Below are 72,089 nucleotides of genomic sequence, written 5' to 3'. Positions count from 1 at the left end.
TGGGTCATTTCGTCTGGCGAAGGCCAGGTTAGATGATAAGCTCTTCTTCCCTTTTCTCTTCAATGGTAGGTGGTTCATCCACTTCCACAAAGCCTAAGGTACCTCGCTCTGTTTCGTCTGTTTTACTCACTTTAAAATGAGGAAATAGAGCTTTTTCAAGAATTCCTTGTACTTCAAATGGGATTTCACCATGGCTCTGTAAGAGAACCTTTATGTCTCCCCAGAAGTCAGGATCGATGACGCCTGCTAGAACGTCTGTACCGAACTTCCAGGCCATGGCAGATTTTGGGGCAAATCTCATATAACACCCAGAAGGGGGTATCAAAACTAAGTCTGTGGGAATCATTCCTATTTTCACAGGAGGGATAGTAGCCTCTTGGCTGCTACAGATATCAAAGACTATTGATTCTTTCATGCCAACAGAGGGGTTTGAGGCTCGATGACGGCACTTCTGCAATTGTAGGGATCCCCAATTTGTATCAATTGAGTCACATCCCACTCTGACACCATATGTAACGAAGACATGGCATCAATAGTAAGACAGACACAAGTGACCACAGTTGAAGGGTGTTTATTGAACATTAATAAGGGTGTGATAAATGCCTATCTAATGCTAAATCTACAGATGGGAGCAAGCTATGACCATCATATAATAATATTAATGCATTCCTAGTGGAGTCTCTTCAAAATAAAAGGGCCTATACTAAACTACTAAAAAGAACTACTGCCAATCCTTACCTCTAAATACAAACAGTGTGGGGCAGTGTTCATGAAAAAGAAAATGCTATGTCAGGATGTTCAGGCCGTTGGCCTACCTTCCTCAAGTTTTCAGCATGGGTCAATGTGGTTCACTCAAGCATAGCACACTCTCAGGCTTTTTCGGCATGAGGACACAGTTGAATGACCGGCACCAGGGCCTTCTGTGCCCAAGTTTCTTAAGTTATCAAAGTCTCTTGATTCAGAGGGCGTGATGTACCAAGACAAACAAAAAGTTCCTTTGCTCTTACAAGTATTCAATTTAGGTGATTCACTCTTCACCCTGGATCCCCCTCAGCCAGGCTCAGATCCCTTTTATACCACAATTGTGACTTCGGGTCCCCCTCTTCTGGGCTCAGATCCCCTTCTCCAATGTTTAGAGAATATACTTTTTCGGGTGACTCACGGTTCACCCTGGATCCTCCTCAGCCGGGCTCAGATCCTTCCTCTTACACAACCAGTCTCCCTCAGCTGGGCTCGGACCAATTGCAGTTCATATTAGCTATCGGCAGACTTTTGAATGTGCACAGGATTTAGCTTGACCCATTGCAGGACCACTTTGATTTCACAATTCACAGTTCACATTTGCCACCTCTCAGTTGGATACCTAACAGAGACCTTCGAATGAGCAACCAGGTGGTGCCGGGCCACTCTGTATCTGGTATACTTCTTGGCTTCAAAAGTTCAGTCACTCCCTGGATGTACAATTATATTCGCGTCACTCATCACATACGCTTCAAACACTGTTTCTTCAAATTGCTTCATACAAAGTTGCCCCTTGCTACCTTTGTTCTAACACAGACCGGTCTGCTATGAGTCTCCCAGACTCACCGGCTGTGCTGACTTTAATGGTGCTGCTTTGTTGTAGGAGCCAAGGACAGTACCATGTCGGCCATCACTCCTCCCTGCCTGGGTTATTGAAGCAGGAGAGTCCCGGGTACCTCCGATACACAATGCACCTTTCTTCAGCTTTAACTCCAGGTCTTATGTTTCTTATTCTTGAGGGCTTGTGAAAGTAGCATTTTATTGTCCAAAAAGGTCAAGGGCACTTCCCTCCTTGCAACCCTCTCTGGTCTTGCTGTCTTTCTCCTCATATTAAACTGCCATCTCAGAACTGCTGCTTCCTTGTGTGTTTTGCCTTGCTCAGAGTGTGCTTTCGTGCTCCGCCTTTTATCCATGTGGGGAAGTGTGATGGAAGTCGGGTGTGTGCAATTATCAGTAATTTGCATGACTCTGCCTGACCATTGTGTTCGGACATATCAGATATATGGCTCAGGTGTTAGTCTGTTTTTTCTCTGTGAGAAAGTGTTTGCGTTGGAAAAGGGAGGAGGGGGGTTGAGTTCCTAAGTATCCTACCTGGTAGGATGGTGAAATGGTGTTACAGGGAAGGGGATACTACGTTTCACCATCCGGTGTCCCACTCCCACTCCCTGAAGACCCCCCCATCCAGGTGATCCTCCTGCACTGGTCCACCCCCAGGAACTGGATCCAAAAGCTATGGCTGTGCCCTGGCCACCTGGATGAAAGATCCCCGGGGACTAGCAGGTGAGACAATTTCTGGTTTCTAACACAACACACTCATCAGCATTCCCACCCCCTTCTTCCAAAATATGACAGGGTTTGTCAATACTGCACTGCTCAATTTTGGGGAAAAGCAAGGCGTGGAACGCCCAACAGTTCCATCCCAGAAGTGCAGAGGAGTTGGACACGCAACAACCCGCCAGAGGTCCAGACGCACCTGCAGGGCATCAGGTAGGCATTACAGAACGCAAAGCAAGCCCATGGGATTAAACCCTGCCTGAACGTCATGGAGTCTTCTAAAGTAGATCAGCTAGCCGCAATACTTGGGGAACTCCAGGCAGAGGTACATGCAGCCTGTTCAGAGACCAATGCCCTGAGGAAAGAATTCATAGTCAACAGAAACGGCACTGAGGAGTTGGCCAGACAATTCACCCAGGCACAAGTGGGGCAGGTTCTGCTGCCTGGACCCCTCTGTTGCACCTGTACCACAGCTAGCCAATATCCAAGTGATGGCCTCCACTCCTGTCCCCTTAGCTCCACCAGAACGATTCATGGGAGACCCCCATAAATATGCAGTATTCATGAACCAATGTCAGCTTAATTTCCTCTGTAGACCAGGAGCCTTCCCTGATGACCGAACCAAGGTAGCCTTTGTGCTGTCCCACCTGGGTGGACATGCAGCCACTGGTCAATCCCGTTAGTGAAGAGAGTCGTCCCAATACTGCCAAACGTCCCAGCATTCCAACAGGAATTAGAAAAACTCTTTGCCCGTAGGACACAAGGCCGGGCCCTGGATAGGGAGAATTTGTCCCTCCAAAAGGGTTCACAGGACCTTTTGACTTATGTCACAACCTTTAACCACCTAGTGGCTGAAACGAACAGGCAGGAGGAGAAACAAGCCACACTCTTCTACCAGGTTCTTCGGTGGGAACTTAATGAGAAAAGAGGCAAACAAAGGCAACAACATTTGTGCTTATATTCTGGCAAGGCTGGGCACTTTTTGAGGGACTTCCCGGTTAAGCCACCCAAGAAAACCATGGGAGTGGTAGATACCGTCACCAAGATAACACCCTCAGAAAACTGTGCAGTCCGTCAAGAGTAGAGGCCGGCTTGTCGAGCAGGGAGAATATATCATCGGTCTCGCACCTAACTATACCTGTGGTGCTGGTGCCCCCAAGAACCAAAGTAGATGCATGCCCTCAAAGCATATGTGGACTGTGGAGCTGTGGATAACTTCATGGACTACCCGTTAGCCTGACCTGACGGATAGGGATGTCATTGCTGCAAAAGACTACAGTGGACGACATTGTAGCTGTTGACGGCACACAGTTATCCTCCGGGCCGGTGCCCCAATGCATGGAAGAGGTTGTGCTGCTCTGCCAGGATGGACAACTTGATCAATGCACCCCAGTTTCAACTTATTCTGGGCATGCCTTGGCTTGAGTCCCACAACCCAGGCATTGATTGGCGAACCCGAACATTAACCTTCTCCACAGACTGTGTGCATACCTTTTACTGCCAGCCATTAGCTGGTGCTCGGTTATCCCATCAAAAACTTGTATTAGGCATCACAGGATCTTTGCTGTCAGACCACAAAGACTATCAGGACATCTTCCAGAAGGACCAAGCCAACACCCTACCTCCACACTGGCCTTATGATTCGCAGATTGATATTATGCCGGGTGCCCAAGTCCCCTGCAGTCACATTTATGTTCTTACGGAGCAAGAAAACGAACATCTCTGCAAGTATATTGACCATTGCCTGGAGAACGGGTTCATACAACCCCCATCTTTTTCTTCCCTAAGAAGGAGGAGGACCTACGCACTAGTATTCACTACAGAACCCTAAATAGGATTACAGTGAAAACGTGATACCTGTTACAACAGAGCCCTTCCTTGACCAATTAGAGGAGCTCTGGCTTGAGATTTGAATTTGTCGTGTAGAAGACAAGTTCTTTTTGAAAATGTACCTATCAGAGGAAGCAAACGAACTCCCTGAACGGTTAATTGACCAAAAGATGAATGGACACCACCGGAACCAGCCAACCTGCAAGGAGACAACAAATTAGTAACAGTAGAAGTCAGAGGGTTAACTAATCTCTGATACTTAATGATAAAGTACCTGAAGGAAAGCTTGAACTGCAGAAAGGTGGCTATTCCAATGGACAGATAAATGGCATCTAAATTCCAACAGATAGTACTAGAATGAATGACCAGAACAAGGAAACAGAATACTAAAAAATGGAAATAACAGAACGGTTTTAGCACATGTGAGATGTTACAGAGTACTTGTATAATCGATGGTTCAGGAAGAAAAGATGTGGGAGCTTGAAGCGCTGATGTCCGTGAAGTAACAGAAGTGGCAAACAAGAAAAAATGATCCATGTACCCACCGCCGGCACGAGGATGCCTAAAAGAAACAATCCAACAAGGAAGTTCAAGTCCACCTAAACCGACGGCACATGGACGCCTAAATCACTGAGCATCTCTAGTTCCACAAGAAAAGCAACTGAAGAATCACCAATCCAAAATGCAGCGTGAAGAATTCCAGGTAAGAGTTCGTAGGGCAATGAAACAGAAGAAATTATATGCACGCAGGTCCTTATAATGAATCCGTGAGTCTTAACGATGCGGTCGAGGTCCAAAACAGAGGAAGCCGTGATCCAAATGCATTCCGTGAAAGGTTCCAGTTGTCATAGCAAAAAGTCAGCAACCAAGAGCAGAAAAGGGGAACCAGAAGCGAAAATCCAAGAAACAAGCCTGGTCGAAAAATTCCAAAAGTCATGCACAATACGTAGCCAAAGAAAACAAATTCAGAAGCAAAGTGAAACTGAAAGGCGGGGCCTAAATACGCATATGCACGTCACGTGACCGTATCAGTGATAACCATGCAAAGACACGTGATCCCAGAAATACGGAGCGTCCGCGTTTCCAAGGAAACCCCCAACGCTTCCTAAAGGAGCAGCGACGTTCTAAATGCCTGAACGTACGCCTACTCGCCCTTTGTTTTGACAAAACATTAGAAGATGGATAGCGCGGGGAAGACCGGGGAATAAAGGGAAGTGTTTGTGTAGCATGTTTAACAAACCGTTCCCTAAGATTCCTGACAGTATCCTCCCCCAATGAGACACTCCCTCCACGGAATGCAACAAAACGAGACATGATCAGGAGCGTGAATATTCAAAGCGGGCTCCCAGGTCCGATCTTCTGGACCATATCCCTTCCAATCGACCAAAAACAACTGTTGACCCCTGACTGTTTTCACATCCAAGATAGCCTGTACTTTGTATCCTTCAGCACCCTGGACCAGAAGTGGCGGGGGGAGAGGAAGTGAATGTGGTTTCTGTCGGCAAGGTTTAAGGAGGGAAACATAAAAAACTGGATGCACCTTCCAGGATGAAGGGAGCTCCAACTTAACAGCCACTGGATTAACCACTGATCGAATAGTGAATGGACCCACAAAATGTGGCAAGAGGCATTTGCGACCAGGAATACGAAGATTTTTTGTGGATAACCAGACACTGTTACCAGGCACATATTGAGGGGCTGCACCCCGATGACGGTCAGCATATTTCTTTGCGTGGTCTTTAGCCACGTTCTGCTGGAGGAGTACCACCTTATGTACGGTTGTGATATCCCGTAAACAACCTTTGTACTGCCGGACTGGCTGTGTCCATGACCATGTTCAATGGGAGTGATCTGGGGTGTTGACCATACAATGCATAGAAAGGGGTAGTGCCAGTGGATGTATGGATCGAGTTGTTGTATGCAAACTCAGCATGGACAAGGAATGAAGACCATGATTCTTGATACCGTATCGTAAAACAGCGCAAGTATTGCTCTAAGGTGGAATTGAGCCTCTCCATTTGACCGTCAGTCTGCGGATGATATGTGCTAGAAAAGCGATCATCGATGCCCATGGAGGTAGTAAGATGTCTCCAAAACATAGTGGTAAACTGAGCACCCCGGTCGGACATGATGATATCTGGGAGACCTGATGCAGAAACAGGTGCGGTAGGCAACCACTGACAGAGGACAAAACTGGCCAGTTTGGTGAAATAATCCACAATAACCCAAAAGGTATCAAAGCCCTGTACCGGGGGTAGTTCAACAATAAAGTCCATGGAGATCATTGACCAGGCGCGAACAGGGATGGGCATAGGTTGCAACAGCCCCACTGGTTTAGTCATAGAACCCTTACATTGGGCACAAACCGGACAAGAGGATACGTACGTAGACACATCCTTCTGCAAAGATGGCCACCAACACCAGCGGCGTAACAATTCCTGGGTCTTGCGTCTGCCTGGATGAGCGGCCAACATAGAGTCATGACACCATTGCAGGGCAGTGCACCGTGTGGCCAAATCCGGCAGGTACACTCTGCCTTGAACATATGGTAATGAGTTGACGATGTTCATGTTGAATTCCTGAATTTCATTTGTGTTTGAGGTTACCCACTCCCAGATGGACGAGACCAATGAAGCTTGTAAATGCAAGCACAAATCACTTGATGACCTCAGAGTACCGTACCTAAGAACGGGATGCATTACCATGCATCCTCGACAAGGCAACTGGTTTGGAATTCAAGGGGCCAGGACGATAAGTAAGTGTAAAATTATACATAGAAAAGAATTCATGCTACCTAGCATCACGGGCCGTAGTGCATTGCAATGACTGTAGAGCTAGTACATTTCTATGATCAGTGTATACTTGAACAGGGACCGCAGCACCCAGTAAATGGTGTCTCCAAACAATAAAGGCATCTCTAACAGCCAAGAGTTCAAGTTCCGAGACCGTGTAGTTTTGTTCATACAGAGTGAGCTTGCGCGAATGATAGGACACCAGATGAAGCATACTAGTGTCCTTCCACAACTGTGACAGTACTGCCCCAACCGCTACCTCAGATGCGTCAGCTTCCACATAGAAAGGATGACTAGGGTCCGGATGCTGAAGCACTGGTGCCGTAGTAAAGGCTAGTTTCAAGGTATCGAATGCCAGTTGAGCTTCCTTATTCCAAACATAAGAACGCTTATTGCTGGTTAGAGCGGTGAGTGGGGTGACAGTTTCAGAAAAGGAAACGGATGAAATGCCGATAAAAATTAGCAAAGCCGAGAACAGACTGCAATGCTTTAACAGTAGTTGGAGTTGGCCAGTCCAATACTGTTTGTACTTTGGCGTTGCTCATCTTTATATCAGCATTGGTAATGTCATAACCCAAAAACTCTACTTCAGTGACGTGAAACAAACATTTTTCTAGTTTAGCATATAAACGATTATCTCTCAAACGTTGTAGAACTGATGATACATGGGTGACGTGTTCTTCATAAGATGGCGAATACACCAAAATGTCATCTAAGTAGACAACGACATAACGGTCCAACATGTCACTAAGTACATCATTAATGAATCTCTGGAACGTGGGAGTGCATTTCAAAGACCAAGCGGCATGACAAGATATATGAATAGTTCGTATTTGGTTTTGAATGCCGTCTTCCACTCATCTCCTTTTCTCATGCGTACCAGGTTATAAGCTCCACGCAAATCAAGTTGAGTGAATAACTCTGATGAACCCAACTTGTCCAGGAGAACCGAGATAAGGGGAATGGGGTACTGGTTGAGTATAGTGATAGCATCCAATTCATGATAATCAATGCAAGGCCGTAATCCTTCCTCTTTTCTGGGCACAAAAAACAGTGGGGAAGTGGCCGGTGATTGTGAAGGGCGAATGAAGCCATTCTCCAAAGCTTTGTCCAAATACTCTTTCAGAATGACGTTTTCATATTGGGAAAGGGAATAAATATGTCCTGAAGGTATCCTAGCGCCCTCCACTAAATCTATAGGGCAGTCATAAGGGCGATGAGGTGGAAGGGTATCAGCCCCCACCTTGTCAAACACATCTCTGAATTCTTCATAAACCTTGGGTAGAGGTGAAGACATGCCGCCACCAACAGCAGCTGTGTCTAGCAGAGGAAGACATGGACCAAGAGGACTTGGAGGGATAGAAAAACAATGGTTTTTACAATAATCTGAGGGAAACGTGATACCACCAGATTGCCAATCCACCAGTGGGTTGTGAAGCACCAACCATGGTACCTGTCAGGTATCTTGATTGTCGTGAAGAGTATGGAACCTCCGTCCCCAAGTACCACAAAGAGAGAATACAAGATCACTCCGTATGGGATCATTGGGGCCACAGGTGGGTAATCCTCAAAGCCCGGATCCACGGAATGTTGATAACCCCAAGACCGCTGCAAAGGAAAGCTTAGGTTAGCAATCAAATGAGCACAGTACACAAGAGAGACTTAATAAGTATACAGGGGCTTACCTAAACAAGGGGTATTGTGACCCTATATCCTGTGCTTGGTGTAGTTCTGTGGTGGATGACACTTGAGCAGGCTCTCCCCGATGGTAGAGGGGAAAGGAGGAACAACAGGTTGGGCGTGAATCCCAACCTACCCGCCGGTAGTGACTGAAAGCGAGCTGGAATCACAAAGGCTGATGGAGCTTGAAGGCAGGAAAGACAAACCCAAAATAGGGCAGTCCGAAGCAGTCCAAATAACAATCCGAGGTCAAGTAAACAATTCAGGCAGTTTAGGCAGAGAGCGTAATCCAAGAAGTCTGTGAAACAGTCCGTGATCAAAAGCCGTGAAACAAGGTATCCAAAGCACCGTACAGAGTCATCCGAAGTGAACAGCTGTGAAGCGCGGTGCCGCAGGAGTTCACTGCATAAATAGTCACTGCCCCGCGTCACATGATCCACGAGTGAAGTGGAATAGCGCGTCACGTGACCCCGGGTTGTGCCACGTGACCGGTGGATTCATCCCAGTTATTGCCGTAGCGACCGCCCTCGTGCAGCATCCCGCAGATGCCACGGAAGCTGCCAGCGGACAAATGGGGAATCCCCGTGCCTGTGTGAGCGGAGCGCTCGGCCCCTGGGGTAAACCCGCTCACGTGCCACTCCCCGAACATGGGTAAGGGGTAATGAGGGTGGGGGCAGAGTGACTGATGCAGTATGAATGTTGCCTGGCCTAGATGTATGAGGGATGGGACAAGGTGGCCTAGATGTATGAGTGGTGGAACGAGGTGAAAGCATGACAGAGCCTCCCCCAAGGGCCCACGACCCGATGGGCACAGGGGCAAATCCCTATGAAAACGAGAAACCAAATGAGGGGCATCAACATCCTAACCAGGGACCCATGAGCGCTCCTCAGGCCCATAACCCACCCAATCCACCAAGTACTGCAAACCACCCCGAAACACCCGGGACCCCAGGATAGCAGAGACCTCAAACACATCCGGAGAGGAGGGGGAAACCGGGGCAGACAGAGTGCGAAGGTGGGTAGGACGAGTACAGGGCTTGAGAAGGGACACATGAAAGACAGGGTGAAGCCGCCACAAAGCCGGAACCCGAAGGCGGTAAGCCACAGGGTTGATCAATCGGGAGACCACAAAGGGCCCAACAAATCGGGACAGCAACTTACGGCAGCCCTGCAAATGCAGATGACGGGAAGAGAGCCAAACCCTATCCCCCTCTGAAAATGAAGGAGCAGCGGAACGTCTACGATCCGCAGCGGCCTTCATCGAAGCCTGGGCTTCCCTAAAATGCAGCAGGGTCTGCGCATGGATGGCAGCAATATCACGGATGCAGGTAGAGGCGGCCGGATTACCAGATAGACAGTAATCGGGAATGGGCAGGACTTTTGGATGCTGACCGTACATGGCATAGGAGGGGGAGAAACCAGTGGAAGAATGGACTGCGTTGTTATATGCGAATTCCGCCAAGTGCAAGATATGAAACCAGGCCCGCTGGTGCTGAAGCGTCAAACAGCGCAGGTACTGCTCCATGGTTTGGTTGACCCTTTCAGTCTGCCCGTCTGTCTCAGGGTGATAGGCTGAAAAATAACGCAAATCAATCCCCACCAATTTAGTCAAAGCGCGCCAGAAACGGGAAGTAAATTGGGGATCCCTGTCAGAGACCAAAATCGAGGGTAAACCAAAAAGGCAGACGATGGATCTAAAGAACAGCCCCGCCAGGGCCAGAGCTGAAGGAATGCCCGAGCACGGAATAAACCGGGCCATCTTGGTGAACGAGTCCACCACCACCCAGATGGAGTCATAACCCTGCACCTTTGGAAGGTCCGTCACAAAATCCATTGTTAAGGTATGCCAAGGCCTGGGGGGAATAGGCAAGGGTTGCAAAAGACCCAACGGCGTCCTTTCCGATGTTTGCATTGGGCACAAACAGCGCAGGTGTTGATGTAGCATTCTACATCCCGTCTCATAGAAGGCCACCAACACCACCGTTGTAGTAGAGAGAGAGTTCTTCGTTGACCGGGATGTGCATGAACAGGAAGGTCATGAGACCATTCAAGGGCCAGATTGCGAGCGTCAGTGGTAGGCAGGAATAACTTGTTTTGAAAGAAAGGCAGACCGTTCCGCACCACTAAGTCCCAGTCTGAGAGCAAAGACGGGTGGGCAGTAGTCCATGTGCGAACCCTATCCAGGAGGGGTAAAGACGGTGTACAAAGACAAATGACATGTTTCTTGTCGAGTAGAGTAGAGTAGAGTAGAGTAGAGTGCACTGGTTGATAAAGGTGTGGGCAATGAAACCCCACCAGGAAAACGGGACAAAGCATCTGCCTTACCATGGGCTGAACCAAGACGATGCGTGATCTGGAAGTCATATGCGGCAAAGAATAAATGCCACCTGACTTGTCGGCTATTCAAGCACTTGAGTGATGCCAGGTCCCGGAGATTCTGATGATCCGAGAAAACCGTCACCCGGTGTTTCGCCCCTAAGAGATGGTGGCGCCAAACCCAGAAAGCCTCCTTAACAGCCAGGCGCTCCTTCTCGGTCACGGTACAGTGGCATTCTGTGGGAGTGAATTTCCGAGAATGAAAAGCGACTGGATGTAGCTGTCCGGTGGCAGGTCATTTCTGGGACAAGATCACCCCTAGAGCGAACGAGGATGCGTCAGCCTCAACTACAAAGGGCAATTCGGGATCCGGATGCTGGAGGACAGGGGCCGTGGTGAATGCTGCTTTGAGGGCGTCAAATGCGAGCTGCTGTTCGTCAGACCATATGTACGGGACAAGAGGACTGGTGAGGAGAGTGAGAGGGGCTGCAATGGAGGAAAACCCGGAAATGAACCTTCTATAGAAATGTGCGAACCCCAGAAAGGACTGCAATGCTTTACGGGTCGTAGGGACCGGCCACTCTCAAACCGCCTTGACTTTGCCGTGATTCATAGCGAGGCCATCAGGGGAGATATGGAACCCTAAGAACTCAATGTTGTCAGTGTGAAATTGGCATTTTTCGGGTTTTGCAAAAAGGGAGAAGGTGCGTAATCGCCTCAACACCTCCCGCACATGCAAGATGTGTTCTTCCTGAGAGCGTGAAAAGATGAGGATATCGTCTAAATAGACCACCATGTAAACGTCCAGAATGTCGTTAAATATCTCATTCATAAACCGTTGAAATGTGGCAGGTGTGTTACAAAGGCCGAATGGCATAACAAGGTATTCATAAAGACCGTAACGAGTGCAAAAGGCAGTTTTCCACTCGTCCCCTTTTCTCACACAAACCAGATTGTACGCACCCCGAAGGTCAAGCTTGGTGTACACTGATGCATGCGTGAGGCAATCCAACAAAGGTGTGATAAGGGGTATTGGATAACGATCCTTTTTGGTAATAGAATTCAGTCGTCGATAATCGACACATGGGCGGAGGTCACCTTCTTTCTTCGGTACAAAGATGGGACTGGCAGCGGGGGACGAAGATGGACGGATATGGCCCTTGCGTAAGGATTCTTGTATGTAGGACTTCAGCGTCTGTTCTTCCACAGGAGATAAGGAATATATACGGCCTGAGTGAACCACGGACTCTGGTAACAGCTCTATGGGACAGTCATATTCCCTATGGGGTGGAAGGACCTCTGATGAGCCCTTATCAAAAACGTCTTGGAAATCCTGATAGGCTTCTGGAACTGCCCCCGCTACCAGGCCCACTAAGTGTGCCTCGGTCACAGAGAACGTAGGCGTCTCTAAGGACAGTTTGCAACAGAGCTAAGAACCTGGGCTGGATTACTCCCTCTAGGTGATGTCGAGAGGCAAAAGTCTTGACAGACATCAGATTCAAAGTGCACGGTACCCGTCTTCCAATTGATTAACGGGTTGTGTAACCGCAACCAAGGAATGCCCAGGATGACACCATATTGTGGCATGGTTATTAAGTTGAAACTGATGGTCTCCTTATGTGTGGTTTGTATGATCAATGTAAGAGGGGCTGTCTGTTGTTTGATAGGGCCGGAGACCAAGGAGCTCCCGTCTATGGATTGTACTGGTTCGGTCGTGTCTTGGTAATGAGTGGAAGGTTGAATGAGAGGGCCAGAGTGATATCCATATAGTTACCAGTAGCACCGGAGTCAATGATAATGGTGACTGTATGTGTGACATCAGTGGTGGGTTGTAGCAGCGCCTGTACTGTAATGGGTCTGATGGTACAGAAAGCAGGTGCGGGATCCGGGGCTGGACAGGGGGTGCTCGATCCCATCCCCAGAACTATGATCGAGCCTCCCGAAAACCCTGGGCCATGGGTTTCGGGCGACAGGGACATTCCTTTACAAAGTGACCAACCAACCCACAGTAATAACATGCATTGTCCACCCTCCTACGTTCCCTTTCGGTGGATGTTAACGGGCTACGGAGTCCTCCGACTTGCATGGGTTCTGTAACAGTCTCAGAGGGAGAGGATGCCATGGAGGAGGCGAGACCAGAAAAGCCAGTTTCGTATCTTCATTCTGAACGTCTGGCGTCGATTTGAAGAGCCAGATCCACTACGTCTGGGAACAACATGGGCGAGGAGGGCTCTACTGAGAGAGAATCTTTCATGGTATTATTTAACCCCCTATAGAAAACAACAGCCTTCTTATTCTCTGGCCAGGAGGTCTCAGCAGACAATTGGTTAAATCGCGTGAGGTATTCAATGAGTGTTCCTCTACCCTGGTGTAATTCCAACAGTTCCAGATCCCAGGAATGTACCTTATGGCGGGTGCCAAAGACGCGTGACATTTCGGCCACTAAAAGGTCAAAGTCATACAATGTAGGGCTGTTGTTCTCAAGAAGGGGATTGGCCCAGGCTGCAGCCGTACCAGACAAGTGGGACAACAAAAAGGCCGTCTTTGATGTAGAGTTGGGGAAGGAAGTGGGACGACACAGAAAGTGTAACTTGCACTGGTTGATAAAGGTGTGGAATTTGTTGGGATCTCCCTGAAATCTTTCGGGTGCAGCCAGGGGAAAAGGAGAAGGAAGAATCACAGGGGCGGGAGATGCTGGTCTCGTGGCCTGGGGCACTGGGGCTGGTGGTATGGGGTCTCCGAATTTTGAGTCTGCGGGTAAAGGATGGCGGACGCTCTGAATGGCATCCAGGCGTTGGTGAAAGGCTGAGGTTGCTGCGGCCATGTTTGCTCTTAGTACTGTGATCGCTTGAACCATAGCTGCCATGGGGTCATCCGTGGAGCCCTCCATACTCTGCACGACAAGAAGGCTTCACAGTCTGTCAGGTATCTTGATTGTCGTGAAGAGTATGGAACCTCCGTCCCCAAGTACCACAAAGAGAGAATACAAGATCACTCCCTATGCGATCATTGGGGCCACAGGTGGGTAGTCCTCAAAGCCCGGATCCACGGAATGTTGATAACCCCAAGACCGCTGCAAAGGAAAGCTTAGGTTAGCAATCAAATGAGCACAGTACACAAGAGAGACTTAATAAGTATACAGGGGCTTACCTAAACAAGGGGTATTGTGACCTTATATCCTGTGCTTGGTGTAGTTCCGTGGAGGATGACACGTGAGCAGGCGCTCCCCGATGGTAGAGGGGAAAGGAGGAACAGCAGGTTGGGCGTGAACCCCAACCTACCCGCCTGTAGTGACTGAAAGCGAGCTGGAATCACAAAGGCTGATGGAGCTTGAAGGCAGGAAAGACAAATCCAAAATAGGGCAGTCCGAGGCAGTCCAAATAACAATCCGAGGTCAAGTAAACAATTCAGGCAGTTTAGGCAGAGAGCGTAATCCAAGAAGTCCGTGAAACAGTCCGTGATCAAAAGCCATGAAACAAGGTATCCAAAGCACCGTACAGAGTCCTCCGAAGTGAACAGCTGTGAAGCGCGGTGCCGTGGGTGTTCACTGCATAAATAGTCACTGCCCCCGCGTCACATGATCCGCGAGTGAAGTGGAATAGCGCGTCACATGACCCGGGGTTGTGCCCCGTGACCGGTGGATTCGTCCCAGTGATTGGCGTAGCGACCGCCCTCGCGCAGCATCCCGCAGACGCCACGGAAGCTGCCAGCGGACGAATGGGGAATCCCTGTGCCTGTGTGAGTGGAGCGCTCGGCCCCTGGGGTAAACCCACTCACATGCCACTCCCCGAACGTGGGTAAGGGGTAATGAGGTTGGGGGCAAAGTGACTGATGCAGTATGAATGTTGCCTGGCCTAGATGTATGAGGGATGGGACGAGGTGGCCTAGATGTATGAGAGGTGGGACGAGGTGAAAGCATGACAGTACCCCCAAAATGACCTTAAAGTGGGGTGCACTGATGACATCAAAACGGACTAATTCCGTATGTCCCAAATCTAATGTCAGGGTAAGTTCAATAGTTCTCTCAGTGACCAGACCTGACAGCAACGATGTACCATCGACAGCATTGACCACCTCCGGGTATTCCTTAGTTACAACCGGGATATTCCATTCATGCAGATACTGAATGTTGCCCCTGAATCCAACACTGCATGAACAGACCAAGGTTAAACAGAGGGAAAAGGCAAACATGCTTGAACCACAAAAGGTACAGAATATTTGGAGCCCTGACTCAAACTGCTAGGCAACTGGACCCCGTCTATTGCCGGGCCCTGGCGTTTCCCTGTTTCTTGGGTTTCTTAGGACATTGGGCCTCATTACACGGATGGCGGTAAGGGTTTACTGGTACCGGTAAGAGTATCAGTGCCGGTAAACCCTTACCGCCTTATTACGAGGTCCCTTTGTAGGACCCTACCTTAACGGCTGGTTTCACCAGCCGTTAAGGACGGGACCCGCAAAGGGACCTTGGAGTTAATTATGGTACCGCAATTTGCGGTACCGTAATTACTGCCTTCCCCATTCCCATTGAGCCCTATGGGGGCAAAAATGGGAATGGGGAAGTGCCATGGTGAATGGGGAATTACCGCCCCCACACACCTTGGAATAGGGCGGTAATTCCGCCATTCACCATGGCGGACTCGGTAAAATACTGGCTGCAACCCTGGCGCTAATTGCGCCATTGTTCCCGCCGTCCGTGTAATGAGGCCCATTGTCTCAAGAAATGTTCAGCTGAACCGCAATAAAAGCAAGTTACTTTTCTTTCGATGTTCTCTTTCCTCAGTGGTCAAGGGACCCCGTACAGCTCCTATTTGCATAGGTTCCTCACTGCTGGTCACTGGAGCGCCTGTTCCAAATGCAGCAGGAATGGGGCCTCGCTTCTCACCCTTCCTTTCAGCCCTTCGGGCATCAATCTGAAGGATCAGATCCAATAATTCTGGAAATGTAGAGGGTACCACTGGTACAATAGCCAGTACATCCTAAGGGGTATCAGACAGCCCTTTGTAAAACAAAGCGGCTTTCTTCTCATCAGGCCAACCAGCCTAAGCCACCAGTTGGTTAAATTTGGCTAGATAGGCCAACAGGGTGGTATCTCCCTGTCGTAATGACAAAAGTTCCAAATCGGTGGCCTGAGTCTTGTACCTGGTATCAAAAACCTGGGACATGGCCTCAATCAAGGCGTCACAATAATAGAGAAGATGGCTTCCCTGCTCCAATAAAGGGTTAGCGCACACAGCTACTGTACCACCTAAATATGATAGTACAAAAGCTGCCTTAGTAGTTGAGTCAGGGAAAGAAGAAGGGCAACACAAGAAATGTAAGCGGCATTGATTGATGAAAGTCCAATATGGTTTCGGATCACCATGAAACCTTTCTGGTGGAGCCAGAGGAAACTGTGCAGCAAGGACCACTGGAGAACCCTCTTGACTAGTAGGAGCAGCACCTGTTCTGGCACATGAACTAGAAGTAAGACCAGAGGCCTCTGCCCCAGCAGACTGTATGCCAAGACGCAACTCATGTATGTTGCTTTGCGTGTCTTCATGGGCTGCTGTCATATCAGCCCTCAAATCTGCCACTAGTTGAGCTAGAACGGCTAGCGGATCCTCAGAGGCATCCATATTTAAGGCTTCTGAATATGTTACAACAGGGCCCTTCCTTGACCAATTAGAGAAGCCCTGGCTTGAGATTTTAACTTGTTGTGTAGATGACGAGTTCTTTTTGTCAATGTACCAATCAGATGAATCAAATTAACTCCCTGAACGGTTAATTGACCAAAAGATGAAGGGACGCCACCGGAACCAGCCAACCTGTAAGGGGACAACAAATTAGTAACAGTAGAAGAGAAGACAGAGGGTTAAGAAATATCTGATACTTAATGATAAAGTACCTGAAGGAAAGCTTGAACTGCAGAAAGGTGGCTATTTATTCCAATGGACAGATAAATGGCGTCTAAATTCCAACATAAAGGACTAGAATGAATGACCGAGAACAAGGAAACAGAATATTAAAAAATGGAAATAACAGAATGGTCTTACCACATGTGAGATGTTAAAAAGTACTTGTATAATCGATGGTTCAGGAAGAAAAGATGTGGGAGCTTGAAGCGCTGATGTCCGTGAAGTGACAGAAGTGGCAAACAAGAAAAAATGATCCACCTACCCACCGCCGGCTCGAGGACGCCTAAAAGAAACAATCCAACAGGGAAGTTCAAGTCCACTTAGACCAACGCCACGCAGATGCCTAAAACACTGAGCGTCCCTTGTGCCACAAGAAAAGCAACTGAAGAATCACCAATCCAAAATGCAGCATGAAGAATTCCAAGTAAGAGTTTGAAGGGCAATGAAACAGAAGAAATTATATGCACGCAGGTCCTCATAACAAATCTGTGTGTCGTAACGATGCGGTCGAGGTCCAAAACAAAGGAAGCCGTGATCCAAATGCAGTCCGTGAAACGTTCCAGTTGTTGTAGCAAAAAGTTAGCAACCAAGAGCAGAAAAGGGGAACCAGAAGCGAAAATCCAAGAAACAAGCTGGGTCGAAAAATTCCAAAAGTCATGCACAATACGTAGCCAAAGAAAACAAATTCAGAAGCAAAGTGAAACGGAAAGGCAGGGCCTAAATACGCGTATGCAAGTCATGTGACCGTATCAGTGATCACTGTGCAAACGTGATCCCAGTAACACGGAGCGTACGCGTTTCCAAGGAAACCCCCAACGCTTCCTAAAGGAGCACCGACGTTCTAAATGCCTGAACGTACGCCTACTCGGCCTTTGTTTTCCCAAAACATTAGAAGATGGATAGCGCTGGGAGGACAGAGGAATAAAGGGAAGTGTTTGTGTAGCATGTTTAACAAACCGTTCCCTACGATTCCTGACAATACCCACTGCCATTGATACCGGTGCTATTAGACCAGGTGAAGAACGGCAACATCTACACAAAACTGGACCGCATGGGGGCATATCACTTGATACGAGTCAAGACTGGCGACGAATGGAAGACTGTGTTTCGCACAAAATTCGGACTGTTTGAATATTCAGTTATGCTGTTTGGCCTATGTAATGCCCCGGCAGCCTTCCAGTACTTCATGAACAATGTGCTATGGGAGCTTCTATATGTATGTGCAATCATCTACATAGATGACACCTTGATCTACTCCACCACACCCGCAGACCACGTCCTACATGTAAGAGCGGTCCTGGAGAAATAACGCCAGCATAAGCTCTATGCCAAACTAGAAAAATGAGCATTCCATGTCACAGAAGTGGAGCAATGACAGTGCAATGAGTCTGTATGGACAATCGCAAGGTCTATGCCATTCTGCAATGGCCATCTCCCACCTCTGTAAAATCTGTCCAAAGCTTCTTAGGGTTCACTCATTTTTACCGCCAGTTCATACCAGAGTTCTCGGATATAGTACACCCACTCCTCAAAAAGAACAAGACTTTCACTTGGACAGTGGAAGCTGAACAGGCCTTCAAACTCCTAAAGGACCGGTTCACCACAGCCCTGGTTCTACAGCATCCAAAACCTGAACTCCGGTATGTAGTAGAAACAGATGCCGCCAACGTCGCCATGGGGGCTGTGCTGTCTCAACGCAATCCAGATACCAACCAGCTGCCCCCAGGTTGCTTTTTGGTATAAGAAATTCACACCCGCAGACCGGAACTATGCTATAACAGATAATGAGTTACTGGCCATCAAAGCCGCCTTTAAGGAATGGCGGCATTACCTCCTGGGAGCACGACATCCTGTCAGAGTTATCACAGACCATCGGAATCTGCAATATCTCTAAAACTCCAAGGCACAATCCCCTCGACAACTATGCTAGGCTTTGTTCTTCACAGAATACAACTTTGTGGTAACCTTCCAGCCCGGAGTGCGAAACGGAAAAGCTGATGCCCTATCACCAATTGGCTGGGACGCGGAAGGAGACAACGCCTATGCCACCCCAGAACCTGTGGCAGTCATTCAAAAATACAAGTTAGTGGGAGCCTTGAATATGGTCCCCCTTGATGTGGAGTCCTTACAGGAAGCAGTCAAGAAAGCAATTACGCTCAAGGAAGTGCAGACTTGGGTCGCCCAAGAACCACAACGAGAAAACAGAGATGGGCTCCCGTATCACAGTAACCAATTATTGTTGCCAGACACAACAATGCTGAAAAGAATCATACAGAACTACCAGGACTCCTTAGTGGAAGCCCATCCAGGGATAACAAAAACCCTTGCAAAGGTCCTACAGTATTACTGGTGGCATACCTGGCGAAAAGGATGTGATTGTCATGACACCCGCTGCACGTTTGCCATCACGCTGTCGGTTGCCATCAACTGTCCGCCCGGGTCTCAGATCATCTAGATCAGGGCACTGGAGAGGCCCACTATTCGGATCCTGGAAAATGACCTGGCAGTTGCCATGGTCACGTTGAGCTTCCCATAGGCTCGGAGCAAATTTTTCGTGCTGTGCTATGCTCCTCAGTCACGTGATCGCAAAACAAGCAAGTCAGCGTCAATGCCATATCCAGGCAAACACTGTTGTCAAGAAAGGCATAAATCCAGAAGCAGCTACGGATATGGCGCTTCTGATCTTTATTCGAGTGATTGAAGCTTGCTGCAAACTTCCTTGTTGCTCCGCGAGGCTGCCTAGTTCTTGGATTTCCTGTTGTCGACCTTCCTTCTGGCTCTTGGATTCTGCTCCTGGTTCTATGTTTCGATTTGGTATTTCTTCGTACTTATGACCCCTACCTGACTATTGACCATTCTCCTGCTTCCTGACTCTGTACTAAGCTGCCCGCTCCATAAAGACCTCAGCCTGCCTTGACTTCTCTTCTGCTACCTGATTTTGCACCTTATTCTGACTGCTCCGTGACAACCTTAGCCTGTCCTGACCATTCTCTTGCTTGCTACATTGGTCATTTCATTAGTGGAACACACTCCTGATTTTTGCCCTTTCCTTTTTTCAGCCTGGTGTTCTTGTCTGGCGTTATTCATTCTCACCCTTTCATGTGATTTACTCATGTGTCCCGTATACTCTATAGGGCAGTAGGGTGTATCATAGGGAAGGTCTTCCTCTTGGTGAGGTAAAGGGGGGGTCGGAACAAACTCTGGTCCAAGACATATCTTGTCGCAGCGTCCCTGAGGCTCCTTCTGGGTGAATACCCAGACTCATTCCTTTTATTCATGTTTTTTCTGAATTGTGGATCTGTATTTTGACGGAATCAGAAGCCTACATAAATGAATACCTCCGAGACATTGGCGGCCTTGATGCAATTGGTCACAGACCTTAGAAATGACATGACCTCTGCTCATGACGCTTTGCATCATCCGATTGATGTCCTTCAGGACCTGGCACGCTCTTTCTCGGAGGAGGAGGGCCTCAGAGAGACTTCCACGTCCAGTTCTGGGTATCCCCTGCCTCGGCAGAATCCGGTGCCTGTGTTGATGGGCACCCACTGCTAGAGTCGAATAGTGTGGTACTATATGACTGTGATGCTCTGATAACAGCAATGAACCGGGTATTTGACGCCCAGTATAAAATCCAGGCATCAGATCTTGAGCTACTCAACTTACGATTGGGGGCACTGCCTTTGTTGTCCTATTTGGCACGTTTTAATCAACTGGCTGCCGAAACGGACTGGCCGGAAACAACTCCGCTATTTTTTACAAAGGCCTGTCAACGACTTGAAGGATGTCCTAGCCACAGTACCTGTGGTTCCCACGGGATTCACTGAACTCCTGGATTTGATCCTCCAGATTGACGCACATCCGACAGAACGCATGTTCTCCGGCAGCATCGCCGTTATTCCTTCTTCCCAAAAAAGAGGTCGACTTGAGGCCATGTATTGATTATAGGGCCCTAACTAACATCACTGTAAAAAACAGTACCCTCTACCTCTAATATCTTTTCTTCTCGATCAGTTAGGTTCTTCTGAGGTGTTCACCAAGCTTGACTTACGTGGGGCCTACAATCTGGTTCGTATCATGAGAGGGGATGAGTGGAAGACCGCTTTTAAGATGCGGTATGGGCTCTATGAGTACTTGGTCATGCCCTTTGGCCTGTGCAATGCCCATGCAACCGTGCAAAAGTTTATGAATGACATATTCAGGGACATCCGTGACCGTTATGTCATAGTGTACTTGTATGACATTTTGATTTATTTGTCCTCTTTCCAGGAACACGTGTTGCATGTCACGGCAGTACTTCAAAGATAACATGAGAATCATCTCTACGTGAAGGCGGAGAAATGCTCCCTTCAACGTTAGTGTGGTTGATTTTTTTTTTGGTATGATATAACGGCACACAGGGTGCGGATAAACCATTCAAAGGTCAATGCAGTCATGAACTGGCCACCCCCTATGACAACCAAAGGCCTGCAGTCTTTCTTAGGCTTTTCAAACTTCTATCACAGGTTGATCCGGTCCTTCTCTTTGATAGTTGCTCCTCTCACAGCCTTAACAAGCTCTAGGTGCCCTTTTGCTGGACTCCTGCCGCTCAATTAGCTTTTTTGGCTTTAAAGGTAGCCTTCACTACAGCCCTGGTCCTCCAGCATACTGATCCTGAAGTCCTGTTTTTTGTGGAGCCTGATGCCTCAGGCATGACAGTCGGAGCCATACTTTCTCAGACCTGTAAGGACACAGGGGAAATACATCCAGTGACCTATTACTCTACGAAACTGAACCCTTATGAAAGGAACTATACTATTACGGAGCGCGAGTTGCTTGCTATAAAGGATGCCTTTTCTGAGTGGCGGCATCACCTAATGGTGGCTCGTCACCCAATGATGGTGTATTCAGGTCATAGCAACCTTCAGGCTTTCAAGTCGATGAGGTATGTCTCGCAAGGCAAGCCCTTTGGCACTACTTTTTTCTCAGTTCAATTTCATCATCACCTATCGACCAGCTCGGTTACATTCTAAAGCCGATGCTTTCTCCTGTCTAGGTTCAGGCATTCCGCTGCATTCACCTAGCAGCCTTCCCGTTTTTTCAGTATACGTTGTATGCATGTGCTCTGCTCAGCCATCTCTAAAAAACCTCCTTCAGCAATGGGTTGCCCTGGACCCCCCGGAGATCTGCGAGTTTAACCTGGACATCGTGAATGGCTTACCGTACATCCACGGGAAGCTATTCATACCTCCTGGGCTGCCACGCTCGATAGCCCTACAGTAGGGACATGATTCGTTGGTCGCTGCACACCCCAGAAGAAAGACAACCTTAGATCTCCTACAAAGGTGGTGCAGGTGACCTTGAATGAGCAGAGGCATCATCAATTATGTTTCTACATGTTCTGTGTGTGCTCAATGCAAACCAAGTCCGGGACGACCCATGGGTTTGCTGCATCCATTCCCTGTCGCACATAAGACTGTTACTCTCACCTGGTATCCACAGGGACGCCACCCAGCCGGGTTACTCGCTGGTATGCTTCTCAGCTTGCCCTGATGTGATCTGCGGGGAAGGTTCTGCCTGATAATACAGGACTGTGTTAAAGACTGACCGACTGGGGGAAGTATCCTCCCTCCACCCCCGTATGATTTCAGTCCCTCTGGTGCCCTCTCCTCACCTTGTGGTAGAATTAGGCATGCTCTCCATCCTGCCTTCTTTGCAGGGGCGCGTTGTCTTTTATGGGCGAGTGCGGTCCAGTTACTTCACTGACGCCGTCCCATTTGATATTGTTCAGGTAGGTCTTATTGCTGTTCTTTAGTTTTGTTGCTATCCTGCATGCCTTTCTTTGTTTAAAATGTATCTTTTTTCTCCCTTAGGTATGCGGAGCTTCAGCACGGCGAACTGGCTTAGTTGAGCCCCGCTGGTAAATGATGGCGCATTAAGAACGCTATGATGCGGTAAGTAAGCGCTATGCGCAGCGCTGCAAAGTCTTGCATTTGCTAACCTGTGTTTTCCTTCCTTGCAGGTAGCGGTGTTCTTCAGCGCGAGTGGAATGTCCGGAGTGGTGCCAGCCGAGAGGCGACCAGCCAGGTAAGCCTTTTGAGCAGTTCGTAATTTGTAAATCTCTCTACTGCTTTCTTTAATGTTGCCTCTATCTTCCTTTTTCAGGTCGTTCTGTCCGGGTACGCGTGCAGATTCGAGAAAGCTGTTCTCAGTAGCTGCGAGTGTTTAAAGATGAAGACTGCAGGTAAGATGCTGCTGCTAATGATGTTCCTTTTGTCTCCTTGCAGGTTCTGCTTCTCCGAGGTTCGAGGGAATAGCTGGACACGGTGAGCGTCACGTTGCAAGCTGCAAAGTAACGCGAAGTGTGTTGTCTTGCTCGGGTGTGGTTTAAATAGCCCCAACAAAATAGTCCAGGTAAATTAGTCCCTAGGCTACCACACCCAAAACACTAGACCGCATAGCTTGGTTCTTGGGAACCAAGCTATGTGGATGCCTCCATGTTGGCTGACAATACAATAAAGTAGTTCCCAAGCACATTGTTTTCATGATGTATGAGCCTGGCGCCATAGGCGCCAGGACTGGCCCCATGAGGGCTTTTGAAGAGGATGCCAGGCTCTAGAGGCCCGAGTCCTGACTCCACCTGGCCAATGTGTTTGCCAGAGGGGGTTTTTGGTGACGGTCGTGACAGCACTTCCCCCTAAGGCCCCTCCTATGGTGTTCCTTCTGTCTGGCCCAGGTTTGGTTGGGAAGTTCCGATGGAATTTCCTAATTAGACGTGGTGCGTAGATATTCTCACTGGGCTCCCAGGATCTATTGATTGGAAAGGATTTGCACCACAAGGTCCAAATCCTTTCCAATCAACCAGATAATATAGCTTGGTCCTAGAGTATTTAGAGTCCAAGATATCTTTGACTTCGAATTCTGGTTCTCCGTCAACAAGTATGGGCTTAGGTGGTGTCCCAATCCGTGTGCAGGGTTGCATTGGTTTCTGGAGGGACACATGGAATACCAGGTGGATGTGTAGATTAGGTGGTAAATCCAGTTTCACGGCTGCTGGGTTGATAATTGCCTTAATGGTATAGGGTCCTAAGAATCTGGGATGAAAGGTCTGGGTTCCCTTGATGGGTACGAATTTAGCGGCTAACCAAACTTTGTCTCCTACTTGATACTCAGGGGCCTTTTCCGGTGTTGGTCAGCAAATCTCTTTTGTTTTTCTTTGGCATGAATAAGGTGTTCCTTTGCACTTTTGAAAGCCTGAGTAATCGTTGTGTGTAGAGTCTATACCACTGGCATTTCCAAGCTGGCTGTAAGGTCTAGTTCAGAGGTACGTGGATGTCTGCCATAAAGGGTATAGAAGGGCGTTTGTCCCGTGCTCGAATGCAAAGAATTGTAATATGCATATTCGGCTATCCATAGAATGTCTTTCCAATTCCTTTGTTCGTGGTGCAGCATGCACCGTAAATATTGCTCGAGTGTCTAATTGGTTCTCTTGGTTTGGCCGCCCGTTTGGGGATGGTGACTGGTAGACAGCCGAACGTCGATCTGCGCCCTTGCACAACAGGGAAGCCATGTAGCTTAACCACGCCCTCCAGGAACACTTTTGCTAAAGTGGCTGCGTCTGGGAGGCATTTTAGAGGAATAAAATGGTCCATCTGCAAGAATAAGTCCACAACTACAAGGATGGTGTTGAACCCTTGGCTTGGAGGTAGATCAGTGATGAAGTCAAGGGGAAGAGTGTGCCATGGAAATGGAGGAATGTCCAATGGTTGTAGGAGACCAGATGGTTTTTGTTACTGTGATTTATTTTGTGCGCAGACACCTCAGGACTGAATATACTGAATGATGTCCTTATGCCAGGTAGGCCACCAAAATTTCTCTTTCACCTTAGCTTGGGTTTTGGCGATCCCAGGATGCCCTTCGATCAGTGAATTGTGATAGTTTGAAATAATATGCTGTTGTAATTCCTTCTTGGGTACGTATCGGCGATCCCTAAAAAAGGGTAGATGGTCCTTGATGGTATATTGTTCTCCTTGAGTTTGCCATGCGAGGTAGGCATCAGGGTTCATTGTCCGTTGGATTTCTTTTCGTAGTTCTGATTGTGTTAAGGCTGTCGTGATACCCAAGAGTTTGTCTTCAGGTATAATAGTTACTGGGTCTGGAGTTGTATATACTATTTCATCTATGCCCATGTGAGATAAGGCATCCGCCTTTCCGTTTCTGACTCCTGGTCAAAATGTGATTACACAATCATATTCGGTGAAGAAAAGGGCCTACCGTAATTGGCACGAGGACTGGGCCTTGGCTGTTTTGAGATATTGCAGGTTTCGGTGGTCTGTGATGACTGTAATGGTGTGTCTGGCCCCCAGAAGGTAGTGCCTCCAGGCTTTAAAGGCGGATTTGATAGCCAGGAGTTCCTGGTCCGTGATGGCATAATTAATCTCTGGAGGTGAGAACTTTTTCGACCAGAAGGCCACAGGATGTAGCTGGCCGGTTTCCAGGTCTCTCTGTGAAAGGACAGCCCCCATTGCGAGACTGGACGCATCAGTTTCAACGACATAAGGGAGGTCTGGACGAGGATGTCGCAGGATTGGAACAGAGGTAAACCTTTGTTTAAGTTACTGAAAGGCTTCTTCTGCTTCTTCGGTCCAAGCAAACTTGATTGGGTGCACAACCTGAGAGAAGTCTGGGATGAACCGGCGGTAGAGGTTTGCAAAGCCCAGCATGCTTTGTATCCCTTTCAGAGACGTTGGTGAAGGCCATTTCAGAATGGCATCTACCTTGTGCACGTCCATTCTGATGCCTCCTGGAGTAAGGATAAAACCAAGAAATTCTACTTCGGTGACGTGAAAAAAGCATTTTTCAAGCTTTGCAAACAATCAATGTTGACAGAGCTTGGTGAGGACTGAACGAACGTGCCTGACATGATCTTGTTCCGAGGCTGAGTATACTAAGATGTCGTCTATGTACACTAAGGCGCACACATCAATTAACTCCCTTAAGACGTCATTCATGAAATACTGGAATGCCGCAGGAGCGTTGCATAACCCGAAGGGCATGACTTGATATTCAAACAAGCCGTACTTATTACGGAAGGCGGTTTTCCATTCATCTCCTTTTCTGACTCGGACCATGTGGTACGCTCATCGAATGTCCAATTTGGTATAAATCTGGGCATCTTTAACTTGGTCTAGCATCTCAGGGATAAGTGGCAAGGAGTAGCGGTTCTTCACGGTGATCTGGTTCAATGCGCGGTAATCAATACAGGTTCTCAAGTCTCCTTCCTTTTCCGGTACGAAGAACAAAGGACTGGCTCCGGGGGACTTCAAAGGATGGATAAATCCGTTTGCAAGGTACTGGTATAAATAGGATTTCAAATGAAGGTTTTCTGGTTCTGTGAGAGTGTAGATCCTGCCGCAAGGGATTTGTGCACCTGGAACAAGGTCGATCTGACAGTCATAGGGCCTGTGCGGCGGCCATGTATTGGCTTGGTCCTTTCGGAAAACATCCTGGAAATCATGGTATTCACTTGGCAAGGTATTAGTTGCTCCCAGGGTTCATACTGTCGCTCCGGGAGTCATGGGAATACAGACGTCTGGTTTCTCCTCTTGGTAATAGCAGGCAGGGGAGCAGTCACTGGGGAAGGTTAATTTTCGTGCCCGCCAGTCTATCAAAGGGTTGTGAGCAACCAACCATGGCATCCCTAGTATTAGCCTAAACTGAGGTGCCTTGATGAGATCGAATGAAATAAACTCCCCATGTCCATCCTGGCACAGCAAGGTTACCCTGGCTGTGCACTGGGTTACTGGTCCAGAAGCGATTTCTGTACCATCCACAGTGGTTACCTTGTCCATAGTTGGCTTAGAACACAAAGGATGCCCCATCTCTGCTGCCAGTTCTTGATCAATATAATTTTCAACTACTCCACTATCGATGTATGCTTCAACTGCATGCATTCTTGTGTCATCCGCAATCGCTACCGCGGGTGGCGGCTCCTTCCACGTTGGAGGCTAACCGGCAGGTAGAGAGTTTTTAGTCCCTTTTTTGTGTCTGGTAACAAGTCACGGCCAATCACAGCACTGCCGGGTGCTTATCTGCCCTTCTAGCCCGGCAGTCGCTGCGTTTCAACCCTTTGCTGGTTCTCGTACCAGCGGCTCTGGTTTTTGCGCTCCCAGCGTTTGCCCTCTGCTCGCCTCGGCGTGTGGCGGGTTTTCTCTGCTTGCTTTTCCCTTCTCTTAGGGATAAGTTCCTTCTACTTACCTGACGGCCGTTTAAGTTTCAGCGGTGGCCTACTTTTCTGCAGCCTCTTCCTTGCCGATCCCTTGGCACTACTTCGCTTTTTCCTTCTAGTCTCGCCGCTTCGGCGGCAGGCGTGTTTTTTCTCTCCTCTTTGCCGCTCTTTTCACTCGCGGCTCTCCAGTTTTCCCTTGTTTTCTCTGTCTGTTGTTTTCTCTCCTGTATTTTCTCTCTTTCTTGCCGCGCCTGGTAGGTCCTTGGGCCGGTAGTGGATTCGGCTCCCTTCACCTCTCATTGGGGTAGCATTGGACTTCTCTCCTGTGTTCGACCCTGTGGACCTTGCATCTGCTTCCAGTCCTACTGGATACACGCTTGGATCTTCACCTACCTCATTGCCAGAAGTATCCTAAGGGTTTTTCCCACGTGTGGGTTTTTTCTCTTTATTCCGGCCTGTTCCCGGTAACGGGGCCCCAGGACGGCTGTCTATTCAGTTGTCACTGTGGCTTCTCACAGAGACAGGCAAGTGCTACCTAAAAAAGAACGGGACTACCTGAGTCGGCGGAATCTACGGAACGCAGACGACTCTGAAGACTCAGGTGAGGAGAGTGTGGAGGGACGGGAAGAAGAAGGGGTTCTGCAGCTTACACAGTCACAGATTGAAACGCCATTAAGGACCAAGATGTCAGCCGAAGAACAAGTTCAGGAGTTATGGAAGGCTTTTCATGCCATGTCTCTGGAATTACAGGGGGTCAAGATGGAGAATGCCCTGCTAAAACAGATGGTAGCGGCCCAGGAACCCTCACATCCCCCGGAATTGCCTCCTATGGCTCTTTCGTCAGGAAGATTTGATGGCTCTCCTAAGAGGGTAAAGGAATTCCTGGAGGCCTGCAATGTGTACTTTACCTTCAGACCACACACCTTCTCCACGGACCAAGCCAGAGTAGGGTTTATGGTCTCAAATATGACAGGGAATGCTCTAGCCTGGGCTACTCCGCTAGTTACTAACAGTAATGCTGTTTTACAAGATTTCTCGGGTTTTCAGAACCTATTGAAACAGACTTTCGAGCGACCCGAACTATCTTTTACTGCAGGTGAGGACCTGCTGGATGCACGACAGGGTGCTCTAGATGTGCTGTCGTACATCTCCTCCTTTAAGACACTGGCAGCAGGAGCGGGATGGTCCGAACAAGCACAATATGCGGTATTCCGGAGAGGGTTGAGAGATGAGATCAAGGATGAGCTAGCCAGATCCCCACGCTCTCCCACATTTCCGGACTTACTGGCTGCCGCTCTCCACATCGAGTACCGTCTCCAAGAGAGAAGGACAGAACGCAGAAAGCAATGAGGATCAGGAAATCCCATGAACCCTCCTTCACACTCTCCCTCTGGACGTTTCTCCTCTACTCAGAGCGAAGAACCGATGCAAATCGGAGCTACCAGAGCACCTCTGTCATCAGCAGAGAGAAGGCGAAGAAGAGAAAAAGGATTGTGCGCCTATTGCGGTTCTGATCAACATGTACTGAAGGATTGCTCTGAGGTTCCGGAGAGGAAGGCGGGAAACGAATACCCTCGGCGTCAATAGGGACGGGCAGCCGGGGGTACTCCGATCTTTTTCAGCGTCCCTATGTCACACTCTCGGTGTCGGCTTCAGAATCCCAAGAGGATTTCAGACTGATGGTACTATCTGTTACCTTGAATCTAAGCGGAAGACTGGTGGAAACATTAGCCTTATTGGATTGTGGAGCGGCAGGGAATTTTGTGGACACTCTGTGGGCTGACAAGATGGGCCTCACTCGGATAGTTCGGAAGGTGGGTCAGAAAGTGGAAGGAGTGGACGGTACACCTTTGTCGTCTGGACTAATCACGCATACCACCGAACAACTCTCTGTGGTCATCAACCAACACACAGAGGCCCTGCAGTTCGACATTATTAGAGCCGCACATTTCCCCATAATCCTAGGCATTCCTTGGCTGCGCAGGCATAACCCGTATATCAACTGGACGGAAAATCGACTAAGTTTTTGTTCTACGTACTGTTCGGTCAGTTGTCTTCCTCCCAATACCAGGGAAGATCAACAGTCAGTTAGAGTTCTCTCCAGAGATCTTGTAGGTATTCACGCGCTTCCTCATTTTTGTGCACAATTCTCCGGGGTATTCCAAGAGAATCTTCACGCTCAGCTACCTCCTCATCGGCCAGAAGACTGCTCTATCGATCTCGAACCTAATGCACTGGTTCCATTTGGGCGCATGTTCTCTCTCTCTCAGGCCGAAAAGAAGGTATTAAGAGACTATCTGGATACCAACTTGGAGAATGGTCTTATTCGACCTTCGAAGTCACCAGCTGGCGCCTCCCTGTTCTTCATCAAGAAAAGAGACACGACTGATCTCAGACAATGTATCGATTACCGGGGCCTCAATAAGGTTACCATCCGTGATCGGTATCCTATGCCACTCATAACTGACATTATTGAGGCGGTACAAGGGGCTCGAATCTTTACCAAATTGGATCTCAGGAACGCATATCATCTGCTTCGCATCACTGATGGGGACGAATGGAAGACGGCTTTTCGAACGCCAATCGGTCTTTTTGAGTACAGAGTGATGCCGTTCGGTTTAGTGAACGCACCGGCTGCATTCCAGAGGTTCATGGACAGGCTATTTTCAGATCTGCTGTCGGTCTCGGTTATAATATACCTCAACGACATTCTGATTTTCTCCCCTAACATGGAGGAACATATTCAACACGTCACACGGGTTCTGTCTCGTCTTCAGGAAAATCAGTTGCTGGTCAAGGGCGGGAAGTGCAAATTTGCAGTACCCTCGGTTCACTATCTCGGATTAATTTTTTCCGAAGAAGGGGTGGCCATGGACCAAACCAAGGTTGATGCCATTCTTGATTGGCCAGCTCCTACTTCAGTCCGAGAGGTCCAGAGATTCTTGGGATTAGCGAATTACTACCGCAGATTTATCTCAAACTTTTCGGAGGTAGTATACCCGATTACACGCCTACTCAAGAAGGAGGCCGTTCCATTTTTTTGGTCTGATGAGGCAGAGAAGAGTTTTGATTTTCTCAAGAGATTGTTCTGTACTGCCCCCATTCTCCAGCATCCTGATCAATCACAACCATTTGTTTTGGAGACCGACGCTTCTGCGGTAGCTGTAGGAGCGGTATTGCTCCAGATCATCCTAGGAGTAGAACACCCCGTGGCATACATGTCAAAAACTCTTTCTCCTAGCCAGCTCAACTATTCGGTACTGGAGAAAGAACTCCTGGCCATGAAACTTGCCTGTGAAGAGTGGCGCCACCTCCTACTAGGAGCCAGACATCCATTTCTGATTAGGACCGACCATAAGAACCTCAAGGTACTACAAGAGTTGGAGTGTTCTAATTCCAGGCAGGCCAGATGGGCCCATCATTTTGCACAGTTTGAATTCCAAGTCTCGTATATCCCGGGATCGCAGAATAGTCTAGCGGATGCCTTATCCCGCAAAGACTCCACCAAATCAAGAGGGAGTCCATGTTGAAACGCAACCAAATCCTAGCCTTTGTTGGCTCTTTCCTTAAAGAGGTGAAAACTGCCCTCATTCAGGAAAAGCCCCAACTATCCCTACGTATTACCTCTCCTTTTCAACAAAGAGGTGACTGGCTTTTCTACAAACAGAAAATGTACATTCCCAAGGGTCCTCTTCGTTCTAGAATCCTGAAGTGGAGTCACGACTCTCGCTCGGCCGGACATAGAGGGGCCGAGAATACCTTTGAGCTCCTCTCTAGAACGTTTCTTTGGCCAAACGCTAGAAAGGAGACATACGAGTATGTCAAGGCTTGTCCAATTTGTGCCAGAGCCAAATATCGCCTGGGAAAACCGTTGGGTCTACTCACTCAGGTCGAACTCCCAACGCGCCCCTGGGGTCTCATATCTACCGATTTCATAGTCGATCTGCCGGTATCGGAATCCTGTACCTGCATTATGGTCATGGTAGACGCCCTTTCTAAGTTGGCACATTTCTCTCCTCTTCCAGGTCTGCCCACTGCGGCTAAGATGGCGGAGGTCTTCTCTCGAGATATATTCAAGCTACACGGTCTTCCCGACAAGATAATCTCGGATCGGGGAAGTCAGTATATCTCGAAGTTCTGGACTGCCTTCTGCAACCGTTTGGGCATTGAAAGAGCTCTGTCTTCGGGGTTTCACCCGGAGACCAATGGTCAAACGGAACGCCTGAATGCGACCTTGGAACAATACCTACGGTGTTATATATCTCAACATCAAGACAACTGGGTCTCGCTGCTTCCCACGGCAGAGTACTTGTACAACAATACCAGGCATTCCGCTACAGGACTCTCTCCTTTCTTCTGCACTTACGGGGTTCACCCTCGTGCCGTGTTTCCAGAGGTTCCCAGCTATACCAACTCCCCGACGGTAGAAGAGGTATTAGGGAATATTAAGGAAGCCCAGACTTCAGCCATGCAGAGTTTAGAGGTCAGCAGAAAACGGACGAAATCCTGTGCCGATCAGCATCGGAAAGAATGTCCAGCATGGAAGCCAGGAGATCAGGTGTGGTTGTCCACCCGGTTTCTGCCCAGATGGACAAGGCCTTCTAAACTGTCTCCTCGTTTTATTGGACCTTTCACTATTCTCTCTAAAGTCAATCCTGTGGTTTTTCGCCTTTGGCTTCCCTCCTCTCTTCGCCGCATCCACCCGGTTTTTCATTCCTCTCTTCTCAAACCTTACTGTCCCGATCTTCACCATAGAATCATTCCCAGATCGATTCTAGCACGGTCCCCGGAGCCTGATGAGTATGAGGTATCTAAGGTCCGTGATTCCAGGTATTATCGCGGACGTCTTGAGTACCTGCTGTCTTGGAAGGGATACCCTGAGTCGGAGGACTCATGGGAACCGGCTTCTCAGGTTCATGCACCAAGATTGTTGGCTACTTTTCACCGCCGCTATCCAGGGAAGCCTGGGGCGGTTAGGTGGGGAGGGGGTCATACTGTCATCCGCAATCGCTACCGCGGGTGGCGGCTCCTTCCACGTTGGAGGCTAACCGGCAGGTAGAGAGTTTTTAGTCCCTTTTTTGTGTCTGGTAACAAGTCACGGCCAATCACAGCACTGCCGGGTGCTTATCTGCCCTTCTAGCCCGGCAGTCGCTGCGTTTCAACCCTTTGCTGGTTCTCGTACCAGCGGCTCTGGTTTTTGCGCTCCCAGCGTTTGCCCTCTGCTCGCCTCGGCGTGTGGCGGGTTTTCTCTGCTTGCTTTTCCCTTCTCTTAGGGATAAGTTCCTTCTACTTACCTGACGGCCATTTAAGTTTCAGCGGTGGCCTTCTTTTCTGCAGCCTCTTCCTTGCCGATCCCTCGGCACTACTTCGCTTTTTCCTTCTAGTCCCGCCGCTTCGGCGGCAGGCGTGTTTTTTCTCTCCTCTTTGCCGCTCTTTTCACTCGCGGCTCTCCAGTTTTCCCTTGTTTTCTCTGTCTGTTGTTTTCTCTCCTGTATTTTCTCTCTTTCTTGCCGCGCCTGGTAGGTCCTTGGGCCGGTAGTGGATTCGGCTCCCTTCACCTCTCATTGGGGTAGCATTGGACTTCTCTCCTGTGTTCGACCCTGTGGACCTTGCATCTGCTTCCAGTCCTACTGGATACACGCTTGGATCTTCACCTACCTCATTGCTAGAAGTATCCTAAGGGTTTTTCCCACGTGTGGGTTTTTTCCCTTTATTCCGGCCTGTTCCCGGTAACGGGGCCCCAGGACGGCTGTCTATTCAGTTGTCACTGTGGCTTCTCACCGAGACAGGCAAGTGCTACCTAAAAAAGAACGGGACTACCTGAGTCGGCGGAATCTACGGAACGCAGACGACTCTGAAGACTCAGGTGAGGAGAGTGTGGAGGGACGGGAAGAAGAAGGGGTTCTGCAGCTTACACAGTCACATCTTGTCACTGTTGGTGGTTAATTAAGATCACTGGTATTGCAAAGTGCAAGGTCAGCAACTCTTTCTTCTCACTCAACAAACTGACCTCTACGTTTGTCGAGCTTGGTCGTTTTCCGATTCCTTAGCTTCATCCTTCTCTGTGGCCCCGACTGTTCCTCTTGGGGCTTTTACTGGACAGTCCTTCAGGAAATGTCCTGGTTTCCCACAATACAAACAAAGCTGTTGTTGTCTTCTTTTGTCCCGCTCTTGTTTTGTTAATGTGGGCCACATCCCTTCAATCTGCATGGGTTCTACAGCATTTTCATGTACACGGGGTGTGTTTTCCCTTGGTCGAACATACACGGTCCGAGGGCCCGTGTTAGACTGGTCTGCCTTTCGGTCCTGCAACCGGTGGTCTAGCTGCACAACCAGATTTATGAATTCTGCACAGTCTCTGGGTGGATCAACCACCTGGGCTAAGACGTCCTTTAATTCGTTTCGTAAGCCTCGATGGAATAACGTGGTTCTTTTGTTTTCTGGCCACCTAGCTTTGGCCACCAGTCTGTTGAAGGTAGCAATGTACGTTAACAAGTCCTGATTCCCCTGTCGGAGGGGCAAGTGTTCATTGTCTACTGCTTGTTCCTGGGTATGGCGAGCAAAACGTTTTTCCATTTCTCTCTGGAACCCCTCAAAGTCATGTAATAGAGGATCGTCATGGGTTACCAACGGCACCGACCAATCTGCTGCACTACCTCTCAGGTATGATAAGACAAAAGCTACCCGAGCTTGGTCGTTTGGAAATGCTGCAGGCCTACAAAGAAAATGAAGGCGGCACTGATTGATGAATGCTGCATACTTCCGTGGGTCGCCTGAGAACCTTTCTGGTGGTGCCAGGGGCACTGTTCCAGGTAACATGATCTTTACCAGAGTGGGTGGTATGGCGGGGTTTTGTATCGTTAGATTGCTTCCAGGTAGAGGCGTCTGTCCTACCTGTGATTACAAGCATTGCCTGCTAATCTCTTCAGTGCGTTCTTTGGTCACTATTAGGTCTCTCCGGAGGGCATTAGTCTCTTGTCGGGCAGAATGAACCTCAGCATGAAGCTCTCCTAGTAATTGGGCCAATTGGTCCATTTCTGATGTCTCCATGGCGCCCAGGTGGATTTGTTATGGTAGGCTTCGCGTTCTGTAACGCTCACCTGGTATCCACAGGGACGCCACCCAGCCGGGTTACTCGCTGGTATGCTTCTCAGCTTGCCCTGATGTGGTCTGCGGGGAAGGTTCTGCCTGAAAATACAGGAGGACTGTGTTCAAGACTGACCGACTGGGGGAAGTATCCTCCCTCCACCCCCGTATGATTTCAGTCCCTCGACCGCCCTCTCCTCACCTTGTGGTAGAATTAGGCATGCTCTCCGTCCTGCCTCCTTTGCAGGGGCGCGTTGTCTTTCATGGGCGAGTGCAGTACAGTTACTTCACTGACGCCGGCCCATTTGATATTGTGCAGGTAGGTCTTATTGCTGTTCTTTAGTTTTGTTGCTATCCTGCATGCCTTTCTTTGTTTAAAATGTCTCTTTGTTCTCCCTTAGGTATGCATTGCTTCAGCGCGGCGAACTGGCTTGGTTGAGCCCCGCTGGTAAATGATGGCGCATTAAGACCGCTATGATGCGGTAAGTAAGCGCTATGCGCAGCGCTGCAAAGTCTTGCATTTGCTAACCTGTGTTTTCCTTCCTTGCAGGTAGCGGTGTTCTTCAGCGCGAGTGGAATGTGGAGTGGTGCCAGCCGAGAGGCGACCAGCCAGGTAAGCCTTTTGAGCAGTTCGTAATTTGTAAATCTCTCTACTGCTTTCTTTAATGTTGCCTCTATCTTTGTCTTTCAGGTCTCCTTGCAGGTTCTGCTTCTCCGAGGTTCGAGGGAATAGCTGGACACGGTGAGCGTCACGTTGCAAGCTGCAAAGTAACGCGAAGCATGTTGTCTTGCTCGGGTGTGGTTTAAATAGCCCCAACAAAATAGTCCAGGTAAAGTAGTCCCTAGGCTACCACACCCAAAACACTAGACCGCATAGCTTGGTTCTTAGGAACCAAGCTATGTGGATGCCTCCATGTTGGCTGACAATACAATAAAGTATTTCCCAAGCACATTGTTTTCATGATGTATGAGCCTGGGCCATAGGCGCCAGGACTGGCCCCATGAGGGCTTTTGAAGAGGATGCCAGGCTCTAGAAGCTCGAGTCCTGACTCCACCTGGCCAATGTGTTTGCCAGAGGTAGTTTTGAGCGAGGGTCGTGACAAAGACATGGCACATGGTGTCGATGGATTTCGTGGTCGACCTCTCTACCATTCAAGGCTTCGACGCCATCTGGGTGGTAGTCGACTACTTTTCGAAAATGGCCCTATTTGTACCCTTTGTAGGGCTACCCACAGGTCCGGTTCTGGCAGAATTGTTCTTAAAGAACATGTACTGTTTTTTTGGCTTTCCTTCAATCAAGGTGTCTGACCAGGGTCCCCAATTTACGTTCCATATTTGGAAGGCTCTTTGCACTTCGTTTCGGATAGAGGATAGGTTCTTGAGCCCATACCACCCACAGACGGACGGTCAAACTGAGCCCACCAATGGTACAATGCAACAATACCTACGCTGCCTGTGTTTACAGTGTCAGGACACTTGGTCAACTGTGCTACGCTTGTCCGAATTTGCATACAACAATTCTGTGCACTCGTCAACTGCACTTCCCGATTCTATGCACTTTACCGTCAACACCCCAGGTCTCTGCCCTTGGATCCTTCATCCAGTCCTGATAATCCAACATTGCAACATTGGTAATTTCATGCTGCCTGCTCTGTGAGGACCCCTGCCTGATTTGCTAATCAGTCTGTGTTCTGGTCTGACTCTGACACTTTCATCCTGGTACTCCTGACCCCCAAACCCCCTGACCCCCTGGGTTTCACTTACCTGATCTCTACTGGTACCCCTCTGGGGATCTGCAGCACTAGACATTTGACGCTACTCTGTTATCAAGTGCTGCAACACGACACTAGTACGACCCTCGTGCCACCCGGGCTAGTTACCTTTACTAAACTTCTTTCCCTCGTTTTCCCTTCCTCCTTCTCCAGTGACCCCCTTGGACCACAGACTTCTTAGACACCATCCATCAATACATCAATGGTAAGACCCATTCCAACTCCTTGTATTGTATTAGATAGATTTCGGTACGTTATTGTCCAAACTTACTTAGGAGTGGTTGTCATGGCCACTGGGCAGGAGCCCAGTACTTCACTTCATGCAGGGTCCCAATGGACCCTGTCAAGGCGCCTATGGCACTAAGCTCATTTCAAAGTGTACATGGCACACAGAACACCAAAGGCACATGCAGCAAGGCCGGGTGGGGCCCTGTTATCACAGGGAAGGCACGTGCAGAAGAAAGAAGGAGGAGCTAGGTGGGGCCACAAGGGGGGGCCTAAGGGGAGTGGCTGGGGCCAGGTTATATAAACCGGCCCCACCCTCATACTGGGGCTTCGCGTTAGTTTACTGAAAGCAGAGTAATGCTTAGCGCCGTTCAGAGGACTCTTACCTGATTCAGCACGTGCGCCTTCAGTCTCCGGAACTCTCCACCACCTATATGGTTCAACACGTGCATCTCCAGTCTCCGGATACCTCGACATCTTACCTGAATTCAGCCACACCATTGCCGGGAAGTCTGCCATCTGCTTTCCGCTCTGCAGTCGCTGCGCACACCTTACCTGAAGTCGCGCAATCACCAGAAGCACCATCATCCACTTCTCATCCCGCAGTCACTGCGCACACCTTAGCTGAGGCCACACCATCGCTGGAAGTGCTGCCATCTGCTTCCAGCTCCGCCGCAGCCGTATTCACCTTATGTGCCTTCCGAAATCCTCCGCAGGTACTGCCCAGCCTCCTTACCTGCTCCGAACTTCAACAACACAGGGCCTTCATCGGGCGCAGCCTCCACACAGATCTTCATCTCCGGCAACCTGAAGGAGTCGGACACCGCTCGCCAGCCATCACCGCCCTGCAGCACCTGCAAGAGAATAAGAGACACAAGGTGAGCAGTCACACCGACTTTAACTCGCTAAAGCAGCACCACTCACAAACTTTGTGCAATTCCTAAAAACTACTTACTTACCAGTGGTGCGATCATCCTGAGCAGCCTCTTCTCTCCACCACGCGCTTCTGGGTCATCTTCATCATCTACAAGGGAGAGAACTATACACCATTACGAACAATCTAACTTGAGACAATATTGTTACAAGAATACGGGCAACAACCATTATTATAAAAACTTACCGTCAAGACGGAATGGTCGCAGCCAGTCTGGACCTCCACAATTTGGACCAGTGACGCAACTAGGTCCATCCACAGCGCCCCTGCTGAAGAAAGCAGGACGGAGAACTCATCCTTACATACAAACAGGAACAAGCCCAGCCGTCAGGATCCCCGGCAACACAGCAGTTGGGAGAGAGAAGCGATAACAGGGAGCCAGATCCGGGGAGGGCTCCAACCGTGCCCCAACGTCCCCGCAGAGACCAGTTGAGCAAAACAGAATGCAAAGCCTCTATGAATCTCTGCCTGGGCCTTATGAATACCTCTCAGACCAACCAGTTGGCCCAATTGCTGGGGGATTTACGGCTGAAGTGCATGCCTCCAGGCAAGACACAAACTCGTTAAGAAGGGACTTAATCATTACTCGGGAATGAACTGACGAGTTGGCAAGGCAAGTGCTTCAATCTCACGCAGGACAGGTCCCGCTACCGGGAATTGCACCAACCCCAGTGCCACCCTCACCACCAGTTCAAGTGGTACTTCCAGGGGCTGTACCGCTGGCTCCGCCGGAACGGTTTACTGGCGACCCCAACAAATTTGCCATATTCATGACTCAGGGTCGCCTGCACTTTTTGTGCCGCCCAGGTGCATTCCCGAACGATAGCTCTAGGGTGGCTTTTGTACTTTCATATCTAGGGGGAAGTGCGGCGGACTGGTCAATACAATTGTTCAACCAGGATGACCCTGTGCTGCATAATTTCGGCAACTTCCAACGGGAATTGGAGAAGCTGCAAGGCACACCCAAGGACAGGCCCTGGATAACGACCTGATGTCCCTAAGAGAGGGGAATCAGGATTTATTGACATATATAGCCACTTTCAATTGTCTGATTGCACAAACCAACTGGCCTGAGGAAAAAAGGACCACATTATTTTACCGAGGTTTACGTGGGGAACTAAAGGATGCGCTAGCCCAGGTGGCCAACCCTCCTGAAGCCTGCGCAGAATACATCAACCTAACGTTGCAACTGGATCACAGGTTACAAAATAGGAAGATGGATTGCGCCAGGGCAGAAGGGAAATCAGTCTGTATGAGATCCAGGGACTATCCAGGCAAGACTCACGAAACCACTGAACCTATGCAAATTGGGGGGTTGCGGGGGTATCTAAGGCGGAGAGAGAGAAACGGAGGCAGGAACAGCTATGCTTATACTGTGGCAAGATAGGACATTTTCTTCGAGATTGCCCCACTAAACCTCCCAAGAAAACTGTTGGTGCAACGGACCATATTGAGAAGAAACAAGATACGGCTCCGGAAAACTCCAATGCCCGACAAGGGTAGGGGTCCTCTTGTCGAGCAAAAATCAAAAAGTAGTTCAGACCTCACATCCAGTCATTCCAGTACTCCTAGTTCACCACCAGCAACCATCAAAGGTACACGCCTTGGAGGCGTATGTAGACAGTGGAGCAGATGGTGACTATATTGATCAGGCCCATGGCGCACAAATAGGCCTCCCTCTTTGGCATAAACCACAGGCAGAGAACGTAACTGCAGTAGATGGCTCACCACTATTATCTGGACCAGTAACGCATCACACCAAAAAGTTTATGCTGATATGTCAGGATGGTCATTAGGAAGACATCACTTTTGATCTTATCGGAGCACCACAGTTCCAAATTATCTTAGGAATGCCGTGGCTAGAGGCCCATAACCCCAGAATTGACTGGAAGACACGAGTGCTGACCTTTCTGCAAGAGTGCGCCAAAACCTGTCATTTGCAACAATCCAAAAGCAAGGCAAAACCTCTTCTGGCGCTTGCTGGTGCTCTTCCGGAATATTCGGACTACCAGGATGTATTTCAGGAACAGGCAAATACCCTGCCTCCACATAGGCACTATGATTTCCAGATCGACCTGATAACCGGAGTTCAAATCCCGTGTAGCCGAATATATGCCGTGACGGAACAAGAAAATCAACACTTACGAACCTATCTAGACCAGTACCTAGCTAATGGGTTTATTCGCCCATCTAAATCCCCTGCTTCCTCAGTACTCTTCTTCATACCTAAGAAGGAAGGTGACCTCAGAACGTGCATCGACTACAGGGCATTGAATCAAATAACGGTCAAGAACAGATACCCTCTGTCACTCATCGCAGAACTACTCGACCAGGTAAAAAGTGCTCAAATCTACACTAAACTGGACTTACGAGGCGCCTATCACCTCGTACGAGTTAAAAGTGGTGACGAGTGGAAAACAGCTTTCTGAACCAAAAACGGGCTCTTCGAGTATCAGGTGATGCCCTTTGGGCTATGCAATCCGCCAGCGGCATTCCAGTTCTTTATGAACGACGTACTCCATGAACTACTGGATGACTGTGTTCTCATTTACATTGACGATATCTTAATCTATTCGCAGTCCAAGGAAGAACATATTGGCCATGTAAGAGCAGTGTTGGAAAAGCTCTGTCAGCACCGATTGTTTGCTAAACTAGAAAAATGCTTCTTGCACGTCACAGAGGTCAAGTTTTTGGGTTTCATGCTTACTCCACAAGGAGTTCATATGGATACACGCAAAGTTGAAGCTATTCTTCGATGGCCTTCCCCAACATCTACCAAAGGGGTACAAAGTGTACTGGGCTTTGCCAATTTTTATAGACGATTTATACCACAATTCTCGCAAATCGTCTATCTGATCACTTCTCTTCTAAAAAAGAACAAGAAATTATTTTGGTCAGTGGACGCCGAACAGGCCTTCCAGGAATTAAAACAAGCCTTCACCTCAGCGCCTATACTGCGACACCCTCGACCTGATCTGCCTTATGTAGTGGAAACTGATGCTTCCAGTATTGCCATGGGGGCAGTGTTATCACAAAGAGACCCTGAGACAGGGCAACTTCATCCTATAGCATTCTGGTCTCACAAGTTTACTGCACCAGAGTGAAACTACGCAATAACAGACAAAGAGCTCCTGGCAATCAAAGGAACCTTCAAGACTTGGAGACATTACCTTTTGGGAGCAAAACACACGGTCACAGTTATTACCGATCACCGTAATCTACAATATTTGAAAACTGGCAAGGCCCAATCCTCATGCCAACTCCGCTGGGCATTATTCTATGCTGAGTAATAACCCACCGGCCTGGAGTGCGCAACGGGAAGGCTGACGCTCTATCAAGAATGGGAGAGGACCAGGACGCCTTCAATCCCTCCGACCCCATACCCATAATCCCCGAAGAGCGGATTCAACACCAGATTGCCGTTACTACCTGCTCAGAAGAACTAAAACTGACCTCCAAGCTCAGCTGGACCCGACCGCCCAAAAAGAATGGTTAAGGAAGGGAGAACAATACTCCATCAGAAATAATCTGCCGTACTTTCAGGAAAGATTATATGTTCAGGACAAAGAATTACGTACCAAGATTATTGCTTATTACCATGAGTCGTTGGTAGAAGGACACCCATGGATCGCCAAGATCCATAAGAACTATTGGTGGCCCTCTTGGAGGAAGGGTGTCGCCCAGTTCGTTACCACGTGCAGTGTCTGTGCACAAAATAAATCCCAAAAACAAACCCTGCAGGGTTATTGAGACCACTGGGGTTGCCACCAACACCGTGGCATACATTATCCATGGACTTCATCACTGATCTGCCACCCTGCGAAGGGTTTAATACAATCCTGGTCGTGGTAGACCTGTTCTCCAAAATGGCACACTTTATCCCACTGAAGGGACTTCCCACCGCAGCTACTTTGGCCACAGCATTTTTGGAACAGATCGTTCGACTACATGGTTTCCCATCCGTATTGGTTTCTGACAGGGGATCCCAGTTCGTTTCAGCCTTTTGAAGAAGGTGTTGTAAACTGGCTCAAATTGACCTTTGGCTTTCCACGAGTCACCATCCCCAAACCAATGGTCAAACAGAGAGAACGAATCAGACGCTCGAACAATATCTAAGATGCATGTTACAACAAACAGGGGACTCATGGAAAAACATTCTCTGGTTAAGTGAGTTTGCCTACAACAACTCAATTCATACCAGCACTGGACAAACCCCATTTTACACAATGAACGGTAGGCACCAAGAACATCTTCCTTTGACCCCCTGGACTAGTTGGAAATGCCGACGGTTACTTCATTGCATAAAATAATTACTCAATCTCTAAAAGAAACTAGTGAAAACTTAAGGCGAGCCAAGGAGCAGCAAAAGAAATTTGCAGACCGGCACAGGAAGGAGGCTCCGCACTATCATGTCCGGGATAAAGTTTGGTTGGCGTCCAAAAACATTCCTTTAAAAGGAACTTGTGCCTTTCGGCCACAATATTTGGGACCATATTCTATTAAGGCTGTCATCAACCCTGCGGCCATGAAATTGGATTTACCACCCAACATGCGAATCCACCCAGTATTTCACGTCTCCCTTCTAAAGCCAGTGGAACAAGACACTCGAATTCAAACACAGCCGAAACCAGAGATCATCGCTGGTGCACTTGAATATGAAGTAAAGAGCATCCTGGACTCCAAGAAAATACGTTCAAAAGTGTACTATCTCATTGATTGGGAGGGCTACGGTCCGCAGGATCTTACTTGGGAACCCGCTGAAATTGTCCATCCCCTTGTCATGATGCCCGCTCCCGGGGAGCCGGTTCAAGCCCTGCGTCCCCGAAAGCGGACATCCAGTCCCCAAGGAAGGACCCAGCAACCCCATATAGGGGCCCTTTGGACAGTGTCCTGGCGCCTATGGCGCCAGGTTCATAGAAGACATCAGTCCTGGCGCCATAGGCGCCAGGCTCATTATGGAAGTGCTTGGGTGCACTTACCTGATGCAGACCATGCTGCAGGATCCCGGCCTCCTTGAGGCCTGAAAGGAACTACTTTACCTGTGGGACTAATTTACCATCCAAGCGTGGTCGGGGAAGGATACATACCTGATTGGAGGAAGGATACATACCTGGAACTTCTTCCAAGGCTATTTAAACCCCACCCGAACAGCCACACGTGCTTCGCGTTGTTCTGCATCTAGCAGCTGGACGCTCACCGTGTCTGCTCCTGCATCCTGACTTCTGCCACGCCTGCCAGCATCCTGGATCACCTGCAAAGGAAGAGAAGAAGAGAACAGAAGAAGGAAAAGTCCTTACCTGCTAAATCCGCATCCCGGAGACATCTTGCCGACAATCCTGAAAAGGAAGACTTTTATTTAAAAGCTCATCGAGTCGATCGCTGCAGCGCCGCATTCCACTCACCTTTACAGGGCGCCTCCATGTTCAGCAGCGATCATTCGGATTCCCAGTCACGCCCCAGCGCCTAGGGAGAAAAAGACCAGAACAAAAGGTGAGAGAGAGAAGGGAATAAGGAAAGCTAAATCTCCATGTTAAGACTTACCTGTTGATTCATTCCCTCTTCATTTTGGGTCCGCGCCGCATCCTGGCATTTCCGGACCCCGGCCCCTAAGGGGAAAAAGAGACATCAGCGTTAATGAGCGAATGAAAAGACATTACCAAAAAACGCTCATTAAAGACTTACCTGATTTCTACAAGGATTTCACCTCTCATCTCGGGTCGGTGCCTGTTCCCCGGCATTCCGTACCCCGGCCCCTATGGGGAAAAAGACACCAGCATTAGTACATTAATGCATGGACACAAGGGGGACCTCTTATCAAAAAACTTACCTGGAGGCCAAGCAAGTTTGGTTCTCACCAATCCGAAAATCCAGTGAAGTAACTGGATACCAACGCGCCCCTGCATCAGAAACAGGATGGAGAGCTCGTCCTTCCAGACCCTAAGGTGAGACGCTACGAGGAATCACAGAAGGGTTTCGAGGAGGGTGAGAGGGGAAAGTGGGAGGCTGATTGCATTACCCCACAGACAGTTAATCCCCTATTTTCGCCTACAGAAGGATACTTCTGCGAGCCAGACAAGCCAGATTTGGGGGCCCGGTCCAGTCCGTCTTCCGAACCCTGCGCATCACCTTAGAAGAGGTCACAGCAGCGCGAACCAGGCCAGCGCCTCCGTGGGAGTCAGGTGAGCGTTACACCCCTCGACTCATCAGACAATTCCACCGGAACAACCCCACCAAACCGGGACCGGAGTGAAGACTCACCATGGGAGGGGCCTTGAGGGGGAGTGCTGTCATGGCCAACGGGAAGGAGCCCAGTACTTCACTTCATGCAGGGTCCCAATGGACCCAGTCTTGGCGCCTATGGCACCAAGCTCATTTCAAAGTGTGCATGCCACACAGAACACCAAAGGCACGTGCAGCAAGGCCGGGTGGGGCCCTGTTATCACAGGGAAGGCACATGCAGAAGACAGAAGGAGGAGCTAGGTGGGGCCACAAGGCGGGACCTAAGGGGAGTGGCTGTGGCCAGGCTATATAAGCCGGCTCACCCGCATACTGGCGGTTTGCATTAGTTTGCTGAAAGCAGCGTAACGCTTACCGCCGTTCAGAGGACTCTTACCTGATTCAGCACGTGTGCCTTCAGTCTCCGGAACCCTCCACCACCTACCTGGTTCAACACGTGCATCTCCAGTCTCCGGATACCTCGACATCGTACCTGAATTCAGCCACACCATCGCCGGTAAGTCTGCCATCTGCTTTCCGCTCTGCAGTCGCTGCGCACACCTTACCTGAGGTCACACCATTGCTGGAAGTGCTGCCATCTGCTTCCGACTCTGCTGCAGCCGTATTTACCTTACCTGCCTTCCGAAATCCTCTGCAGGTACCGCCCAGCATCCTTACCTGCTCCGAACTTCACCAACACGGGGCCTTCATCGGGCGCAGCCTCCACGCGGATCTTCATCTCCGGCAACCTGAAGGAGTCAGACACCGCTCGCCAGCCATCACCGCCCTGCAGCACTTGCAAGAGAATAAGAGACACAAGGTGAGCGGTCACAGAGACTTTAACTCGCTAAAGCAGCACCACTCACAAACTTTGTGCAATTCCTAAAAACGACTTACTTACCAGTGGTGGGATCATCCTGAGCAGTCTCTTCTCTCCACCACGCGCTCCTGGCTCATCTTCACCATCTACAAGGTAGAAAACCATATACCATTACGAACAATCTAACTTGAGACAATATTGTTACAAGAATATGGGCAATAACCATTATTATAAAAATGTACCGTCAAGAAGGAATGGTCGCAGCCGGTCTGGACCTCCACAATTTGATAAGCGATGCAACTAGGTCCATCCGCAGCGCTCCTGCTGAAGACAGGAGGATGTAGAGCTCCTCCTTACATACAAACAGGAACAAGCCCAGCCGTCAGGATCGCCGACAAGACAGCAGTTGGGGGAGAGAAGCGACTAGAGGGAGCCAGATCCGGGGAGGGCTCCAACCGTGCCCCAACGTCCCCGCAGAGACCAGGTTAGCATAACAGTGGTATTCTTTACCTTGCAGTGGCAGTGTTACAAGACACGGACCTTCATCAATTTCTCTTCAAGGCTTGCGGGGGCTGTTTGATCAGGTTAGTGAGCTGTTGTACGTTCTGCTCAGTGCATGTTTTGTCTGATTAGTGGAACACGCTCCTGATTTTCACCCTTTCCTTTTTTCAGCTGGTGTTCCTGTCTGGCATTATTCATTCTCGCCCTTTCATGTGATTTACTCATCTGTCCCGTATACTCTATAGGGCAGTACGGTGTATCATAGGGAAGGTCTTCCTCTTGGTAAGGTTAAGGGGGGTTGGAACAAACTCTGGTCCAAGACATATCTTGTTGCAGCGTCCCGAGGGTCCTTCTGGGTGAGTGCCCAAACTCATTCCATTTACTCATGTTTTTTCTGAATTGTGGATCTGTATCTTGACAGTGGTCTGGTACATCAAGACCTGTGATATATGTGTGCACAGAACAAGACACTGAAAAGAGAACCTCAGGGCCTTCTCCAACCTCTATCGGTGCCCCCAGCTTCATGACACACGGTATCTACAACGGTTTCAATACCATCCTGGTTTTGATCAATCCTTTGTCCAAGATGGTACATTTCAAAGCTCTCAAAGGGCTACCAAACGCAGGAACACGAGCCCAGGCGTGCCTAAAAAATGTGGTTACGCTGCATGGGTTTCTTTCAGGTGATTTCGGATCCGGGAAGCCAATTTGTTTCTCAGTTCTGGAAGAGGTGCTGTGCCATAGCCCAAATAGCGATACGATTATCAACCAGTCACCATCCCCAAACAGACAGATGAAAAGAACAAACCAGATCCTAGAACAGTATCTCTGTTGCATGTTTCCTTACATGGATAAGAACTGGGATGAACTCTTTTGGATCCCCAAATATGCTTACAACAACACCATACACAGTTCCACAGGCTTTTTTCTGTTTTTTGTCTTGCACGGAAAGGCATCCTCGTACTTCAGCCTATGACCCACCAGTCACCACTGAGATGCCAGAGATTACATCCTTGCATCACGACATTCAGAAAACCCTGAAAACAGCCACTGACATGCTACAACAAGCCAAAGAGGCCTACAAGAAAGTAGCAGACAGGAAGAGTGAAAACGCTCCTGCATACCACATAGGCGACAAAATATGGATAGCCACCAAGCACATCCAACTGAGGGGGCCCCAAAAATTCCATCCAAGATATATCAGCCCCTACCCTATTGTCTTACTGGTCAGTCTGGTGGCAGTCAAGCTAGAACTAGCACCATCCTTGCGAGTACACCCAGTATTTCATGTATCATTATTAAAACCCGTCCAACCAGGCACTCGTAACTCCCTGTCTCTGCCACCCTCAATAGTGTCTACGAGTGAAGAACCCCAATATGAGGTACGGGAGATACTAGATTCCAAGCGAGTGAGATACACACTATACTACCTGATAGACTGGAAAAGGTATGGAGTGTTGGACAGAACCTGGGAATCAGTGTCTAATGTATATGCCTCACGATTGTTGACCCGCTTTCACCGAAATCAAGCAGAGAAACCCCAACCAGGCAATAACACCATGAGGGGGGCCATGAGGGGGGCCTTGAGGAGGAGTGCTGTCATGATCACAGGAGTCAATACCCAGTTAGAACCTTCCAGGGCACATGTCACACACTCCATTAGGACACAACAGAAAACCAAGACTAGGAGTAGCAGGGACGATGGGACCACATTGGCGTGTGGCTGGAGCAAGCAATAAACTCAGCCACAATATGGTACCGAATAACCTTCCAAGATGGCCACCTCAGAGGACACTCACATGGAAACCAACATTGTCACCATTTATTCCACAACTGCCAGAGTTGGCTTCACATGCTATGCAACCACGGAGTGGCCCAGGGCTATAAAATCACACTACTGGGTTTACTCCCTGCCTCATGTTGCATCTGCTCCTCAGCAAGCAGCTGAGCGCCTACTCCTCGTCCTGACCCATGTCAGGAAATACAAAGAAAAGACCCAGAAAGAGCCCAAAGGAGATGATAACTGGAGGCAGCATGCACACACAGCACTAGTGAAAGCTAGCCAAACAAACTAAGAAGGGAGAAGACTGCTGGAAGCAGTTCACCCTCATTGCGCTAGCAGGTCAGCAAAAGAAACAAGAAAGGGAAAGACCTGCAAGGACCAGTAAGCCCACTCTGCGCTAAGGAAGGAAAGAACAGGAAAACAAATGCCAGCAAGAGGCAGTACGCACTTGCCGCAGTATAAGAGTGTCACGCCAGGGATACTTACCAGAGTTGCTCACCACGGTGGGCTCCGGACACTCGGCCTCCTCTCATGCACCGCCGACCAGGGACCTGCAAGACAAGAGGAACAAGTGAAGGACTGAAGCGCACTTGCGCCCTCACAGGTAAGAGCAGAATACAAGGAGGCAAGCACACAAAATAATTTCTACAGAAAGGAAAGACAAACATAGACACTGGACAAAAGCCTTTCTTACTGAAAAGCAACAAGGCAAGACAAGCATAGATACTGAATCCCGAGAAGGAGGGTTCTCACAACTAGCATCATGCATGTCGAAACAGGTCTGGACTGCAGGGACCAGTGAAGCAACTGGAACTGGGGCAAGGGTCAGCAGAGACACATGTTACAGTGAGTCCAGTCCTTCGCCAGTTGACAGTGGGAGTGGGGGGGCGGTGGGGAAGACAGCCAACACGATAGTAATTGTCCCCCTAGTAGAGCGCCCAGATACCTCTGGGTCAGGCGCGCTTTATAAATAAAATAAACAAACAAAGAAACAAACAATCGAGGCCAAGACAACACACTCATCAACATTCCAGGAGAAAAGGGAGGTGTGGAACACACACCAGTTCCATCCCAGAAGTGCGCAGGAGTGGGACACGCAACCACGTGCCAGAGGTCCAGACGCCCCTGCAGAGCATCAGGTAGGTGGTACATAAACGTCATCAAGGCGAGGATATTCCTGATTGTGTCATTGTCGTGTTTATTGATAGAGGCGAGTGTCACACAGTCGTGCAGGGCTTGTGCCATGTTAAAGTGTCAGAAGAAATGGTATATCAGTCCCTGGCAGGCTAATCTCGTATCCCTCACATCATCTCTGGCAATGTGTGCATTTGCCTCTGCCACAGGCACTGCATCCTCATCCTCTGGGGTTGGCATGTCCACTTCAGGGGGTAATGGGTCATTCTTCTTCAGGGAGATATTGCGCAGCTTAGCAGACACAAGCACAACTTGACACCCAGCTCATTTTCAGGCTACCCTCGGCCTCCTCCTCTCCTTCCCTCATCTCTGACTGTCTCTCTGCTATCCAGGAATGGTGTGCCGCTAATGACCTCTGCCTAAATGCCAGCAAGACTAAGATTCTACTCATCGGCACACCCACTCCCTCCTTCCCTGCAGCTCTCTGGCCGGCCTCTCTTGGCCCTCTTCCTGCTTCTACCTGCAAGGCAAAAAACCTTGGGGTCATCTTCGACTCCACACTCTCCTTCTCTCCTCACATATCTGACGTCTCTAAGAAGTCACACTACCAGCTGCACCTCCTCAGAGGTATTCTTCCTTTCCTCTCCTTCCCCCAGAAGCTCACTGTCTCCCGAGCCCTGGTTCTCTCAAAGCTGGACTACTGTAACAACCTCTATCTAAATCTGCCTGCCTCTACTCTCCGTCCTCTGCAACTTATCCAGAACAGGACTGCGAGACTTGTCCTTGGCCTCAAGCCCAGGGACCGTATCTCTCCAGGTCTGAAATATCTACACTGGCCCCCAGTGGCTGCGAGGATTAAGTTCAAAACCCTCTGCATTGTCCACAAGGCCTTCTGGGGCCTGGGGCCTAAATACCTTCAACTCTCTCTTCCTAAATATCTTCCTTCTCAAGCTCTTCGCTCTTCCGTCTCCAACTCCCTCAGGGTCAGCCTCTTCTCCAAGCAATGAGTTGGGGGTAGATCTCTCTCCTCGGCAGGGGCCTCCCTCTGGAACAGCCTTCCTGCCTCCCTGAAACTTGAGGAGAACCATCTCCGGTTCCGGAAGCACCTCAAAACCTTCCTCTTTGCTTCTGCTTTCTCTCCCCCTCTCCCCTGTTAAATTCTTGACTGAAACTGCACTGAATCTGCAACTGGGCCACTCTCACCGATCTCGGTCCTGGCCCAGCCACTCTCCCCTTGCACTGCCTCCCTGGCAACCCCTGCACTGCGGGACTGTCTCTGTGTCCCTACAGCCCGCCTTCCCAGCACTTGTTTGCACTTACCTTGTACTTGCCACTAGCTGGCCCTATTATTTATTTGTTATTCTACTTCCCTGTACTACACTCCCCCCTCCCTGTCCCCTTGCACTTTCCCTTCCCTCCTCCCATGCACTTGCGCGATCTGAATGACACTTGGCCTAGTAGGATCTTTGTCTGTCTTCCCTTTGTTCCCCCCTCCCTGCTTCGTCGCGCCTTGAAACACTTGTGTATAGGCGCGTTACAAATGCCATATCATATCATAACTTTACCCACTTTCTCTGGGTCAACATCAGGGCCCCGCCAGTATGGTTGAGGCAGCGGAAAAATGCTTTCAGGAGGCCAAAGGTACGCTTGATGCACACACGGGTCCTGCTGTGAGCATGGTTGTAGGCATTATCCTGCCGTGTTTGTGGATCACGCACAGGGGTCATTAGCCAGGGCAGCTGTGGGTATCCGGAGTCACCTGCACGGTGGGAGGCACAGGCATTAGTCACAGTGTTAGGTGTGGGGGTGGTCTCAGAAACCTGAAGGTGTCTCCCTAGCTAGTCCCCGGGGATCAGTCATCCAGGTGGCCCGGACACGGCCATCGCTATTGTATCCAGTTCCTGGAGGTGAACCAGTGAGGGAGGATCACCTGGATGGGGGGTCCTTGGGGAGTGGGACACTGACGGGTGAGATGCGGTATCCCACCTTCTTTCAACACCTTTCCCCCATCTTATCTTGTAGGATATTACAAAATACTGCCCCCGCCCCTTTTCCGACACAAACACTTTCGCACAACACGAAAGACAGACTAACACCCGAGCTGTTTACCTGACATGTCCCAGTACAAGGGTCAGGAAAAGTCAGGCAATTGACTGAAATCACACAGACCTGACGGCCCTTTCCCTTCCCCACAGGGGTAAAGGGTGGAGCACAAGAGCACAGAATGAGCAAGGCAGACTGCACAACGTGAGGGCTAACTCAGCACGGTAGTTCAAGAGTAGGTGAAAGACGGCAAATACCGAGAGGGTGACGAGCAGAGAAGTGACCTTGCCATTTCTGATCAAGGCCCGTGAAACCTCTGCAGACGGAAATATAAGACCACGAACAAAGGCCAGCGTGTGTTGCAGCAGATGTCTACGGTACATGAGACTCTCCTCTGCTGATAACCAAGCCGGGGAGAGACGTGGGTCTCCGTGGTACCAACCTTGACTCGAAGAAGAAGCAAGGCAAGCGGTTCATCACAGCCGATGAGTCGAGGGGAGAATCGATAAGAAACCTAACTGTGTTGAACGAAAAGTACCCAACGGCTAAGATGAACCTTGGGAAAGATTTAAAGAAACTATTGAGAGAAGGGGGTGGAAAACCAGCAACAGAGGCGTCCTGCACCAAGTGGGTGCTCACTCAGGAATCTTTCGGCTATTACCCGATGATAAGAGACTACCATAACCAGAAGGCATTGGGAAGAGGCGAAGAGAGGTCAAAGTGGTCATACAGGGGTCTTGTAAAATCCTCTGTACCGTTGAAAGTCTTTGACCGACAGATGATTGTGAAAGAAAGGGAAATGAATCCTGCATGGTGAAAATGAATATATTAATGGTCTGTAGAAGTTGGCGAGTGTGAACCCGGATGAGGGATAATAACGAGACATGACGAAGTCTAAAGTCCCATAGTGAACTGTCTGTGTAAAAGTTGGCGAGAGTGAACCCGGCAGAGGGAAGCCGACAATCAGGAGTGAAACCAGCATCACCCAGAAAGGGAAGAATTGTTTAAAAAGACATTAAAATCTGTGAAGCAAGAAAAAGCCATAGTGAATCCAAAGGAGGGTGGCTGATGTACGAAAAAGGTCCAAGCCCGAAGGAGGGAGATCCAGGGATGGAAAGTCAACACCCCAAGGGTTCATTAAAAAAGGAACTTTGTATTTGTTTTGTCTAATACAATTCATGAGGGGTCTGCGCCCGGAAGAGGGGGGCTCAGGGGTGAAGCCTCACCTAACGTATACGTGGAACGGAACTTTGTGTTTGATTGTTGGATACATCAGGCCTCAAAGGCAAGAGACTTTTTATTGAAAAAAGACTTAGGGCCTCATTACACGGATGGCGGTAATGGTTAACGGCCACCGTTAATGGTAACGGTGACCGTTAACCATTACCGCCTTACTACGAGGTCCCTTAGCGGGTTGGTGCTTTAACGCCTGCTTTTTGCAGGCGTTAAAAACCAACCCGCTAAGGGACCTCGGAGCTATTTACGGCACCGCAAAATTGCGGTGCCGTAATTAGCGCCTTCCCCATTCCCATAGAGCCCTATGGGGCAGAAATGGGAATGGGGAAGGGCAATGGCGGAAGGGGGATTTACCGCCCCTCCAACCTTGGAATGGGGCGGTAAATCCCCTTTCCGCCAAGGCGGTGCCGGTATTTTACCGGCATGAGCCATGGCGCTAATAGCGCCATGGCTCTCCGCCTTCCGTGTAATGAGGCCCTTAATCATTGAAGTAACCTGATAGCTGGTGTGGAACTATCGTGCTGGAAAAGCTTGAGTGTATGCTGTGCTCAGGAGATCCACTTTGTCCCATACTCAAAACGTGGGGAAAGGAGACCCCTGGCAATCACATCCTGACATATTAATTGGCACACTTCTTTCCTTATTAAAACCCTATCCCACACTAATTCTGCAATTAGACTAATGTGAAGGAACTTTTGGGTCGATATCACTTTATGCCTCCGCAACCTGGTTAATTGCAAAAATTTACGCTGTCGCATTGGTGTGTCATAGAACGGAGACTTTGAGTTCCTCGACTCCGTTTGTTAAACTCAAAAAACAAACTGCTGTAACTGCACCATATTACTGCGCCAGAAGAAAATAAGGCTGAATCCAGGTAGGGTTATGTGATAGGAAGGTCATTCTGTAATTAGCTGTAAGGGATTGGCAATAGGTTTCTCTTTGGATAGGCCCTTTTTTTTGACACAACGCCACAAGGACTGCCTTATTTTTCAGTTTAAGGTCAACGCTTAGATTTAGGTTTAGAGTAGGTGTTTTTCCTCCCTGCATTTACAGTTTAAAAACACCTTTGAACTGTGATCACTTGTGTCTGTCTTTACTGTTGCCACCATGAGTTCCTTACAGTGGGCTTGCACAATATCAGGAACATGGGACAACCTGTGCATGCAAAAAGGGGCTTCTTTTCATGTCATGTGTCGCTTCTATGTCTGTGCATGCTGTGTCACTCATGTCATGCATTGTTTCTGTTTCGCATGATCCCTGTTCCCTTGCAGCATTTGCTACGTGAGGTGTATGTCGGTGACATGTGCAGCTGACATGGTGGCCGTCATGTGGCAGTGTATTTCCACTGTGCATGTGTTGTGCCTACTGCTTTGAGGGATTTCACTACCTATAATCTTAACTAAGGGTGCTCGTCAGTCGTCAAAATAAAAGTAATCCTTATTTTGAAACCTATCCACTGTCTGGCACGGCCGCTGTATGAAAACAACATAAAAATATGCCAGAGCAGTAGCCTCTCAGCTCAGACTTTGCCTGCCCAATATCCTTTGGGCCTCCCTCTGGAGCATCTGCTCAGTTTACACAAAAATAGTTCAAAAAAGAAATGTTTTCAGCTCTTCCTTCAATGTCTTCAGAAAAAATTGCAAGTCTCTATATAAATGAAACATCTAAAGTTCTTTACAAAGAGGAATGATTCCCTTATTCCTTTTTCACCACCTTAGCCATCTTCTTTCTGTTGGTTTTATATTTTGAACAAATTGACTGAACCCTCCAGGTTCCCGTCTCCTTATGTTTTGAGAAATGTCACTTGCGCCTCGAGGGCTTTCCAGGCCACACTTGCTTTCTAGTTTCCTTAACCTTTGAGGGTGTATCTTTGCTTCTTGTCAATATTCAACACTCAGGTTTCTAGGGCTCCTGTAACCCTCTTTATCAGCTTTGTTCTCATAGTTTGATTCCGCTCGCCTCCTTCCATCCTGGTACTTTCTCTGCCTTCAGGTGTGCTCCAGCGGGATGGTGTCCCAGCAGAGATGTTGACGCCCGCACCCTTCCCTTGGTGTCGCCGGCACGTAAGTGTCTGATTTTCTGATACAGTAATCTACACGGTCCTCGTGTTCAGAGTGCAGGATTCATTCCTCCTTTCTATCCTGATCTCGGTATTGGATCATGGGTCCCAGACCCACCATGGCTGCAGTATGGTCATGCCACCAGGTAAAATGGCCTTTCTGTCCCCGTCTCTCTCGCTCTCATCTGTATCCCCTTTCTCGTCGCTGGCCTTCCAGCATCTTTGCTTTCTCACTATGCCTCTGTGTAGGATTCTTGCTCCTCCATTCAAGGTTCATCATCTCTTTTTATACTCGCTACTGTATTTCAAAGGGGGGTGTTGCTTTTTATTAGGTACTGAGTTCAAGGTTACTGATTTCAAGGGGATTCCAGAATTAACTTGCAAAAATGATGTGACAGCAATGTCAGTATTTGTTAAATGCAAAACAGAAGTAACATCAGTCTCTTCTATTCTCATATATGCAGAGTATTCTTCATAGGGAATTCCTTTAAGGAGGGGGTCATTACGACCTTGGAGGTAACCATGCCACAATTTGCGGCATGGTTACCCCCTTACTGGGTACCAGGTCCGGGTTCCTTTAATGAGGAATTACCGGGCCATTCCAACCTTGGAGGACCTGGTAATTCCTCATTCAAGGAACCCGGACCCGATACATCCCCATTCCCATTCGAGCCCCCATAGGGCTCAATAGGAATGGGGAGGGAGCTAACAACGGGCCTGTTAATAACGGGCCTGTTAGCTCCCTGGTCTGCTAGCGGGACCCGCTAAGAGCACCTGGTTTTACCAAGCGCCCTTTGCAGATCCCGCAAGAAGACTCGTAATGGGGTGGTAAGGAGTGGACGGCTCTGGTACCATTACCGGCGCCATTAACCCCTTACCGCCAAGGTCGTAATGACCCCCTATGAGTCCTTGTCCCCAAGAGGGGAGTCACTCCCACTGAGGTCCTGCTTTCCCTGTCCTCTAGGGGGTGTCTTGTATAGCATGTTCATCTCCATATGCCTCAAAAGGGGTGGCTCTCCCCTGGGAAGAAGGGATGAATTGCCTTGATTCATCACACCACACTCTGGGGTTTCCTTTTACACTCTAGGACTTCATCATCTCTCTCTGTCTGCACTCTGGGTATTTCTTTCTTTTATCTTTGCTCAAGGGTGCCTTCACTCTCTCCCCCTCTCCTGCAGTCTCTTGATTCTTGTTCTCCTCTCTTGGGGTATCTTCACTCTCACCACCTCCCTTGGGATATCCTGAACACATCAATCGGTTGAGTTTCTAAAGCGACTCCTTTGAACTGGGCTCACCCTTTCTTGCCTCTTCCCCTCCAGGAGTAGTCAGAATACCCACAGCCCTTTCTTCACTGGGGAACTTTAGGTTGCCTAGCCCCTTCCATAGGCTAGCACAGGCTGCCATTCTTACCGCTCCTCTGGGCCCCTGGATCAAAGGGGTACGGCTCTCTTCTCCCCCTCTGAGTTCAGCTGGGCTCCCTCTGGTTTCCCTTTTCAGCAGAGCAAGGCAGCTACCAGGCACAAGGCAAAATTCCTTCCCCTGCTTCAGGCTTCTTCTCCACTTCAGCACAGCAGGGTAGATACCAGGCACAAAGAAGCCTTCCTTGCCCTGCTTCAGACTTCTTTTCCACTGTTTTCACCAAACCATGGAACCAGTCCCCAGCTGAAACACCTTTCAACTGAACCGACTCTCCTTTTATACAGTGTTTTCTCCACTAGCCAGCCTCTGAGTGGCTGGACTTTCCGGCTTACCCATTGGTGGAGGCAGTTCTTACATCATAGGCCTCCCAGAGTAGTTCATCCTCAAATATATATTGAGTCAATTAAGAGTTCCAATGAACTTTACTATATAAGGGCTTTTCTCAAGTTTATTGAGGTTGCTCCAGGTAGGTACGGCTCTCTGTGTTCCTCTTGTTCTGTTAAATAAGCTTTAATTTGATTTCATCATGTCCTTGTGGTTTTGTAGTTTTTATTTAATTTATTTAAATTCAATTCACTTAAGGTTGTTAATGGGAAATTTAACCCAGGACTCTTTACATGAAAGGTAAGTCTACCACTGTGCTATTTTGGCTGTTCTGCTACTCAGTTGGGAGGGAGGCTGAAACATTTTTCCTGCAGCTGTAAAGGGTTTTTCTCTCAGCACGCTGAAAGCACATCTCCATGTATGCTTTATCAGCTCTCCTCTCATGCACAGTGTATGGTTGTGCTGCCGCCAGTCTCCCACTTCGCCGCCACATGCTCCACTCCGCTATATCTGATACCCTTGATGTTCTTGCCCCTGTCATGAGGATGCACTTGAAGCCGAAAGCCAAATGCAATTCTTGGTACGACTCATACCTCGTCACCCTTAAATGAAAGTGCAGGGTGGCTGAGAGGAAATGGCGTGCTTCCAGTACATCCTCTGACAAACTGGCCTGCCGCCTGCTCCAAAGGCAATACCGGCTCTCTGTCCGCACCAAGAAGAGAGCCCTCTTCCAAGCCTGCGTCTCCGCAGCATCTAACAATTTGGCCGAACTCTTTAAAATCTGCAAGGAGCTAGGCAATCCTGCTGCAGTCTCTACCTTCTTGTCCCGTCCCAGAGGCTCTCTGCATGGCCCTGTCTTCTCATTTCATCTCTAAAACTCAGGACATCCTGTCCTCTCTCTTCCTCTCCCCCTCCTCTGTCTACTCCCTGCTCTTCCTCTGGTCCTTCTTCGGCCACCTCTCCTCCCTCCTTCTCTGCCTTTCCCCTGTTCTCCCCAAACAAGGTGTCTAGACAAGTCCGATCTATGAAAGTCTCATCAAAACCGGTTCACCCTTGTTCCTCCAAAACCATCAAGAACCACATTGACACCTTGGCTCCAGCTCTGGCTGATTAATGCAACCACTCCTTCGCCACGTCTTCCCCTCCCCCTGTAGCACTCCCTTGTGCACTCTCTTCTTAAGAAACCCTCTGCCGACCCGTCCTGCCCAGCTAGCCATCATCCAATCTCCATCACTCCTTTCCTGGACAAACTCCTGGAAAAACTGGCCATCTCCCAGCTTAATCTTTACCCTGAATCTGTTGGTTGTCTCCATGATCATCAGTCTGGCTTCAGAGCTGCCAGAAGCACAGAAACTGCTCTCCTGAACATCCGTGAAGATCTGCTCTCTAACCTCGACTCCAACACCCCCTGTGTCCTCATGTTACTTGATCTCTCTTCTGCTTTTGATACTGTCAACCATGTCATCCTGCTCAACTGTCTCTGTGATAAACTGGGTATCACTGATCAGGCCTTGGCTTGGCTGACCTCCTTCCTTTCCAATTGACCCTCCCAGGTCCAACTTGGGTCCTTTCTCTCCTCTATACCTATGTCTACCTGTGGTGTTCCCCAGGGGTCTAACCTTTCTTCCTGGCTGTTCAACCAATACCTGGCACTTCTTGCCCACTGCATTGCCGCCCTCTGCCCCAACTTTCAGTGCTTTGTGGATGACACTGAGCTCATTTTCAGGCTCCCTTCCACCACCTCTTCTCCTTCTCTCATCTCTGACTGTCTGTCCGCCATCCAGGAGTGGTGTGCCGCACTGATCTCTGCCTTAATGCCGAGATTCTCCTCATCGGCTCACCAGCTCCCTCCTTTCCTATCGCTCTCTGGCCGGCCTATGTTGGCCCTCTTCCTGCTCCCACCTGCGAGGCTAAAAACCTCGGGGTCATCTTCGACTCCACAATCTCCTTCTCTGCTCACATCTCTGACGTCTCTAAGAAGTCACACTACCAGCTGCACCTCCTCAGAGGTATTCTTCCTTTCCTCTCCTTCCCCCAGAAGCACACTGTCTCCAGCGATCTGGTTCTCTCTAGGCTGGACTACTGCAACAGCCTCTTTCTTAATCTGCCTGCCTCTACTCTCTGCCCTCTGCAACTCATCCAAAACAGGACTGCGGGACTTGTCCTTGGCCTCAAGCCCAGGGATCGTATCTCTCAGGACTGAAATCTTTGCACTGGCTCCCAGAGGCAGCGAGGATTAATTTCAAAACCCTCTGCATTGACCACAAGGCCTTCTGGGTCCTGGGACCTCAATACCTTCAACTCTCTGTTCCTAAATATCTTCCTTCTCGAGCTCTTCGCTCATCCGTCTCCAACTCCCTCAGGGTTAGTTTCTTCTCCAAGCAACGAGTTGGTGGTAGATCTCTTTCTTCTGCTGGGGGCCTCCCTCTGGAACAGCCTCCCTGCCTCTCTGAAACTCGAGGAGAACCATCTGCGGTATCGGAAGCACCTCAAGACCTTCCACTTTGATTCTGCTTTCTCTCCTCCTCTTCTCTGCTGATCTCCTGTCTGAATCTGAAACTGCACTGGTTACCTGGCTACCTTCTGATCTCAGGCCCTGGTACCAGCCCCCCGCCAGTTGCACACCTGCACTGCCCTCCTGGCAACCCTTGCTCTTGGGGACTGTTTCTGTATCCCTAGAGCCCCTACTAGCACTTGCCACCTGCTGGCCGCACTTTTATGTATTGTCTTTATTTATTGTCTTTATTTATTTTACTTTTATACTATGTACTGCAATGCGCCCCTTTTCCCCCTCCCCTGCACTTGAGCGATCTGAATGTCACCTGGCCAAGTAGGATCGTTGTCTTTGTCTTCCCTCTGTCTCCCCTTCCTTGCCTCGTCGCACCTTCAAACACTTATGTATAGGCGCGTTATAAACGCCATATCATATCTTATCATATCATATATCATATCATATCATATCACAGAGAGTCAGAGATATGCAAGGGTGAGTTGAGAAAAGACCTTGATTCAACACATTACATTTCAGCCTCGAAGTACCCTGAGCTTTGTGTGTTTGTAAGCTTTCTGGGTGTGAGGTGTAGGAGGCATTGGGCCTCATTACATGGTAGGTGGTAGCCATGGCGCTATTAGCGCCATGGCTACCCCCTTACCGCATTCTGGGTCCGTGTTCCCGGAATGGGGACTTACCAGGTAATTCCGACACTGGCGGGACCGGTAAGTCCCCATTCCGGGAACCATTCCCCATTCCCATTGAGCCCCAAAGGGGCTCAATGGGAATGGGGAAGGAGCTAATAACGGGCCCGCTATTAGTGGGCCCGTTATTAGCTCTGAAGTCCCTCAACGGGTCCCTTCCTTAACGCCTGGTAAAACCAGGCGTTAAGGAAGGGACCCGCTAAGGGACCTCGTAGTAGTGGGGTAAGGGATTACCGACACCGGTGCCCTTACTGGTGCCGGTAATCCCTTACTGCATACCGTGTAATGAGGCCCATTGATTGTTTTGTGCCCAGAGGAGAAGCCTTGTGTCTGCAGTGTGGATGTGTGCTGGTCAGGGGCTGATTATGTCAGTTGTAGTTAGAGGTGTAAGTCTGTGATGTTTGAATTATGGGGAGAGAGTCTTTTTTTAAAAGATGTGTGCAAGTGGCTGGTTTGCATTTGCAAGTGGTGAGTAATGTGAAGAGAAATTGAGGGTTAGTCAAAAGGTGGGGGGGCTTCTTTGCGTTTACATAGTGTTACCTTTCTGATTCTGCACTTTCTTTTGGTTTCTGTGAGATTCATTGGATGCGAAGGGACTGTCCTAAAGACTTGCCTAAGAGACTTCTGAACACCCATGCCAAGCGATGTCGCAGAGCACATCACAGCACTGCACAGCTGAGCTGTGGAATGCTGTGATGCCTAAGACTGCCGGGCATGAATAGGCCCTCCTGAGAAGTACTCAGTGATGAAGCTGCTGGCTCAAATCCCAAAGCTGCCAGAGCCTGCCTCACAGAAACAGCGTGCAGTTGCAAAATGTACTTTCTTCCCCCTGTGTGATGAAATGACCTGTTTGTTATCATACCTGCACTATACGTAACTTTGTATGGCTGGAAAATAGATTTAGCTACTCCATTGTACATAAGGATGACCCAGGCCTGGGATGGGCAGAGCAGAATGCAGCCCTCCAATGCACTGGTGTGTGTTTCCATTACAGCCCTTTTCTCTCTACTTCTGGTCTCCAGTGTATGATTTGTGTCCAAGTGCTGAGTGTCTGCTGTGCCTGAAATGGCGTGGGGGAGCTGGATGAGCACTGGTATCATGGGGAGCAGGACGAGCCTGTAACACATAGAACTTTCAATTATTACTGTCATTTGCATTATAGTGAGATGTGTCTGGCTTTAATGCTTGATGCGTGAAGATGTCTTGTGTGGAGGTTTAGATATTCTGGGAACAGGAAAGGCATTCTCTTGGGGTTTTCCCAGTTCTTTCATGTGATGTCTTACAGTCCTTTTAGTTTCCTGAGTGCCATGCGATGTGTTCTAGGCAGAAGGTCCCAAAGGGCAAGTATGCCCTTCCCTTAAGCTGTTTCTGTGCATGAAAGTTGAACTATTGACAGTCAAACTATTTGGAAGTGTTGTTTTTGCTGCTTGATGGTAAGGGTTAAACTTTCATTCTGTTAAGCATTGAAGAGTCAGGATTTTAGACTTTTCCTGAATTTCAGGTGATCCTTTAGGGTCTGGATTTCCCTGCATAGCACGTTCCAGTGTTTGGTCACTATAGTGAAAAGGGCAGAGCCTCAGTGTCTTTATCTGCAAAATCCTCTGGTTTCTAAAAGTATGTTGTTTCTCAATCTTAGATCTCTGGTTGAATGGTAAAGTGAGATTTTGTTTTGGAGGAATTCTGCTACTTGACCTTCATGTGACCGCTTTGTGGGCGATGCAAATGTCTGGTACTGTGAGTCCCAGAGTGCAAAGTTAAAACCAAGTCTGGACTAGCATCTCTGGAGTAGAATGTGGAAAATTGCCATGCATGGTTGGGAACACAAATTTCAGAAAAATGTCAGGGTTGGACGTAGGGTACTGCTGACAGTAAAATGTCACTAGTTATGTTATGTTATGTTGATTTATACAGTGCACCGCTAACCCCAAGGGCAGTCTCTATGCGCCCACGTGACTTTGTGTTAGGAAAGATTCCCATGTATGTGAAGTTTTCCATCCAGTTGTGTACCCCCCAACTTTTTTTGCTGCTCTCTTACACCATAGTCAGACTTTGCCAGTGGAGCACAACCTTCAGCTGCACTCCCCTGGGCTTTTCGCTCACTTTATTATGGGGAAACTGACATTGCCTTACAGACAGTCAGTACTGGGAGACTTTGTTTACCTTAGACCTTGCCAATGTTGCAACTTTTCTGCAACATGTTGCAAGTGCACAATGTACCTTACAGTACTGTGCACTTGGGTCTTCCTGTCATTCCAAAGGCCCTAGATACTCTCGAAGGATTTTTTAGGAGAAGTGCAGGTGTGCCTTGGACAGAGCTGGTGGCAGCTTATCATTTCGTCTTTTTTTAACCATTTCCTTCCAGGTAAACCTTGTTTACCGCATTTGGCACGAATAGGTGGCCCGGCTCCAAAATGGCAATGCCACAAGGTTCTTTGTCCTGTCCTTTGGCCATCTTGCACCTTCACCTTGCCCTGGTCGAGCCAACCCGGGTCAGTCCTTATTTGGGAATGAATTCTCCCGCGAAACGCCAAACTTTCGCAGACTTCTGCATGCCTTGTGTGTGTGTGCTTCCAGGATGTGGGTTGGACTGTCTAGTTCCAATACACATCCTGGGTGCTAGAGAGTGTGGTGTGCTGTGAATGCCTGGAACCACTGTGGTCCAGAATTGGTCCACGTATGGTGTGCCTATATGTGAGCATATCTCCCATTGGGTCCTCTTTGTTTATGGCGCGAAGGAGATTCTGGATAAGAGAAGGCTCCAAACACCCATACCATGTCAATCTCTTGAGTTCTCACTGAACAAAAGATAGGATCCAAGTATCCTGAAACTAAGAATCTGAGTCGAGGAACCGCTGGTGACCCGCTGGAAGGTTTGGCACCCTGAGCCCGCTGTCATCCTGCTAGGCCCCTCTGCATCTGATCGAACTAGAAAGTCTGCGAGGACACTTCGACTCATTTGAATAGTGAGACCAACTATTATCGGCATCTTCATCAAACCCTGCAAGTAAGCTTTCTCGGAGGTGTCCTTGGGCCAACCAGTGGGCTGACCAGCTTGTGCAGGACCTTTACTCTGATAACGCCGCTAAGTTTTTTAAATTCTTCCTTGGTGGAAGCACTGGGCATAGCTTGTCAGTTAGATAGGGTGTTACGTTTGCGTGTACATAAGGCAAGGAGTTCATCCGTGAACCAGGAGTTGGTGTGCATGGACTGTTTTTCTTTTTTGGATTCCAATGGGGCTATGGTGTTGATAGCTCTGGTGAGGGTGTTGGTGTAGATGTCTGCAAGAGTGTTAGGGTCATTCGAGAATGATTATCCTTAGTATGTTTTTTTTGAGCTTCTGACCTTTGCATGGGGGGAATAGGTGAAAGCTTTAGTGATGGGCGAAGTAGGAATGTTGAATTGGATGCAATTATGGTCTGTCCATGGGTAGGCAGAGTTGGAGGTGATGGAGGTGGAGCAGTTGTGGTCTGCCACCCAATAGAGGGTGCAGCCTTTGCAGTGGGTGGAGCTTGTAATTTTTTGTATGAACCCTAGATCTTTTAGTTCTTTGGCTAAAGTTGAGGCAGCTTTGTCCTTCGGGTCATTCAGGACAAATTCAGTCATTCAGACCTAAATTAAGGTTGCCGAGTAGGATGGATTTGGAGGAGCCTTTAAGGTTGTTGCCAAGTGCATAGAGGAGTCGTCTTTGAAATTCTGGTGCTGAGCCAGGGGGTCGGTACAATAGGTGGATATTAATGGTGCAATTAGGAGATAGTGATAGTTTGGCTGACAGTAGGTCTGTATTACCTTCCCAAGGGTGGTTGCAGAGTCTGATAGACAATGCATCCTTGGTGATGAGGGCTACACCTCATCATTTAGATGTTAGTCTGTCTTGGCGGAGGATGGAGCATTTGTCTGGGAGGGCTAAGGCAATGGCAGGGCCTGATGCATCGTGGAGCCATGTCTCTGTGACGGCGAGTAGGTCTAAGTTTTGCGTAGTAATAAGGTTGTTGATTTCTAGCGCATGGGCTGGGAGAGAGCATGCGTTTATAAGGACACATTTAAGAGCATGTGGGGGACAGTTCATTTTGGCACTTGTTGTCGAGGTTGGCACGTTGGTGGGTGGAGTGAGAGGGGTTCAGTGGATCTTGTGTGGCTTATGGAGCAAGTAACCATGTGAAGGGGGACCCCAGATGTAAGGTCAAAACGTTGGGGGTCCACTCTGCGAATCTGGCCTTCACCTCCTATGAGGAAGAAGAGATCACAGGGGCATCCTTCTCTTCAGATTCCTTCCCCAGTGGGATATAATTTGATGTAGTTTTAGTTTCCCTGGATTCCTGGGAGTCTAAAGTCTCAGAGGCTTATGCTAGGATTCCTGATAATATCAAGCACTATTTTAAAGACAGTGGGCCTTATTACACGGTAGGCGGTAACCATGGCGCTATTAGCGCCATGGTTGCCGCTGGTATTTTACCGTGTCCGTCTTGGTGGATGGCGGAATTACCGCCCTACTCCAAGGTGAGCGGGGGCGGTAATTCCTCATTCACCAAGGCCCTTCCCCATTCCCATTTTTGCCCCCATAGGGCATAATGGGAATGGGGAAGGCGCTAATTACGGTACCGCAAATTGCGGTACCGTAATTAGCACCAAGGTCCCTTTGCGGGTCCGTTTTTTAACGCCTGCTAAAAGCAGGCGTTAAAGTACCAACCCGCAAAGGGACCTCGTAATAAGGCGGTAAGGGTTAACGGTCACCGGTAGCATTACTGGTGACCGTTAACCCTTACCGCCTTCCGTGTAATGAGGCCCAGTGTGCTAGTTAATGGAGTCGACACTCCTGCCCTTAGGGATAGTGGGTGCAGCAAAGCTGTAGTGGATTCCACCTCTCAAGTTCCCAGTTATGTCTGTAAATCTTACTATAAATGGTACAGTGGTCAGGATTCCAGTGAGCATTCAGAGAGATGTCCCAGGAAAGGACCTGCTGGGGAATGCTCTCAGAGCTTTAGGGCCTGTGGCTGACACAGAAGAGAGACCATGCACAAGGTCACAAAGACGGGCTGTATTGGCCAAGTCCTATGCCAAGCCTAAGCCAAAGGGGAAACCCAAGGTTAAAGGAGTCAAGAAAGACAAAAGAGGGAAAGAGAATATTCCCCCCAACTCACCTACCACTGAGTTGGAGGTAGTTGGTCAAACACCTAAACCTGACGAGGAAGAGGTGTTACCTGAAATATTTGATCCCAATGACCACCCTGAACTACAGGGTCTGTTATTAGAAGGTGGTCCTAACAGGGTTGAATTCGGTAAGGGCCAACGTGAGTGCCCATCTTTGGAAGGCCTAAGGAGACAGGCCTGCTCCCAGCTCGAGGGTGAACCTCCTGGGAAGCACAGGATTTATTGGGAAGGTGGGCTCCTCTATAGTGAGCCTACAGAGTCTACAGAAGGAGACCCTAGGACGTTGGTGGTTCTCCTTGCTGTAAAACCCTTCCTCTTGCGGTGGGTGCATGAAGTCCCCCTTGCTGGTCACCATGGCACCAAGAGAACCAATCAAAAGTTATCCATGCACTTCTACTGGCCCAAGATGGAGGTGCAAGTAGAAAGTCACTGCAGGAGTTGTGCCACATGCCAGTTATCTGGGAAAAGTGGCACAACAATCCATTGGTACCACTCCCAGTTGTGGGGGTACCATTTGAGAGGGTAGGTATCGAAATTGTTGGTCCCCTTGGCCCCTAAACATCCCCAGGCAATAGGTTTATCCTGGTGCTGGTTGACCATGCCACCAGGTAACCTGAGGCCATCCCATTGAAGACTGTGACTGCCAAGTCAGTTGCAAAAGCTGTCACACTCTGCCCCCGGTCTTACCTGTTTGTCCTTTGTCGTATTCTTCTTTGAAGGTTTCTCTGTCCTCTGGGATGTCCGGGACTTATACAGGTAAGGCCGGTGGTCCTCCATATCCAGTGTGGAGCGAGAACAGACTCGGAGGACGACAAGAGTTCAGGATACCAGGAAGGTAAGGAATGAGCAGTCAATGTGTCATGATCTCTGCTTCCAAAAGGTCAGGGTTTTCCCAACTCCCTTGGAAGCAGATCCATAACCCAGGTTCCGAGTGCCAACCAGTCCCAATTGGGACCTTTTGGACCCAGTCCTGGTGCCAGTGGCACCAGGCTCATAAATATGCCCAGTCCCAGCGCTGGAAGCGCCGGGCTCATAATGCTTGGGTGGACTTACCTGCAGCAGACCATGCTGCTTACTTGCCTGCCAGTTGAGCCTCTGATCCTCTTCTGTTTGGAACTACTTTTCCTTTTGGGTGGGGCAGGAGCCACTCCCTAGATTCAGAACACTGGAACTCTTCTGGAAAGCAGGAACTCTTTTCTTTCCTAGGCGTGGCCGTGGAAGGAGACACCTAAGCACTACAGGAGGCTATTTAAACCACACCCGATGGATGAATCTTGCTTTGCGTTATTCTGCATCCTCTGCAGCAGAACGCTCATCGTGTCTTCTGCATCTGATCCTGGGCCTAAGGAAAAAGGCTTACCATCCTGAATCCAGTCTTCAGCAACACCTATAAAGACAAGAAAGAACAGGTTAGCATTACGGTCTTCAGTGACAGCTCTTCACTTACCTGGTCCATCGGCTGTCACCAACGCCTCGCGCTGCATTCCGGCATCTGAAAGACAAAAGCTTACCAACTCTTCGCACGCTCCGGAGGCCTTCGGCGCTGCATCCCGCATCTGAAAGACAAAACAAGGTGCGTTTAAAGACATTGGGGAACTTTAATACTCACGTGCCATTACTCCTTTCCACATCTAACCCAGTGGGTATTCCGGCACCCTGCAGCCGCTCCGAACTTGTACCTGCAAAATAAAAAGACAGTTAGAGCGCATCGTGAAGCAGGCAACAAGCGCTTACTTACGTGCTTCCAGGCGCTTCTATTCATCACACGGGCTCCATCTTCAACTCACTTCAGCCCGTCATCCGCCATCGCCGGAACCCTGCAAAACAAGAGACATCATTACTAAAGACTTTAAAGACATTAGAATTACTCGAAACTTACCGTTCGTGCAGTAAACGACGGACAGCAGTCCTCTGAAGTCAAGAGGCCTGCTCCCCTTATCCAGTGAAGAAACTGGTTACAGCACCCTGCCCCGAGGCAGATGGAGAGCACAGCGTTCACTTACCTAAGGTGAGAGCGTTAACCTTTGGGGTTCTACAGGAGAAGAGAAAGGGAAGAAGAGAGAGACATTCAATAACCCAGTTCCTTAATCCCATATTTTCTATCTGCAGACATCTTACCCTTCGATGCACAGAGGTCCAGCCCAGAGGTCCAGCCCAAAGAGCCAGCCGTGTGTTACACATCACGGTATACGCCCAGTCAAGACCGGCGCCTCTACGGGAATCAGGTGAGCGTTACAGAACGCAAAGCCTACCACAAAACTCCCGTCCAGGCGCTATGGAAACCTCGGATACCGACCAGCTAGCCCAGTTACTTGGGGAACTAAGGGCAGAAGTGCATGCAGCCCGTCAGGAAACAAACGCTCTAAGAAGGGAACTGATTATTTCCAAGAAGCGAACAGATGATCTTGCTAGACAATTGCTACAGTCACAAGCCGGACAGACCCCGTTACCCGCATCTGGGGGAAATCTTCCTTCTACATCCTCTATGAATCCAGTGCAGATCAACCTACCTGGGAATGTACCTCTGGCTCCGCCCGAACGATTTTCTGGTGACCCAAAGAGGTTTGCAGTATTTATCAATCAGTGCCGGTTGCATTTCTTATGCCGGCCAGCAGCCTTTCCAACTGATCAAGCTAAAGTAGCTTTCGTGCTTTCATACCTTAGTGGCAATGCGGCAGACTGGTCGATCCCTCTAGTAAATCAAGATGATTCGGTCCTCCATGATTTTCAAGCTTTTCAGCTCAGTATGGAAAAACTGTTCGCAAGACATTCACAGGGGCAGGCCTTGGACAATGAGCTTCTTTCGTTGCGACAAGGTAATCAAGACCTTTTGGCTTATATTGCGTCTTTCAACAGACTGATAGTGGAAACTCAATGGCCTGAGGACAAAAGGATTACGCTGTTTTATAGAGGTCTACGTGGAGAGCTCAAAGATGTGTTAGCCCAAGTAGTGAATCCCCCACAAGATTGTTCGGACTATATAGACTTAGTCGTTCAAATAGATCACAGACTGCAGAACAGGAAGGCCGATCGTTCCAAGTTTGATGCTCGAGTATTTTCCAAACCGCCAACTCCTTCCAAAGGAGTAGACTCCGGGGAACCCATGCAAATAGGGGGTCTGAAAGGTCCTCTAACACAAAAGGAGCGGGAAAGGAGAAAACAGTTGCAATTATGCCTCTATTGCGGAAACTCAGGGCACTTTCTTCGAGACTGTCCGGTGAAACCTGCCAAGAAGGCAGTAGGAGCTGCAGTTACCAAAGTTACAAACTCTGAGCAGGGAAACGACCTCGCCCGACAAGAATAGAGGTCCTCTTGCCGAGCGTGAAAACCAGTTCCGTGACCTCGCATTTCGTGATACCTATGGTCCTCATTAGCCCTGATAATCCGGATCGATTACATGCAATTGAAGCTTACGTCGACAGCGGTGCCATCGGCAATTATGTGGATCATGAAATGGTTTTGAGGATGAATCTAACTCTTTGTCCCAAGGCTGTAAAGGACGTCATTACTACGGTGGATGGTACGGAGATAGCCTCCGGGCCAGTAACGCATACCACTCAAGAGGTGACGCTAGTAAGTCAAGATGGACACCATGAGAAGATCGTGTTCGATGTGATCAAGGCCCCTCAGTTTCAGATTATTCTAGGAATACCTTGGTTAGAGAAACACAATCCTCTGATCGATTGGCGAGCAAGAACGGTCCAGTTTCCAGAATGTGTCTCTACTTGTCACCCTCCACCTGGTGTTGCACTGGCAGCAGTTTCTTCAGAGACTCCCCAGTTACCTCCCGAATATCTAGAATACCAAGATGTTTTCCGGAAGGATCAGGCTAACTCTCTACCTCCTCATAGGTCTTATGACTGCCAGATAGACCTGATACCTGGATCTACTCCTCCTTGTAGTAGATTTTATGCCCTCACCGAGCCTGAGAACCTTCACCTTCGACAATACCTGGATCAATACCTGGCAAATGGGTTTATTCGTCCTTCCAAGTTCCCTGCTTCTTCAGCTTTGTTCTTCGTTCCAAAAAAGGAAGGAGACCTTAGAACTTGTATAGATTATCGCTCCCTGAACCAGATCACCGTTAAGAATAGATATCCGTTACCTTTGATCCCTGAACTCCTGGACCAAGTCAGAAAAGCATGCATATATACAAAGCTGGATCTTAGAGGAGCTTACCACTTGGTACGAGTAAAAGAGGGCGATGAATGGAAGACGGCCTTCCGCACCAAGTATGGGCTATTTGAATATCAGGTCATGCCCTTCGGACTTTGCAATGCCCCGGCCGCCTTTCAATATTTTATGAACGATGTCCTCAGAGAGCTCATAGATGTGTGTGTTGTTGTTTACATTGACGACATCCTCGTTTATTCTTCATCGGAATCTGAACATCGGAAACATGTGAAAATGGTCTTCGAAAGATTGCGTCAACACAAACTTTTCGCTAAGTTGGAAAAATGTGTTTTCAACGTGACGGAAGTTGAATTCTTGGGATTCATATTATCACCTGGCGGAGTGCGTATGGATTCAAAGAAGGTCGATGCAGTTCTCAAATGGCCATCACCATCCTCCGTAAAAGGTGTGCAAAGCATGTTAGGCTTTGCTAACTTTTACCGCAGGTTTATCCCCGAATTCTCTCGAATAGTCCAGCCCATCACTGCCTTGTTAAAGAAAAACAAACGTTTTGAATGGTCTACCGAGGCGGAACAAGCTTTCCAGGATTTGAAGACTAAATTTATCTCTGCACCAATCTTAAAACACCCTCGCCCCGAACTCCCCTACATCGTGGAAACGGATGCTTCAAGCCTTGCCATGGGGGCAGTTCTATCACAAAAGGACCCGGTAACCAATCAGTTGCATCCCGTGGCATTTTGGTCCCGCAAATTCTCGCCTCCTGAAATCAATTACACGATTACTGACAAGGAACTCCTGGCTATCAAGTCTGCCTTTAAGGCTTGGCGGCATTATCTGCTGGGGGCCCGACACACCGTTACTGTGATTACGGATCACCAAAACCTGCAATATTTGAAAACCGCAAAAGCCCAATCCTCTAGACAACTCCGTTGGGCATTATTCTTTGCCGAGTTTGACTTCATAATTACCTATCGACCTGGTACAAAGAACGGTAAAGCTGATGCCCTTTCTCGGATGGGAGTGGAAGAACACTTGATCAACCCTAAACCTGTACCAATCATTCCCGAACAAAGAATTCTGGGTGTAATCGCCACAGAATCCATAGAGGAAGTTAAGGGTAAAGCCAGGCAACTTGTAACTCCAGCAGACATACAGAATTGGCATCTGCAGGGAAAGGACTTTGCAGTAAAGGACAACTTATTGTATTTCCAAGAACGATTATACCTACCCAGCACAGATTTACAGAAAAAAGTAATCTCTTGTTATCACGATTCTTTAATGGAAGGACATCCCGGTATGGCCAAGACCTCAGAAAAGATCAAGCGCTACTTCTGGTGGCAGTCTTGGAAAAAAGATATCAGAGACTTTATAATGTCCTGTGGAGTATGCGCCCAAAACAAGAGTCAAAAGGAAAGACCAGCAGGCCTCTTACGCCCTCTTGACATCCCACCTCGCCCTTGGCATACGCTTTCTATGGACTTCATCAGCGATCTACCTCCATGCTCCGGATACAATACGATTCTAGTAATCGTGGACTTATTCTCCAAGATGGCGCATTTCATTCCGCTCAAAGGCTTGCCAACAGCAGCAACTCTGGCCCGAGAATTTCTCGAAAACATCGTCCGACTGCACGGTTTTCCTTCGGTTCTAATTTCGGATCGAGGTAGTCAATTTATTTCTCATTTTTGGCGAAGTTGCTGTCGGTCGGCTCAAATTGATGTGAGACTATCGACCAGTCACCACCCTCAGACCGACGGACAAACCGAGAGGACCAATCAAACTCTGGAGCAGTATTTACGCTGCATGCTGCAACAAACTGAAAAAACTTGGAAAGACATCCTTTGGATAGCCGAATATGCCTACAATAACTCTGTCCATTCGGGAACTGGGAAAACCCCGTTTTTTCTTTTGTACGGCAGTCACCCTCGAACCTCGGAGTTGGATCCCCTCCAAGATCTTGAAACACCAGCAGTAGACTACCTGCATTCTACAATGACCCAAGCCTTTAAGGAAGCTGTTTCTCACCTTCAAAGGGCTAAAGAACAATACAAGAAAGGAGCAGATCAACATCGGAAGGAAGCCCCTCAATATCAAGTAGGGGATCAAGTCTGGTTATCCACCAAATATCTACCTCTAAAAGGGCCACGCACATTCAACCCAAGATACCTTGGTCCCTATTCCATCACTACAATAGTAAACCCAGTAGCGGTCAAGTTGGACTTGCCCCCGCACATGAAGATACATCCGGTCTTCCACGTCTCTCTATTAAAACCCGTGCAACCTCAAACCCGACTAACTACATCTCCAAAACCTATCCTAGTTGATGGAGAACTCGAGTTTGAAGTCAAAAGCATTCTGGACTCCAAGATCTCCAAATCTAAACTATTTTACCTAATTGACTGGAAAGGCTACGGCCCCCAAGAGAGATCCTGGGAACCTGCTGAATATGTCCACGCTCCTCGCCTAATCAAAAGATTTCACCGAACATTTCCTGACAAGCCAAAACCCCCGGAGAAGCCCGGTTTGGGAGGGGCCTTGAGGGGGGGTACTGTCATGATCTCTGCTTCCAAAAGGTCAGGGTTTTCCCAACTCCCTTGGAAGCAGATCCATAACCCAGGTTCCGAGTGCCAACCAGTCCCAATTGGGACCTTTTGGACCCAGTCCTGGCGCCAGTGGCACCAGGCTCATAAATATGCCCAGTCCCAGCGCTGGAAGCGCCGGGCTCATAATGCTTGGGTGGACTTACCTGCAGCAGACCATGCTGCTTACTTGCCTGCCAGTTGAGCCTCTGATCCTCTTCTGTTTGGAACTACTTTTCCTGTTGGGTGGGGCAGGAGCCACTCCCTAGATTCAGAACACTGGAACTCTTCTGGAAAGCAGGAACTCTTTTCTTTCCTAGGCGTGGCCGTGGAAGGAGACACCTAAGCACTACAGGAGGCTATTTAAACCACACCCGATGGATGAATCTTGCTTTGCGTTATTCTGCATCCTCTGCAGCGGAACGCTCATCGTGTCTTCTGCATCTGATCCTGGGCCTAAGGAAAAAGGCTTACCATCCTGAATCCAGTCTTCAGCAACACCTATAAAGACAAGAAAGAACAGGTTAGCATTACGGTCTTCAGTGACAGCTCTTCACTTACCTGGTCCATCGGCTGTCACCAACGCCTCGCGCTGCATTCCGGCATCTGAAAGACAAAAGCTTACCAACTCTTCGCACGCTCCGGAGGCCTTCGGCGCTGCATCCCGCATCTGAAAGACAAAACAAGGTGCGTTTAAAGACATTGGGGAACTTTAATACTCACGTGCCATTACTCCTTTCCACATCTAACCCAGTGGGTATTCCGGCACCCTGCAGCCGCTCCGAACTTGTACCTGCAAAATAAAAAGACAGTTAGAGCACATCGTGAAGCAGGCAACAAGCGCTTACTTACGTGCTTCCAGGCGCTTCTATTCATCACACGGGCTCCATCTTCAACTCACTTCAGCCCGTCATCCGCCATCGCCGGAACCCTGCAAAACAAGAGACATCATTACTAAAGACTTTAAAGACATTAGAATTACTCGAAACTTACCGTTCGTGCAGTAAACGACGGACAGCAGTCCTCTGAAGTCAAGAGGCCTGCTCCCCTTATCCAGTGAAGAAACTGGTTACAGCACCCTGCCCCGAGGCAGATGGAGAGCACAGCGTTCACTTACCTAAGGTGAGAGCGTTAACCTTTGGGGTTCTACAGGAGAAGAGAAAGGGAAGAAGAGAGAGACATTCAATAACCCAGTTCCTTAATCCCATATTTTCTATCTGCAGACATCTTACCCTTCGATGCACAGAGGTCCAGCCCAAAGAGCCAGCCGTGTGTTACACATCACGGTATACGCCCAGTCAAGACCGGCGCCTCTACGGGAATCAGGTGAGCGTTACACAATGTCTGTGATGAAGCGTGGAACTAGGGAAGGGAAACACTACTCGCAGAGTACTGGGATGAGGCTGCGCGCACGGAAACATGGAAGTGGGTCCAGGAAGGAATGAATCGGACAGCCTGAGGCAAAGGCAACATGCCGCTTCTAATACTCCAGGAAGGAAAAGGAATATGGAAAAGTATCGGATAATGGCACCGGAGAAAGGAAGGTAACAATGCACACTAGCTGCGAACTCGAAAAGGAGCATTGAGATGCGTAGCGCCGCAGGGTCGTGCCTGTTTTCTAGGAAGCCAGGGCTCCTGCGTAAACACTAGACTACAACGTGACTGAGGCGCCGGCCATGTTGGGAGGAGAACGGCTCCAACGGTACGGTGACCCATGGACCAGGAAGTCCAGAAGGGGCGTAAACAGCGAATCATGACAGCATGCCCCCTCCTAAAATCCGACCCACCGGGTTTGCCTGGATTAGCTAGATGGAATCTCCGCACTAAGCGAGGGGCATTCATGTTGGAGAGTGGTTCCCACGTTCGTTCGCTGGGGGGATATCCTTTCCATTCCACTAAGTACTGTAGCCGACTTCTTCTATATCTAGAGTCACAAATCCTGGAAACCTCAAATTCAATCTGATCGTTGACAAGCACTGGGTTAGGTCGGTGAGCTGATCTGGTGGAATTAATATAAGGTTTGAGCAAGAAGTGTGAAAAATGGGATGAATCCTCTTCCAGGAGTCTGGCAACTGAAGTTGATATGCCACTTGGTTTATGACCTCTTTGATAGAAAAAGGCCCATAGAATTTGGGGGCCAGTTTATTAGGATGCAGATGTCGAGGCAAGAGTTTAGAAGACAGCCAGACCGTGTCACCAATTCCATAGACGGGAGCAGGTCTCTGTTCAGCATCAGCATGTCTTTTGACATCCATTCTGGCCTTTTCTAAATGTTCTTTAGCATCCTTATGTGTTGTGACCAGTTTTTCAATCCAGGAATCGACCGATGGAACCGGGGTGGAATGAGGTAGGATTGTTGGCAGGACAGATGGATGGAAACCTTGACTACAGAAGAAGGGGCTTGTCTTGATAGCAGAATGATCAGGCTTGTTATAAGCAAATTCAGCTACTGGAATTAAAATCGACC

General features: G+C 48.9%; 1 protein-coding gene across 1 annotated transcript; it reads right to left on the bottom strand.

Annotated features, from left to right (window-relative positions):
- Positions 1–28: 28 nt before the first annotated feature.
- LOC138471462 (uncharacterized) lies at positions 29–415 on the bottom strand. Its single transcript, XM_069609086.1, has one exon. It carries the CDS (start codon positions 413–415, stop codon positions 29–31), a length of 387 nt encoding a protein of 128 aa, XP_069465187.1.
- Between the last annotated feature and the right edge of the window lie 71,674 nt (positions 416–72,089).

The sequence above is a fragment of the Ambystoma mexicanum genome, chromosome 8, assembly GCF_040938575.1.
Source record: "Ambystoma mexicanum isolate Mex_15411 chromosome 8, UKY_AmexF1_1, whole genome shotgun sequence".
In the NCBI taxonomy this organism is placed as follows: Eukaryota; Metazoa; Chordata; class Amphibia; order Caudata; family Ambystomatidae; genus Ambystoma; species Ambystoma mexicanum.
This window is presented reverse-complemented; position numbering and strand designations above follow the sequence as displayed.

Bases quoted from the DNA above. Each gene is read 5' to 3' on its own strand.
- LOC138471462 (XM_069609086.1), bottom strand. From the start codon at position 415: ATGAAAGAATCAATAGTCTTTGATATCTGTAGCAGCCAAGAGGCTACT.